The 72,089-nt window shown below is 37.8% G+C and overlaps 1 pseudogene; it reads left to right on the top strand.

Moving 5' to 3' along the window:
* The first annotated feature begins 35,393 nt into the window (after window positions 1-35,393).
* Window positions 35,394-36,729, top strand: LOC149228317 (protein EXORDIUM-like 2 pseudogene; annotated as a pseudogene).
* Window positions 36,730-72,089: the final 35,360 nt, after the last annotated feature.

Genomic DNA, 72,089 nt, shown 5'->3' with positions numbered 1-72,089 from the left:
CATACTAAGGATAATAAAAAAGTGTTATATTCAGTCCAATTCATGATATTGATAACAATCCATTTTAAGAAATAACCATGAAAATTAGATTAACTCCCTGTTGTCGAATGATTTCAGGCACTGTGCTCAGTAAAACAATTGGCATCACAAAGATTTGTTGTGCTCTGCAAGTTGAAACTTCATAGAAAAATACATAGCAACAATATTAATGCCAAATGTTCATAAATCATCTAAATAGTTTTCCAATTGTTTTGCAAGCGATTATTGAATTGTCATTTGTGTTGCAAAAATAACATGTTGTCAAAAATATTTGAAACGACAAAAATATGAAAAAGTACTTGTACAAAAATATGAAAAAGTACTTGTACAAAAATAAAATTATTTCAATCAAATTTTGCAAATATTTTTTGCTTTATAAATTGCTTCAATAAATTGATTGCATATGTATTAATCATCACAATTTTTTATTTTTTTATATTATAATTTTTTTATATTTTTCTTATTATTATTATTATTATTATTTTCACAAATAAAATGATTTCTTTCATTCAATTTTTGAAAATTATTGTTGTTCGTTTCATTATTCAGAAGTAGGGACCTTTCTCATTCTAGCAGCTGGCATTCCTGGCCTTGGATAAAACTATGAAATGTGAACATGCAGAAACATGTATTCTTTGATCAGATTAATAGTGGTCTCGAAATTATCTTCCTTTGTTTTGCTTGGAAATCCACATATCACTTCAGTGGATATCTGCATGTCTGGCACAAGTCGTATTAATGTATCAACCACAAATCTAAATTCACTGATTGTGTATTCACGCTTCATGGCATTCAAAATAGAATCACTCCTTGACTAAACTGGCACATGAGAAAACGAGTATACACATGGGTGCAACATTAAGTTAGAAATTTCTTCCAAGTGTTCATAGATGTAAGGAGGGTAAATCTGTTGAAATTTTGCAGAGGAGCAAGAGTCATTGTTTGATTAGAAGTCTTAGTGAATTAAATTTGTTATTGCCAGCAAAACCTTGTGCATAAGAAAAAAAATTGTTTTCCTCACGCAGTCACCAAACAAGGTCCCGAAGAACTACGATTTTCTCCCGAATGGTTAGGAATCTGAGGAAACAATTTACGGGTTATTAAATTCATTCCGTTCCAGAAGAAACCCATGTCCCATTTTTTTCCGATTTGCCCTAGTTAGCTCAGAACATTCGTTTTAAAATCGAGTGTCAACACAGTTTACACTTTCTGGCAATTACGTTTTCTGCAAAAATCAATTTCGTATTTCTCCTAAATGGTTACAAAATCCAGAAAATCGCTCACATGTTACCTAATTTCCCCCATTCCAGAGAAAACCCATGTCTCAATGTTTTCTAATTTGCCTCAATTTGCTCATAATTTGCATTTTAAAATCGTGTGTTTGTGTTGTTGCGTTTTCTAGAAATGTTTCAGTGATTTTTGATTTGCAGGTTTTGAAAGTTGGGCTTGTGGCTGCATGGATGTCTTCCAGCAAAGGAAAATGGAAGCTCTAACTATATCAATCATTCTATACACAATTCTATGGGATTCGAAATCTGGAATGAGATAAAAGATGGGACAACGCTTTGAAGAAATCTAACCACATCATTTTTGTAATCCCGCAGAAAGCCCTTACATTACAGAGGTAAGGATTTTTTCACATGGATTTGCAAGTCTTGCAATAGCTAAATAATTTTTATGATATAATAACAAAACAATTTCTTTTTTTGATCCTCCAAATCACACGAAGTGCTGAAGGAGAGCATACTTTAGATATTTTTTTTGTTAACATAGTCAAGATTTTATCAATCGATTCCTCTGTAAATTTTGCAAAAATAAAATGAAAAGGCTTGATCTCATACCTTAAATTATCATTCGTGATCGTCACTTGCGCTCCTTGTTCTCAACCATTTGTTTTATTGCAAATTTTTCCTACCAAGGGTTAGTAGATGAGTGGTTCTTATTGCACCATAAAACATCAAATTTATCCTAAAAACTATAAAAATTTATTTTTATTTTTCCTATCTATCTATAAACTATTTTTTTGTATTAAGTATATCCATGCTTCCAATGAAGCCATTTACGAATTAAAATTTTTGAAATGCTCATATCTAAACATGAAAAATGTACCTGATTGTTTGTAAAGATATGTGAAATCGACTTGACCTTTCGATTTGCCGCAAGGATCTCTTGATGAATTGATGAATATTGTGGCATAACCGCTTTTTTATACCATTCCTCAATGTAGTCTTTGGGCTGTATTCTAGACCCTTTGTCCATAAATGCTTGGTAAAAGCAAAAACAAATAAAATACACTCTAAACTGAAAGCTAGTTCCTATGCACACTTCCCCGGCAATGACGCCAAAATGTTGGGGCAAAGATATTACCTGTCATTTAATTTGTCAACCCAGGGGTTTCGTAAACTTGTGAAGCATGTGTGCACTGTATGTGCTAGAAATTGTCTTTCAGTTTAGATCAATCTAACTACAAAATAATGAAAACCAATTCATATAATCTATGAAATCAAATAATGAAAATGAAATTCAACTAACCTGTGAAATCAAAAACAACTAATGATACTTAGTTACTCCAGCATTCAATTATGAAATGTTACCTTTTTGAGATGATGTGTAAGCAAGTATTTATACTTTAACTTCTAATGTCCTAGAAAAGCAAGTAAAGTGTGCAGAAAATAACTCAATAATTGCATGTATTAAATATTCAACCATTCAATCTTGAAATATGATTAAATCAATTTCTTAGAATGATCTTTAGGAATATCAGTTAATGCAATTAAATGAGGATCTTAAAAACAAATATAAAAACACAAAAAAGTAAAGCTCAATGATTGCATAGGTTGAACATTCAATCACCCAATTTGAAGTCATCTTCCTGGCCTGATATTTTATTCAATTATACAATGAATTGAAATTTTGATCTAAGAAAGTAAATAACAGAACATGAAAGGAAACTAAATAACTATGAGCTCTTGCCTCAAACTTAATCCAATTGGAAAATACATAAATCTTTCCTATTGAAATGTTTTTAGAAAATCAAAAATTACACAGTCATTCTAAAACTAATACTAAGAAAGTAAATGAACTTTAATCTATAAAAGAAATTAAATCTCACACATTTTAGGTAGCTGAACTAAAAGTGTGAGAGATGGTAAATAGAGATGCTCCATATGTAAGCGAAACCAAGTCAAAATGAATGAACATTCATGAGTAAGGTGCCACAATCTAATTTTGTATTCAAAGCTTGAGTATAACTCCAATTTTACACATGAAAATGGTAGGAGAAAACTTCTACTACTTATACAAAAAGATGAGAAGCTATCTCATTAATGAGAGTCCATGAATTTCTCCCCATATCTCTAGAGTTACAATCAAAATAGGAAATGATAAGACACATGTCTTCTTAGAGTTTCAATACAAATAGGAAATGAGACACATATCCTCATGATCCCATGATCTTCTCCACTCAAATTCGAATTTGGTTTTGGGAAGCCACATAAGGGTCTTTTAGAAGCTTCCTTTTGACCTACACATGTCAACAATCTCATCCCACTTGTTAGGTATAAGCATATGCACATTATTTTCTGATTTTTAACCATAAGTTCACTTAAAAATGCTAAGAATTAATAAAGTTTGGAAAAACATAAATGTGGCCCAATAATGATAACGGTAAGGTAAATGTAATGAAATAGAAGTGGAGTGAAAGTGATAATATGGAAATATAAATGAAAATGTAGTGGAAGTGAATGACAATTTCAAGACCCAACAATAACCAACGAAACAAAAACATAAACACCAAGGAAACAACAACCATATAATCCACATATAAACCAATATAATACTCATGAGATAACAAGGAGAAATAACCTCATATTAATGATGCAAAATCCAACCCGGTATCAGACTATCACATTCCACTCGACTATAGACATGGCTAATCCAAATCTCTTTTCAGCTAGTCACCCTCATGTAATATTCCAAGCATGAATGTGGGATCTCATGAAACACATCAATCAAAACCATCCAGGGTTTCCAGAGGCCAAACCACCTCAACCCATCAAGCATTGATTCCACCTCACGGTCGAATATCAAAAAACCATCATCATATTGGTCTCTACACAAGCCTTCCAAGGCTCCAGAGCATTTGTTCCAAGTAGATTCCAGGACAAGTAACTCAACCCACGACTATTGTTAGGATCTAGAGTGTTTGTCTAACCAAGGCTCCAAAACTAGTAACTCAACCCACAACTTTTCTGGGCTTCTAGAGCATTTTTCCAACCATGGCTTCCAGAGCGTTTGTCCAACCAAAGCTTCCAAGACTAGTAACTCAACTCAATTTGTTACAAGGCTTTAAGGTGTTTTTCCAACCAAGGCTACAGGACTAATAACTAAACCCAAGCCATTGCAGGGTTTCTAAAGCATTTGTCCAACCAAGGCTCCAGGAACTAATAACTCAACCCAAGATAAAGGAAACATGAGAACCAACCAAAAAATAAAGAAATGAACCCACAACACCATGGCTATCCAGAAAGTGCAAGCTAGGAGAATCCACTATCAATCTAGGCAATCCTCCATGCCAATGACAAATCATGACCAAGAAACCACATGCATGTGCCATGCATGCCAAAAATAGTGAGGAAATCATACATGCAACTTGGTACCTGCAAGAAAAACTCGTTGTAGTTGTTGATCCTGATGTCCTCTTATGCTTTCCTGCTCTTCCTTTGCCTTCTTGCTCCAAAACTCCAAGTATTCCACACTCTCTAAGAGTGATCCAAGAAAACTCTAAGTGTCCAAGAGTATGAGAGAGAGAGAATATAAGATAGCTCCACCAAAACCTGTCAAAATCTTTCCAACTGATCCTTAGAATCCTTTTTATTAATGAGGCCTCTATTCTCTTCAATTTTCCATTATTTTACTTCATTTTCTTCCTTACATACAACCTGTGACCCTTAACCCTCCTTTCCTCCTAATTTCCATTATTTTCATAAATAAATGTGTCAAAATGTCAATTTTCCTTTCCAAAGCCTTTTCCATTTGCTTTGCCAATTTCCTTAGCCATAATAAACCAATGTGACACCCCACTAAGATGGTTTTCCCACCATTCATCTTGGAATGTGTGTCCCATGACTGTGGTCTTATATATTTTTACATGAATTTTTAACAAGGGTTGTTACATCATGTCACTAGTGGGGATTTGAATTTGGGTGAGGATAAAAGCACGATAAATCTTGAAGTGCTTCCCCAAATTTTATGGATGTTAAACTGAGTAAATTGCCTCGTCCCAAAGGAATCAAAGAGAATTGAACCTGTAATCAACCACAACTAGCAACAATATCAAAGAACTTCAAGTCTAGATCTAAACCAATTAATCTAACCCTTAAGGATGGAGACTGGTAATACCTCTCTTCTACTTCAACAATTTTTTCATTTGACTCACACTACTTTAAATAGTGTTATGAGCTCTTAAGATTTATCTTTTGGATTAATCACATCATTTTTTTTCTGGTCGATTTTTGAACCATCTAATATGGTTCATCCTCAGGACAAAGATGGTTCGAAATGTCAACCAGTGAAAAACTTATGTGATTAATGTAGAAGAAAAATCTCAAGAACAATATGGATCACAGAAACTTGAAATCACGCTGTTATGAACTTTTAACAACTTATTTGATGGAATTTATTCAATGTTTTCTTTATTCTTTAGATTCAATTTGGTTTTGAGTTCATTCTTATTGATGAACATCATGGGGAAAAGTTTCTTCATTTTATAATTAATTGCAATTATCTCAGCAAACTCAACATGGATCCACTATTTACTACCTAGTCCTTAAACAGTATTAGATTTTAAATCATGCTCATTCAACATAAACTAAAACATGCAACATTTTCACTCTCTCTTAAAAGAATTGGAAGCTAGCATTCTTATTGTGAGGAGAGGAGTTATAAGGAATCCATAATGCTTTTGCTACTCATCATATGTATTCATGATATATTTATATTATTTGTTTTGGGTGGACATCAACATAAGGAAAATAGTATTGTGATATGATGCTATTCATTTTACCATAATAATTGTGATTTTATTTTAAGTATACATTATTGTAAATATATATTAATTTTAGGAATTTTTTAACATTTATCTTCTAACTAAGATAATTTCTTTAATATAATATATAAGATTATTTTTTTAATAAATAAAGTATTTTATTTTGTATTTTTTTTCTTTTTCCACTTTCTGTATTGAATTTTACTTACGAGTTGAAGTACCCACATCATGCATGACATTTATGGTTGTTGTCCACTGAGGTGGCAAATTTTCCTGAACGGTAAAAACTCATCAGAATCCATTCATTTTTCCCTCAAAAAGTCTGACAGTAGGAGTGTGTGAATCTTGTTTTTGATGTTGGAAATGGATTCATTCCCATCAAAAACCCCTAGGGAACCCAAAATCTTAAAATTTGATAATTGTAACCAAGATTTCCCAAAATTCCTTCCAAATTTTATGAAAATATCGTTGAAATTTCCATTATTTTTTGGACAAATTTGAAGCCTCGTTAGACTATGCGATACTTACATTGCTTACATAAAACTTGTCAAAAGGCGGGGGGGTAATTTTTTAATTAAATAATAAAATTAAAATAAGATATAGTGATAAAAATGGAAAATATGGAACTAATTTGAGGATATATATTTTTTTTTAGTGCATGGGTTAAAATGTCACATGCTGATTTGAGAAAGATACAATGAAGTAACTTGTATAAAAATATTTTTTGGTTTTTTTTCTAAAGAGATTGTATGTGAAGATTGTCATGTAATTTTTGGAAGGTCTTTTGATTAATTTATTATAGTTGTATAAGTGGATAAGTTGCACTTTTTTTTTCCGTAAAGAAAATATTGTCTTTTTCTATTACAAAAAAGGAGTACATTGTTACATCGCAACGAGTGTTTGCACTGCTTTATACGACTGTTGTGTAGAATAAAAACACAACATAATATGCTTTACAATAGAAAGAGTCCAACGAAAATTGTTGCCATTATGATACAAGTGTTGTCCTTGATGGCAACTCTCTCACAGGTCAGTTCAGTTTTGATGAAAAGCAACTCACATTCTAACAGGTCTATTCAGATGTAACAGGGCATTGGTACAAAAGAACAGGTAGATGGAACTAAGGTCTACTGATCATAATAAATAAGTTGAAGGAAAAGGATGGTGTAAAGCAATTTAAGATGTGTACGCTAGTCCACTCAGTCAAAACAGCATATACACGCAGGTCTACAGAAAAAAAAGAGCGTATACCTAAGCATGCACTCTCACAAGAGGAAAAGTGTGTACAAGTTGGAAAAACAAGGAAATTCAAGAGCAAAGAATACCAGGGGTCAATACCATGGTATTAGCCCACAATATTGAGTGGAGTAATGACTATTTGATATCTTTCAAGAATACCACGGGTCATAAGTGGTTTTGGTTTGAGGTATTGAGAAAGGCCAAAAACTATATAAGGAGGAGAAGATCATAAGGCCAAGGTGTGCAAGTGAAGGGGTTTCTCAGGAATACTTCTATCTGAAGTATATTTTATGTTGTAGGGGCTATGTTTGTAATTTATCTGAAATATTTTGTGCACCTTGAATTCAATGTTGGATCAGGATCATGAGACCTGAAATGACTTATCATTGAATGATCTGATGTTGTTGAGCTAAATCTAATTGTGTACCCCTGTTTTATTCTTTAAATGTCATGATCTGGGTTTGTCTGAAGTCTGTAATAGCAGCGAAGTTGTGAGTTAATATTTACAAATCTATACGCTGGTTCGTCTCGGTAAAAGCGCGTATACACGCAGGTTCTACTCTTCCAAGTAGTGTATACAAAAGAAAAATCCTATTCTTGAGATCTGACTGATCTATCTGATCAGTTCTATTGTTTTACTGTTATCTGTTAATGAAGTCTTCTTAGATCTGAATGTAAAATTGAATGCATAAGGAGTTTGGTGTCTGATTGATTGATTGTTTAAGTGAGAAGGGTTATCTCTGTTACTGTCTGTCCAAAGCTTTGTAAATTGACAGTAGATGTTCAATATATTTCTTGTTTGTACCAACTTGATTAAGAAGTTTTATGTTTCAGTATTTTTGAGGGTATACGCAGGTTTGATTAAAGGAAGTAGTGTATACATGCATGTTGGGTTTAGTAAAGTAGCGTATACATTCTGATGCATGTTTCTGGGTTCAACACAGTGTTCTGGTGATAGTGATCTGACTGATCAGATTATCTGTTTATTGGTTGATGTAGCTTGAAAGTTTTGACCGGTCCAGTATGAAAATTTGATGAAACGAGGCCTTCATTTTTATTGTTGTGTGCCAGGAGCATCCAATCTGAAAATTTATGAAACGTGGTCCCTAGAAGAAGAAGGAAGGTGGTAGCCTTCTGCAGGTCAGCGCCTATGTACTAGGAAACACATTGGCTAGTACAAGAGTTAGGGGGTTGTAGCTCTCTTCCAGAAGAAGCTAGAAAAAGAGATAAGGTTGTAGCCTTTTGCAGGTGGGTGCATGTGTACTAGTGTGAGTCTGCACCAATACAAGATTGTAAACAGATTTTATTATTATTAGAAGAAGATAGAGACGACAACATCAGGTGATTTTTCTCCCGCATTGGGTTTCCACCTTAAATCTTGGTGTTCAAGTGTGTTGCTTATGTGTGATGGTTTATTATGCATTGTTTAATAAGTTACCGATGCATTGATTAAAGATCAACACATGATAAATTGGCTAAATCATAAGTTTTCTGAGTAATATACGCTGGTTTCTCTAATCACAGTAGCATGTACATGCTAGTTCACTTCATAGAAGTAGCGTTTATAAATCTGTTTGGGAAATGAAAAATTATTGAACTGATAATATTGATTCACCCTCCCTCTCAATATTATTTCCAACAATTGGTATCATAGCAGGTCCTTTAGAAGAAGCTTGATTGCTTGAAGGAAGATCTTTCAAGATGAATAATCACAAAGGCATGGGATCTATCAGACCACCAATATTCAATGGGAGCAACTTGGTATATTGGAAAATAAGAACCAAAGCCTATCTACAATCTCTTGGAGCCGATGTTTGGGAAATTGTGGAAGGAGGATATCAATTTCCAGCAGCAATTCCTACAGACTCTGCAGGTAAGAAGTTATACGAAACCAATACCAAAGTTGTCAATACGTTATTGGGAAGTCTGTCAGAATCATAATTTTTCAAAGTCATGTAACTCAAGATAGCCAAAGATATATGGGACAAAATCATTCAGAGCTACGAAGGAGACTCTCAGGTAAAACGTGCTAAGCTTCAAACTCTCAAAATTCAATATGAAACTCTTAATATGCATAGTGATGAGAGTGTTGCTAGTTACTTTTTACATATAGATGAGATTGATAATTGTATGAAGGGTGAAAAGATAAAGGAAGCTACTTTAGTTGAGAAAATTTTGAGATCTTGTCTTCTAAATTTGAGTCAAAAGTGTCTGCCATAGAAGAAAAATAGGATCTTCAAACTATTGTTGTGACTCAACTCCATGGAATCCTAACTGCCTTTGAAATGAGAAAAGGAGGTCCATCAGATATGAGAGAAGCTGCTTTTAAAGCATCAGCAAAGGGAAAATAAAAGGAAGAACACAATGAATCAGGACACGTTTAAGAAGAAGAAGATGAGGTAAATTTTGTCAAGAAGCTTCAACGGGGTTCTGGAAGATTCATAGGTAAGCTACCTTTCAAATGCTTTTCTTGTGGCAAAGTCAGCCATTATGTTGCCAAAAGTCCTCATAAAGATAAATATGAAAAAGGAAAGGAATATGTAAAAGGCCATAGAAAACAGGTTGTGAATAGAAGGAGTTACTATACACATGAAGATAGTGATGGTTTATCTAATAGTGATTAAGATGAAACTGAACAAGATTATAGACTACTCATGGCTTATGACAATGATAATTTTTTGGATGTCTTAGAAGAGGAATACTTTCTTGAAGAAATCACTAAGCTCAAAATTTGTTTAGAAGAAAAAAAATATGATCATAGATACATTGACACACCAACTCACTGAAAGAGAAAAACACAATGAAAATCTAGAATGTGAAATTGTGGGTCTAAGAAAATATCTTGAGAAGACAAAATATCTTAATCTTAGATTTTCTAAAGGATCAGAAATGTTAAATGAAATCATCAAAGTTCAATGTTCTCCTCTTATAAAAATAGGTCTTGGATATACTGAAGAATCATCTTAGAAACCGTCAGCTTCCACCAGAAGCTATCTTGATGCAGCAAAGACCAATGAACAATATGTCAATCGTCAGCAAAGGCCTAAAATTACTCATCAGGTAAATCATACTCAATTTACTCCAAGGATGAATATCAGTAGAAGCTTCAACCAACAGGTAAGCAATGCCAAAAGATTCTATGATTGCATAAATTTCTTTAATGGGAAATGTTTTTCATGTCATAACTTTTGGCATAAGGCTGCTCAATGTGTTTCTTACAAAACCATCATGACTAGAGAAGCACGAAATCAAAGGAGTGTAACAAGAATCAAGAAAAATTCCTATAATAAATTTTATCCTCTTGAAAATGAAATAGAATGTTCGATTTGTAACAACTTTGGTCATGAATAATCTGAATGCATGAGCAAATTTCGGCAAACACTTCAAAAGGAGCAAACACCATTAAATCACAAAATATGGAGAAAAAGGAAACTCAATCAAAAAGATTTTGCATAGCTCTGTATGTAGAAGGATAAGAAAATCAGTGGTACATTGACAGCATATGCTCCAAACACATGACAGGTGATAAAGAGAAACTCCATTCATATAATGCTTTAGAAAAGGAAAAGAATGTCTCATTTGGAAATGACACTCCAGCTGTCATTAAAGGTAAAGGTTCTGTTTTCTTGAAAGAAAAGGTTAAAGATGGAAATGTCATGTATGTAGATGGTTTAAAGCATAACCTATTGAGTGTCAGTCAAATGTGTGATCAAGGAAATGAAGTTGTGTTTCAATCAAATGGATGTGTGGTTCATGAGCTTGATACAGGAAAGACCGTAATCAAAGGTACAAGAACTCCAAACAACTTATACATACTCAAAGGAGGACAACAACAATGCTATCTAAGCAAAACAGATGAAAATTGACTATGGCATAGAAGATTGGGACATCTAAGCTTTTCTCAAATAAGAAAAGCATGCAGGCTCAAGGCAGTTCATGATCTTCCAGATATCATCATCCTAGAAAATACCATATGTAAACCATGTCAAATTGGTAAGAAAACCAGAGTTCACTTCATTGAAAAAGAAGGATTAGCAAGTAAGCCTCTTGAACTCATCCATACTAATTTATGTGGACCAACAAGGAAAAAGTCACCTCGTGGAGAAGAATACTTTATTTTATTTATTGATGATTTTTTCAGGATTTGTTGGATAGGTCTACTAAAGCATAAAGATGAAGAATTTGAAAAGTTGAAATCCTTCAAAGCTTTAGTTGAAAATGAATCAGATCAAAAAATCAAATGTCTTAGATTTCATCGAGGGGGATAATTCATACCAAATGAATTCTTTGACTTTTGTGAACAACATGGAATAAAAAGGCAATTATTTGTCGCAAGAACTCCTCAAAAAAATGGCGTGGTGGAAAGAATTAACAGAACAGATCAACAAATGGATCGAGCTATGCTTGCTGAATTTGGAACTCTTGCAACCTTCTGGGGTGAAGTTGCATTTTCTACCGTGACTATTCTCAAAAAAGCGAATGTTCGGGTAAATAGCAATCAAACTCCATATGAACTTTGGTATGGTAAGCCTCCTACTGTAAAAAAACTTTAGAGTTTTTGGAAGTAAATGTTTCATCAAAAGGAGTGATGAAAAACTTGGTAAGTTTGAACCCAGAGCAAACGAAGGAATTCTTCTTGGTTATTCATCCATAAGTCATGATACAAATGTTATAATAAAAGACTTCAGAAAATTGTTGAATGCATTGATGTTGTAATTGATGAAGCATGCACAAATTCGGAACAAATGAAATCAACAGAGGAATATGAAAATGAAGAAGATGGGGAATGCTTTCCTGAATCAAATCAAAATTATATAGAAGAAGAAACCAATGAAGTACCAGAAGAAGATACAACAGACAGGGAAAAGACTCCATCTAGGTATGTTGAGAAGAATCATCCACAATCTAAAATTCTAGGACAAAAAGGGTCTAGAATACAGACAAGAAGAAATCTTACAGGGACCTCAAGTTATCTAGCATTACTATCCTCCACAGAACCTCAGAATGTAAATGAAACCTACAAAGAAGAATGTTGGGTCAAGGCCATGGATGAAGAACTGGACCAAATTGAAAAGAAGTATACCTGGGAATTAGTTCCTAGACCTCATGATAAAAATGTTATAGGAACAAATGGATATTTAAGAATAAGTTGAATGAAAATGGAGAAGTTATTAGAAACAAGGCAAGACTTGTTTCTAAAGGGTATTCTCAACAAGAAGGTATAGATTTTGAAGAACCTTTTGCACATGTTGCTAGACTTGAAGCCATAAGGATATTTCTTTCTCTTTCTAGTTTTCGAAAATTCAAAGTATATCAAATGGATGTAAAATCAGCTTTTCTTAATGGAGATTTAGAAGAAGAATTTTATATTGAACAACTAGAAGGATTCATTCTTGGAAATGATGCAAAACTCGTATGCAAGCTCAAAAAGGCTCTCTATGGTCTGAAATAGGCTCCAAGGGCTTGGTATTACCACCTTGACAAATATCTACAACAACAAGGTTTCACAAAAGGTTCTGCAGATAGAAATTTATACACAAAGATTGAAAATGATAAACTACTAATTATTGTTGTTTATGTTGATGATATCATCTTTGGTAGCAATGAAGAATCCATGAGTCAAAATTTTGCTTCAGTAATGCAACAAGAATTTGAAATGTCCTTACTTGGTGAACTTACTTATTTTCTTGGTCTACAAGTACAACAAACAAAAGATGGTATCTTTCTTTCACAAACCAAATATCTCAAGTAGATCTTGAAAAAGTATAGAATGGAAGATTCTAAACTAGTATGTACTCCAATGGTAACAGAATGCAGCCTCAATTTTAACGATGAATCACCAACAGTGAACCAACCAACTTACATATCTATGATTGGAAGTCTACTTTATCTAACATGTACCAGACCTGATATTATGCATGCAGTAGGAATTGTTGGAAGGTTCCAAGAAAATCCAAAGGAATCACATCTTCAGGCATTCAAAATAATTTTCAAATATCTTCAACGAACTCAAGAATTTGGACTATGGTATCATAAAGATACACACCTTACTCTTCATGCATATATAGATGCAGATTGGGCAGGAAATGTTGAAGATCGAAAGAGAACTAGTGGAGGTGCATTCTATATGGGTTCTCGGTTAGTGTCTTGGTTTAGCAAGAAACAAAGTTCGATTTCCTTATCTATTGTTGAAGCAGAATATGTGGCTTCCGCATATTGTTGCACACAACTACTTTGGATGATGCAAAGATTCCAAGACATTCAGATCACATGTACTCTACCCATCTCCATTCTATGTGATAATACAAGTGCCATCAGTATTTCAAAAAATCATGTCATGCACTCCAAGACCAAGCACATACCCATCAAGTACCATTTTCTATGAGAACAAGTGCTTTAACAAAAGGTTAAATTGGAGTATGTTCCCTCCAAAGAACGGGTTGCTGATATATTCACCAAACTGCTTCCCAGAGAAACATTTGAATTTCTCAGACAAAAGTTGGGAGTAGTTGCTGCATCATCCTGCTGTTAAATCCAGTTTGCAGAGGAAGGTTATTATACGTGGGTTTCATGAAGTATAGTTGTGTATACACGTGAGTTTCTGTTGCTAAAGAAGCGTATATGTTTTTCTGACAAAAAAAAATAGTGGGTAAGACTTTGATATGGGTTCTTTGTCTGACATTGATGATTACTATTTGAAAATATCCTTTGTTCATTGATTTTTATATGTCTAACAAAGATGCCTTGATGAATGACTTGTTGACAATGCACAGGTAGCACAGGTTCAAGGGGAGCATTTTCCTTCACATGCATTTTGCATTGTTGGCATTATGGTCGCTGAGTTCAGCTATGGTTTCATATATTTATATCATTTGTTGCATAAGTAATGTAAAGATCTAGGGGGTGATATGACTCCTTCTATCATAGTCTATATTTGAATGTGTCCTTTTAGACATATCATGTAATTTGTTTCCCCACTATGCCTGGGATGGAAGATGTAATAATTGTTGTATTTGTGTCATGTATAAACAATTGGTATCCCAACTTTCTTGGGTGGATGAGTCAAATGTGGTATATCCCCACTTGGTTGGGTGATTGATGTATGTAAGATTCATTGGTCACAGGGAGGTCATACTCACTTAATTGAGTTATAGAGTCATATTTTTTAAACAAATCTCTGCAGACTCAACATGTACTCAGGGGGAGCATGGACAACATAATGTATATTAAAAGGGGAGAGTATCTTGGTCGACCCTTTGCCCTTGATGTCAAAGTGGGAGATTATTTTGGTGTTGCATGTTATCTCTAATAGTTTTTACAGCATCTTGCAGTAATCAACACCATCATGGTTGCTATCAAGTCCAAAGGGGGAGGTTGTTCGCACTATGATACAAGTGTTGTCCTTGATGGCAACTCTGTCATAGGGCAGTTCAGTTTTGATGAAAGGAAACTCACATTGTAACAGGTCTATTCAGATGTAACAGGGCATTGGTATAGAAGAACAGGTAGATGGAACTAAGGTTTACTGATCAGAATAAAAAAATTGAAGGAAAAGGATGGTGTAAAGCAGTTTAAGATGTGTATGCTAATCCTCTCAGTCAAAATGGCGTATACACGCAGGTCTACAGAACAAAAAAAACGTATACGTATAAACGCACTCTCATAAGAGGAAAAATGCGTACAGGTTGGAAAAACAAGGAAATTCAAGAGCAAAGAATACCAGGGATCAATACCATGGTATTAGCCCACAATATTGAGCGGAGTAACGACTATTTGATCTTTTTCAAGAATACCACGGGTCATAAGTGGTTTTGGTTCGAGGTATTGAGAAAGGCCAAAAACTATGTAAGGAGGAGAAGATCATAAGGCCAAGGTGTGCAAGTGAATGGGTTTCTAAGGAATACTTCTATCTGAAGTATATTTTATGTTGCAGGCGTTGTGTTTCTGATTTGATCTGAAATATTTTGTGCACCTTGAATTCAATGTTGGATCAGGATCATGTGACCTGAAATGACTTATCATTGAATGATATGATGTTGGTTGAGCTAGATCTAATTGTGTACACTTTTTTTATTTTTTAAATGTCATGATCTGGGTTTGTCTGAAGTCTGGAATAGCAACGAAGTTGTGAGTTAATATTTGCTGATCTATACACTGGTTCGTCTCATTAAAAGTGTGTATACATGCAGGTTCTACTCTTCCAAGTAGCGTATACAAAAGAAAAGCCTATTCTTCAGATCTGACTAATCTATCTGATCAATTATATTGTTTTACTATTGTCTGTCAACCAAATATTCTTAGATCTGAATGTAAAACTGAATGCATAAGGAGTTTGATGTCTGATTGATTGATTATTTAAGTGAGAAGGGTTATCTCTTCTACTGTCTGTCTAAAGCTCTGTAAATTGACAATAGATGTTCAGTATATTGCTCGTTGGTACAAACTTGATTCAGAAGTTTTATGTTTCAGTATTTTTGAGGGTATATGCAGGCTTGATTAAAGGAAGTGGCATATACACGCATGTTGGGTTTAGCAAAGTAGCGTATACATTTTGATGCATGAATTTTGAGGTTGCAGCTGGTTTTGAATGATGATGCAGGTTTCTGGGTTCAGCACAGTGTTCTGGTGATAGTGGTCAAACTGATCAGATTATCTAGTTATTGGTTGATGCAGTTTGAAAGTTCTGAAGGGTCTAGTATGAAAATTTGATGAAACGAGGCCTTCATTTGTATTGTTCTATGCCAAGAGCATCTAGTCTGAAAATTTACGAAACATGGTCCCTAGAAGAAGAAATAAGGTCATAGCCTTCTGTAGGTCGGTGCCTACATACTAGGAAACACATTGGCTAGTACAAGAGCTAGGGGGTTGTAGCTCCCTTCCAGTAGAAGCTAGAAAAAGAGAAGGTTGTAGCCTTTTGCAGGTGGGTGCCTACGTACTGGTATGAGTTTTCACTAGTACAAGATTGTAAACAGATTTTCTTATTATTAAAAGAAGACATAGACGACAACAGCAGGTGGTTTTTCTCCCACATTGGGTTTCCACCTTAAATCTTAGTGTTCATGTGTGTTGCTTATGTGTGATGGTTTATTCTGCACTGTGTAATAAGTTATTGATGCACTGATTAAAGATCAACACATGATAAATTGACTAAGTCATAAGTTTTCTGGGTATACACTGGATTCTCTAATCACAGTAGCGTGTACATTCTAGTTCACTTCACAGAAGTAGCGTATATAAATTTGTTTGGAAAATGAAAAATTATTGAACTGATAATACTAATTCACCCCACTCTCAGTATTATTTCCAACAAAAACATCATCATCCACTATAATCACATAAAAATATATAGAAGGAACAAAAAATAAGTGGCAACAGTCTTCAGAAGTTGGTTCTTCATGAAAAATACACTAGAAAAGATTTATATAAAGATGGAAAAAAATCCAGTAATCCCATTATGCCTAGAGATTGGTGCAGGATTGATTGGTGCAAGATGTAGGTTGTTTTACTCAAATGGCACTTTCTATCCTTTGGAGACCCTGATTCCCCCAAAATGCATTAAATAATTACCATGTCTTCCTTCAAATAAAATGAAACCTTCTTCCATATTGAGATCCTTCTTTGAAAGTATATCCACTTGGTTGTTCCATTCTCTATGGGTGTGTTGAAAGGAGAGGAAAATAAAATTTCCCTTCTATATATTTATTCTTTCCTTTCAGTCGAGCAAGTTTAATACTTGAATATTTCTTTTTCTTGTTAACCAATCAATGATACATTTGGATTCACCATAAACCTACAAAGAGGAAATTTTGATGAGAGAGGCAAAGTATAAAAGTGCCCAGCAAATAGTAATTTCAAACTTGATATTGGAATTTGTTCCCATATTCAACCAAATGTGATGGGAAATTTCTCCCTAAAGATGTAAATTTTCTCCCCCACCACATAGGCCATCATGTAAGACACATTAAAAAAAAACACATGACAAGAAAGGGATCTCAGTGGATAACAAAAAAGAAAAATAGGCTTGTGCTTCTGGGGTCTCAAAAAGTCCTTAAAAAGACCAATGATATGAAAGAGGATGAAAGGAGGTTTGATAGATCGGTCCTCAAAAATGCATTCTTTCCGAACCTTCCAATTGTGTCGGGATAAAAAAAACAGGTAAATATTTGAAGTTACCCACCTTATGGTCCCACCAAGGAAGACAAGATGCAAAGGATGTGATAGGACCATTATCCAGAATATTGAGAGATGCTAATAATTCATTCCATAAATCTCTAGAATAGGCACACTAGAAGAAGAGGTGATCAACATATTCTGGCCCATTTAAGCTTAGGCAACAGATATGTGGACCAATGATACCCCTGTGTAACATATTATCCTAAGTAAGGATGGTGTTTTCCAAGGTAAGCCAAACAAAACATCTAATTTTTGGTGGAAGAGACCATTTCCAAATCTTCTTGTGCCACCATATGTCCTTCAAATCAATAAAGGAAGGAGTGATAGAGTCATAGGCTTTCCTAGCTATGACCTGACCAAAGGATGTGTTCCAGCTCCATATAATGGAATCATCCTCATTTTTTTTAAATCTTGTTTGATAAGAAACTTTTAACAAAATAATCCCACTCAACAGTTAGGGACACTTGTAAACCCATATCAATATATATTTTCCAAAAACAATAAGCGACAAACAGAGAGCTAGACAATGAAGCACGACATAGCCTAAATACTCCCTGCACATTTAGAGAAGAGATAAGCTACGAAGATAGTCGATAGAAAGAGTTACCCTCGATAGAAGGATCCTTTCTAATGATAACTCGGTGTCCATTGCCCACCTTCTAGGATAACAATTTAACAGTCCATGTTAAAGCCTCCACTAATCCCCTCCAAGTAATCAACCCAAAAGTATATTTCTATGAACTATAAAACCCCATCCACTCTGAAATAGGCATGTTATGCAAGTATTATTAGAGATGATACGACTCTAGATACCGAAACCATATTATAGCCCTCCAAAAAATCTTCATAAAAAGGGCTACACCAAACCAATGAATATTTCTAAATCCCCAACCCCCAACACACTCTGGTTGAGATAGAAAGTCCCATTTTTCCAAATGGAAACCTGATCTTGTCTTCTTGCCAGACCAGAGATAATTGAACATGCATTAGCAAACCTTCCTAATGGTAGATTTAGATATATTAGAGGGTGTTGACTAGTATACCGATATATTCTTTAGAATTTACTTAATCGGAGTCATTTTACCAACCAACGAAAGCCACATGTAACACTAGTTGTTGATTTTGCATTCGATCCTCCTAATAAGCCAGGACTAGTCTTCCACATAGTAACAATTCAAGTTGAGATGGCAACGCAATGTAATTTTCAATAGGATCCATCTTATATGAATGGATAGAGATAATAGAATGAATGGTCTAATCTGGAATATTATTATGGATGAAATAGGATTTATGATAGCTAATCTGCATACTATTCGAAGAGAAAACATATGTGAAAATGCAGTGAAAATGAATCCATTGAGTGGAAGAATCCTCTAGAAAAATTAAAACATCATCCACAAAAGGTAGATGTGTTAAGTATAAGGACTTGGACACCTTAACTCCATTAATGATACCATCCCTTTTGGCCTTGTTGATCATTCGGCTTAGATCCTCTATGATAAGAAGAAATAAAAGTGGAGATAAAGGGAACCCCTGCCTCAAACCTCTAGAGTAAGGGGGAAAATCAAATGGGGATCCATTGACAAGCATCAAGAAGTTTCGAGATGTAACACAACCCATGATCCAATTTGTAACCTTTAAGTCCAGATCAATATGGAGGAGAAGGACTCTAAGAAATCATGATTTAATATATCATATATTTTGACCAAGTCCATTTTGAGGATTAGAGTACTGGGTTTTCTAGTCTTAATGGAATGAAAAGCCTCTTGTGCCACTCCAATAGCATCATGAATCAGGTGACTAGGAAGAAAACCAAAAATTTTTGGAGATAGTGAGGAAGAGAATTTACTTTTTAATCTGTTGGAAGAGCAGGAAAGCATGGGAGGACATCGGGATCAACAGCTACAGCGAGTTTTTCTTGTAGGTATCGAGTTGCATGTATGTTTTCCTCACTAGTTTTGCATCTAGTTTATTGGTCATGATTTGTCATTGGCATGTAGGATTTCCTAGATAGATAGTATATTTTCCTAGCCTTGCCATTTCCTGGATAGCCATGGTGTTGTGCGTTCATTTCTTGGTTTTTCTGGTTCGTTTTCATGTTTCCTTTAGCTTGGGTTGAGTTACTAGTTCCTGGAGCATTGGTTGGACAAACGTTCTGGAGCCCTGTAACAGTGTGGGTTTAGTTACTAGTCCTAGAGCCTTGTTTGGACAAATGCTTTGGAGCCCTTAGTGGGTTGAGTTACTAGTCCTAGAGCCTAGGTTGGAAAAATTCTCTAGAGCCCTATATCAGTTATGGGTTGAGTTACTAGTCCTGGAAGCCTTGGTTGGAACAAATGCTCTAGATCCCTAGAAGGCTTGGTTAGAGACCAACCTGGTGATGGTTTGTGATTTCCAACTGTGAGGTGGAATCACTGTTTGATGGGTTGTGGTGGTTTGGTGTCTGGAAGCCCTGGATAATTTTGATTGATGTGTTTTATGATATCCCATATTCATGCTTGGAATATGGCACGAGGGTGACTAGCTGAAGAGAGATTTGGCTTAGCCATGTCTACGGTCAGGTGGTTCGTGGAAGTCCTAGACCTGGTTGGCCTTTGCATTATTAATATGAGGTTATTTCTCCTTGTTATTTCATGAGTATTGTATTGGTTTATATGTGGATTATATGGTTATTGTTTTTTTGGTATTTTTGTTGTTATTATGTTGGTTATGAGCATGTATTATGAAAGTGGCTATGTATGGCTCTCGTCATCTTTTTGCTTGTAAATGAATGAACAATGTATCTATGTCCTAATAGATGAAATAACAGCGAATATATTGAGGCATCAATGCTTCTTAGTGATCCTCGGATAAGTATGAGACCCCTATGCTCAGATCTATTATTTAAAACTGTAGATTACATATTTGTGACTTGTTTGATGAAATCCTTGTCATGGCTAGTAGGGGTCCAGTCTAGTCCTTGTTCAATTAATTTCATTTGTAGCATTGTTCTGCTACATATATTCATTTTTGAACCTGTCATTGAGTTCTGGGCAGTGAACTGGGCTTTGGGCCTAAAGAAATGGCACAAATCCTAGAGTCACAGGCATAGGTCTGAGGAGAAAACTCCCTAGATGCATGCATACCCATGTTGTGGGAGCATCTGGAGCCTCCTAGATGCATGATTTCCTACATCAAGGGAGCGTCTAGGGGTTTAATGATATAAAAACTCAGTGGTACCTAGGGGTTGTTTACCTGAGTCATTGGGATGGCTCCTATGAGTTATCTTGCTGATGTGGAAGGTATGTATGGTGTGTTTTTTTCGGTTCCACTTCCGTAACTGAAACATAGGGAGTCGAATCATATCACATTAACTTATCATCACATGTTTACCCGTTTGGTTAGTTAATAGGTTATATGTGGGAGGAGGTTGTTACAGAGTGGTATCAGAGCATGGTTCACCCCTCGGAATGGATGGGTTGTGTGTTGGTCATGCATTCATGTCAGTTTCATATGTGTTTCTTGTGTTGTAAGACCATGTGCTTGTTGCATTTGTATGGTATGGGTTATGGTTGCAGTGAGGTCACCATGGGAAGTTGATGGTGTTGTTGTGGAGTGTGTCATCATGAGTGTATGGTTGATTATGCATTGTTTATGCACGTTAGTATTTGTTGGGAATTATATAACCAACACTCCACATTTGTTTCGTGACATGGACTAACCGCCTCTCGTGGATCCTTATCTCTGGCAATGCGATCGTTGAAAGACACCTGCTGGTTTTGGTCTAACGGTAATTGTGATTCCCAACAAGTTGTATTGGAGCATAGCTCATGAGTTTGATACACACCTAACTTGTGTTGTGGGGGGCGGGGAGGATATTATTGAACATTGATCCAAACCAATTCTCCCCATGTGTTTCGTGATATGGACCAACCGCCTCTCATGGATCCTTATCTCTGGTGATGCGATTGTTGACTAACACCCGCGGTTTTTGGTCTAATGAAAATCACAATTCCCAAGAGTATTCAAATGTGGTCAAGTGTACAGAGATGAGGTGGTTTTTGGCATGCATGATGTCATGGTATGTGTAGTTGATATGGTCATGAATTGATGACTGGACACTAGCTATAATGATGGTTATGATGTTATATGTTAATGTGTTATATCTCTATAAGTTGTCATTATTATGTTATACATGTATTATGCTGATTTTTTAATCTTGCAGACGAGGTATCCTCCTCGAATTATGCTAAGGTATGTTGGTTTATTTTGATTTAGCTAACATGATATACCTTGCAGGAAGAATGTCAAAATGACTAGTAATATGGTAGACTACAGTTCCCGAGACTCTCCCTATGGATCAAATGAGCAGCGTGGTGTTGGGAATTCTTCTGATTTGGAAGAAAAAATAAGCTTAAAGAAAGAAATTATTAGTTGTAAGGCAGAAAATGACATAATCATACAGGCAAAGGAGAAAGAAGTAGAGATAAATGCATTGATACTTCGTAATTTGTCATAATTGCAGCAACAGGGACCACTTCGGATCATCCATGAGCAGGAGGACAAAACTGTTGTGGCATATGGAAATAGGTTTCATGGTGGTCACAGGTCAGATAAAGATGACATGGTTAGAGATGGTAGATTATTGGATACTCTGAATAGGAAAGTTGATAGACACAAGTACTATTCTAGTTCTGGTTCTGACAACCACGATGATCAGCATTGTTATCATCCTTTCACGAGGAGTGACAAGGGATATTTGTCGAATGAGTTTAAGAAAGAAAAACCACCTACATTTGATGGAGAGATGAAGAAATCACAGGGTGCAGAGGCACGGTTTCTTGAATGAGGAAGTTCTTCAGGTTGCATGATTACTCAAAGAACATGAAAGCCATAATAGCTACATTCAGTCTTAAAGGTAAAGCAGATATTTGGTGGGAAGATGTGAAGAATTTCAGAGGTATTCATGAGGAGGACTTGACTTGGAATGAGTTCTGGAGGTTATTCAAGAAGAAGTACCTGTCAGAGAGATACCCCGATGATAGGGAAAAATAATTCTATGAGCTAAAGATGAGATTGATGATAGATGAGGAGTACACTAGTAGGTTCTTGGAGCTACTAAGGTATGTGCCTTACCTCAAGGAGGAGAAGGCAAAGATTCAAAGATTCACTAGTGGATTACTGATTTCATTCAAAGACAGGATTGAGTTCGACGAGCCTAGATCATTGGAGGAAGCCATCCAAAAGCTAAAGCATCTATGAGCAATCGAAGCATAGATCTAAGACCGAGTCAGGCTGGAAATGTAATGTAAGGAACATAGGAAAATGGGACAAGAAGCGAGAAAAACCTCATGATACAAGTAATAAAGAGAATGCAGCGTCGTCTAAGAAGTTCAATGTATCTGATAGAAGACCGGGACTTCAACCTAAGGAGTAGAATAAGGAGCTTGTGCGGTGTTGGACTTGTGGAGGAGAGCATCATAGGAGAGATTTTCCACAGTATCATGGTGGTGGACCAAAGATCTATAGTGCTTAACAGTTAGAGACAGTGGGAGATGTTGGGCAAAGTATTCCTAGGATCTATGCAGTGGGAATAGACAGGCAGACCACCGAGCATCTATCATTGAGATGGATGGTAAACTTTGTGATCAAGTTGTTTCTATTTTCATTGACCCTGGATCTAATTATAGTTATGTTAATCCTGACCTAATGGATAAGTGTGCTTTGACTAAAGAAGTGCACACAGATTCTTGGTTAGTGCAGTTGGCTATAGGTACAAAGAAGCAGGTTCATCATTGGGTAAGAGCTTGTACATTTGATTTGAATGGCATTCCTACCTCAGCACATTTGAATGTATTATTGTTGGGATCATACAACATGTTTTTGGGCATGGATTGGTTGTACCTTCATAGAACCAAGGTGGATTGTTATGAAAAATCCATTGCGGATTTGATGACAATGGGTAAGAAAGAGTTTTGCGAGGTAAGAAGAAAGCAACATCAGTTAGAATGGTGATAACTATGTAGGCCAGGCATAGTTGCAGGAAAGGGTGTGTGTTATTTGCAGTGCACATTTCTAGTGACAAAGGTAAGGAAGTTGAGGATGCATATGTTTTGAGAAGGCATCCATTTCTACAGCAGTTTCAAGATGTATTTCCTTAAGATATTTCAGAGTTTCCACCTCACAAGGAAGTAGACTTTTCTAATGAGTTTGTGCCAGGGGAAACTCCGACATTAAAGGCACCTTACAGGATGAGCACTCTAGAGTTGGTAGAGTTGAAGTTGCAATTGAAGGAAATGTTGGACAAGGGATACATTAGGCCAAGTGTATCACCATGGGGCACACCGATATTGTTTGTGAAGAAGAAGGATGGTACTCTCAGGTTGTGCATTGATTACAGGCAGTTAAACAAAGTGACCATCAAGAACAGGTATCCATTACCGAGGATTGATTACTTGTTTTATCAACTAGAGCGAGAAACAGTGTTCTCGAATATTGATATGAGATACAGATATCATCAAGTATGCATTAAAGAAGAGGAGATCTACAAGACAACTTTCCAGACTAGGTATGGGCATTATGAGTTTGTTGTAGTTCCATTTGGTTTAACTAATGCTCCATATACCTTTATGTTCTTGATGAATAGTGTGTTGCGTCCATATTTGGACAAGTTTGTTATTGTGTTCATTGATGATATATTGGTATACTAAAAAAATGAAGAAGAGCATGTCAATCATTTAGTAGTAGTGTTGAGATTGTTGAGAGAGCATCGGTTTTATGTTAATCTCAGCAAGTGAAGTTTATTTTATATTGAGGTACACTACTTGGACATGTGGTTTCCAAGGATGGCATAGCAGTGGACCCAGAAAAGGTAAGAGCTATCATGGAGTGTGCAGCTCCTAAGAATGTGATGAGGTGAGATCTTTCATGGGGTTAGCAAGTTATTACAGGATGTTCATTAGGAACTTCTCACAAATTGCTTATCCTATCACATCATTTCATTGTGGAGGAAAGGCAATAGGTTTGAATGTATAGAAGACTGTGTGGCCAGTTTTGAGCAGCTCAAGCAATTGTTGACACATGCACTAGTGTTAAAGATTGAAAATTCGAAAAAAGGGTTTGTAGTATGTACAGATGATTACAAGAGAGGAATTGGTGGAGTCCTTATGTAGGATGGATAGGTTGTATGATATGTGTCACATAAACTGAATGAGCACGAGCAGAACTACCCAACACATGATCTTGAGTTGGCAGCGATTATACATGCGTTGAAGATGTGGAGGCACTATCTTATGGGTAGGAGATTTGTATTGATGATTGATCATAGTGGGTTGTGGTATCTATTTAACCAACCAAATCTAAATGGCAGTCAAGTTGGGTGGTTGGCCATGATCAGTGAATTCAATTTTTAGATCAGGTATATCAAACCTAAGGAGAACAGGGTGGAAAATTCTCTTAGCAGGTAGATACAGGTAATTCAAATAGCAGTTATGAGCTCTTATGGGACAAATTTAAAAGATAGGATCTTGCACGCAGGTCAGTAAAATGCCAGGTATATGGAGATTATGCACAGGTTGCAGCAGAGTTCAGGTGGTGGTACAGGTACAGGTACTGATGCAGGCGCACAGGATGTGGACTATCATCTCACGATAGATGGATTGGTTAGATTTAGGGACAAGATATATGTACCAGATAGAAATGAGCTCAAGAAGGTGATATTAAGGGAGTTTCATGTGAAACCATATTCAGGCTGCCCAGGTTATGAGTAGACACTAAAAGCATTGAAGAAATTCTATTATTCGTCGAATTTGAAGAGAGACATAGCATAGTTTGTGGCTAGGTGCTTGGATTGTTAGCAGGTGAAGGTGGAGTGTAAGTACCCATGTGCACTGCGACAACCGATTCTAATTCCAGAGTGGAAATGGGAGGTAATTTCCATGGACTTTATCATAGGTTTTCTGAGGGCAGTGAGACGGAATGATTCCATCATGGTAGTGGTGGATAGGTTGACAAAGGTAGCGCACTTCATTCTAGTGAAGTCAACATTCTCATTGAGAGATGTAGCACAAGTATTCATGAGGGACGTGGTTATATTACATGGTGTTTCGAAGAATATTGTGTCAAATAGGGATGTGAAGTTCACTTCCAAGTTTTGGAAGGAGTTATTTGTAGGTTTGGGCACAGAGTTGGCCTTCAATACAACTTATCATCCACAAACAGATGGATAGAAAGAGAGGGTCAATAGGATATTGGAGGACATGATGAGGATGTATGTGATGCATCAGCAGTAGAAGTGGGAAGAGTACCTTCCACTGGTAGAGTTCACTTACAACAATGGGTACTTAGAGTCACTAAGGATGAGTTTGTTTGAAGCATTGTATGGCGGAGTTTTATACTCCCAACAGTTGGAGTGATCCAGTTAACGAGTTGTTGATTAGACCGGACATGTTGGTAGACATGGAGAGGGAAATGTAGGTAATCAAGAAGAATTTGAAAGCAACACAAGACAGGAAGAAGAGATATGAGAAAGAAGTTTCAATGTATATTTACTAACGACTAGATAATTATTAAAAAAAATCAAGAATTATGTTCCACAATTAACACAATCAACCCACTGACTCTATGGTCTCAAAACTTTGTCAAAACATTCTACTCTAATTTAGTTTCAAGCAAAGTATTTCTTGAATGTTGATCTTTACGTTCTTTTAATGATAAAAATAATAATTTTAGAAATTCAATCGACACTAATTAATGCAAATCATTTAAGATATCTTTATTTTTAACTTTTCAAATTCAAAGTATTCATGCAAATTATTTGTTTGTTATTTGTTGTTGTATTTTACATCGAGAGAAAAGTTGATTGACCACCCAAAATATTGTTTTTCCCCTTAACAAGAAATTTGAATTGATTAACAAGAAGCAAATCAGAATCTTAAAAAATATTGGAATAAGATAAAGATTTGAATACCAAATTATAAAATAACCTCAATAAATATTGCAATAATACAAGAATTTACATCGGATTGAAGAGGATCTAAAACTAAAGCATCAAGTCGTAAGCCCTTTATTTCAGCTAATATATTTAGATCTAGATGTTACATCATGTCGTAAGCCTTTTATTTCAACTAATTTCAACTTGACAAGTAACATGAGAGATTCAAGTAATATATTTAGTTTAAAAATAACGAAATTAGTACTTTTAGTACTGTAAAGAACAAAGTACAAAACAAAAATATTACTTTCAAGAATATACGCATGTTAATGCCAAATTATAGAACCAATAACGTTAGTAAAAATTGCAATAATAAAATATTTATATTGGGTGGAAGCTGATCTAAAACTAAAGCATCAAGCCATAAGCCCTTTATTTCAACTAATGGTTAGTATATATTTTGAGGACCATCACGATCGTAGGTGTAATCATCTGTGCATGCTCTCTTAAGAAAATTTGGTTGATGCTTATTTTGTCCTCATTTAACTATTTTACAATTGTATAGGCTTTCACTGATAAAAATGCAAATGATGCCTATATACTATGGATTTCCATGCGACCGTTCTTAGTTTTTTCACTTTTTGCAATGAAATATTTTGTGTTTTATATAAGATAATTAAGTGAAATTGCAACCTCATCTCTAAATCTTGGTTCTCCAAGGATTTCCATCCACGAGTTCTTAATTTTTTATTCACACTCTTTCCATGAAAGCATTTGTATTTTCTAAAAGAAAACTTAATTTATCATTTCTGAAATGCATCACCCCGTCACATCTATATAATTTGATGTTCAAATAAAAATGCAAGAGTTCAGCTCATTCTCTAAATTTTGTAAATCTTATGCCCATGGATACAGTTGAGGCGGTCTCCAGATTTTTGTGTAAGTAATATACTCACTTGTTTCTATTTCAAGAAAAACAAAATCAAAAAACACATAATTTATCTTGAAGACAAGTAACATACTTGTTTCTATTTAAATAAAAACAAAAAATATACATAATTTATCTTGAAGACTCCTTTACCTTCAATTTACTTGAAACTCATCCCATGGAAAAAGTTACATGCAATGGTTGGAACTTGGCACCTTATTAACTTCAGAACCCTAATATGTGAGGTTCTAGACAATTATGTCTCTGTTCTCATAGTATTCCAACGTAAAAGCATATGAATATTACGAGCAATGGCACTCAAAAAATTAACAAGGTACAGATCATAAATTCCACTTAAGTACCTAAACGTCGTCATTAAAAAACTATACTCATGTTTCATGATGTTATATCCTTAAACCAAAGACAATGAAGAGCAACAATATCCAGAAACATGCTTACTCTTCTTGTTATAGTCAATTTAAAGTTACCATTTTTTTTAAAAATCAAATTTAACTGACTCACAACTAAGACATGGAAATCAAATAGCCACTTGGAAATAGTTCCATCAACATTCGAGATGACAATTCGTGTGTTCCATTTCCATAAATAGATTCCAGCATCAACCTGTAAAAGTCAAAGCAATGGCAACCTAATAACTACTTGGACTTCTACCCCATTAATAAGACAAATTCAATGGTAAAAGCTGAAATGAAACTTCAAAGTTGTTGCTTCCCCCAAAGGCTTGTCAAAAATTTAAAGGTGATCATGCCACTAGAAGGAACATTAGAATCAGATGTATAATTTTTATGTGCTTCTATTTCTATGTCTTTTACGAGGATTTCACCCTCGGGTTCAGTAAGATTTTTGAGGCCAATGGAAGCCCTTCCAAGAACAATAGGCGTAGCTACAAACCAAGGGAAATACCAACCTCTTATTCTAACAAAAATATTTTCTCTATTAATTATTGCAGCTCCTGAACTACTGTACTCGTCCTTGGACACTCGCTTAGAATCAAATTCCTCAGCCACTGCCTCAGTTCTCATTCTGTTAAAAAGAAAATGTCTACAAAAGGAAATTTCTACATTCACAATATATTCAATGTAATTACTAATGAATATGAACTAAATATAAGAGAAAAAGAACAAGAAAATGGCCAACATAACATACGTTTTAGTAGAAATGCAACATATTTGTGAGAAATTCTAATTACTCTCGCATGTGAAGTTAGCTAAAACTAGAGAGTCAATTAAATGAGCATTGAGTCAATTCAAGTGATGGATGAAGAGTTAAGTGCAGTTCATATTTAGAGTGTGAGTTAACTAAGTTAAGTGTATGTGCATGTCAAGATATTTTAGGCAATTGGCTAGTTGGAAAAGGTTAAATACCCCTCACCAGGTTCATTGTAAAAATCAAGTTTTGTGTGATCAATAGAAGAGCCACAGCTAGTGTGTTTTATGTGTGAATTCAAAGTTTAAAGAGTTAAATTGGAAAATCAAAGGATAGTTGAGAAAGAGTGAGCATCGGTACAGCTGCAATCTGCAAAGTCGCACTGTGTGAAGAGAGTAAAAATAAATTAGGTGTTATAGCTAGAAGATATCGAGAATAAAAGAGCCTTCAACAATAGCTTGCAAAAGGGCTCCGCATGTGAGCCGAAAGTTACTCGCAAGTTTTTCTGTTGCGTAATCGAGCTGGCTTTTTTTTAATAGGGGTCGCAGTTGTAACGTCATAAACCATGTTTAGTGTTGCCATATAGGCTAGTTCTCGTCATCGCTATCGTGAAGAACTATCAAGCTCCGGCAAGTCAGACATCCGCCTATCAAAAAGTCCAAGCATGTGTTAGCCTAGGCGCTGCTAGTTGATAAGTTGTGTTTGCAAAGAATCCACATGTTCATAGAAAGTGTCGCCCTACCATCGTGAGTTTGGGTTGAAAGTATTTTTGAAAACTTTATTTAATATTATTTCACTTTCAAGTGCTTTTTAGTTGGCATAGGAAAAGTTCATGGAAGTAAAAGGTTGACGGTGAAACATATTATATGTTTGTTAAAGGATTATTGAAGTTCCCTTTTTAGGTTGGAGATATTAAAAGTAAGTTGAAGAAAGTGTATGATTTATTTGAAATATTTTTCGAAATTTTATTGGAAAGTGGATTTGGAATTTTGCAAAGGTCTCGTTGTTTACAAAAGTAGTTTGGCATTTTGTTAAGCATGATAGTTTTTTGGGTGAAGATTGTGCCTTACGGGGGCACATATTGAAAATTATATTTTTTTTCGGGGGCGATATCGAAGAAAGACTACATGCAATCAACAAAGCAAGTATAAGAAGAGAAAAGACCACAGTCATGGGTCGCAAAGCATGACTGAAGCATATTAAAAAAATAAATTGAAAAGAAGAGACAAAGATCATTTCCATGGTTAGAGAGGTTCAAGCTACAACTGAGGAACTAAGAAGTCTACCAGAAGACAAATAAGAAATTGAGGGTCATTGGTGTAGCTTTGATCTACTACCACCTCCTATGTTTACAGGTAAATATTTTGATCATTGGGTTATCAAGATGTTAACTTTTCTTAGAGCTAAAGAGTTAATTGAGTACGAGTCTAATAACCCATATGATGAAGTATGCGATACTTTAGCATTGAACTTTATAAAGCAGGCATTGGATGAGAAGTGTTTGTGCAAGGTAGCAAAAGCTACAACTTCCAAAGAAGCATGGAATATCTTGGAAGGAGAGTTTGACACAAAGGAGAGTGACATGCAGCTACAGATTATGTCACAAGCAAAGAAGTCAGCCACAAATCTTAGAGTAGATGAGCAAGACTCTGAGAGGAAAACAGAGCTTGGCGAATCCCATTCAAAAGTGGATGGTGCATAAAATTGAAACCCATTATGCAAGCATGCATATGGATGAAGAAGTTGCAGCAAAGATTGCAGAGAGAGAATTTTAAGCCTTTGTGTGTGAAATAGAGCAAGAGCAAATAAATGCTCAAGGACTCCACTGTAATGTGGATGATACAGATGATTATGAATCCCACTATGATGAGACACATGTGGATGATGACTACAAAGTGAGATGTGAATTGGTGAATCCAGCTACAGCTGATGGATTTGGTGAAGTTGAAATTGTCAATGAAATTGACAATGAGCACATGCATACTCAGATATCCCACCAGAGTGTGGATGAACATTGTGTTGATGATATGTGTGGTTTCTTTTTTGAAACAAAGACTGATTCTGGAAATATGGTAAGCGCAATTTTTGATGAAACATTGAAGGTTGAAGCTCCCATTGTAGCAGCGAGATATGAAGCAGTTGGAACTGTTCATGAAAGAGTGTGGAATTTAGCAATTGATGATCAAGAATAGGATAAAGTGATTGAAGAGTTTTTTATGAGAATATCCACTAACAACATAACAATGGAAGACAACCTCCATGCAAGTAAAAAGAAGGAAGATGTAGAGCAGGAAGCTGTCACTAAAGAGAGTCATATTAAAGATGTTTTCAACATTGTTTCTGAATATGCAGATGTTCAAAATATCATGGGAGCAAAAGTTGAAAGAAAGGTTGTTAATAAATTTGATGCAGATTTGAAGCTCATTGAAGAATGGATTCAGAAACCAATAGAACAAATTGATGTGAGTCTTAAAGCAGCAACTGGAATAAAAGAATTGAATGAAATGGTGAATATTGATCTTGAGTGTGCAGATTACAGGAAAAAAGCAGCAGTACCTAATGATGAAAGTGAAAAGAATGATATGGATGTTTCTGAAGACAAAGATGAATGCATTGAAACCATTTTTCAGCAATGGAGTCAAGAAGAGATAAGATTCTGCTATCAAGAAATATGGCAGAAAGAAAGTCAGGAATATGAAGCGCAAGAAGCAAAGCAAAGAAGACAATTTGAAGATGCAATGTTATGGAAACAGTCCATGGTTGAATGAGTATCTGAAGAGGTAGATGTAGTAGACAAGATCAAATTGTGTTTTGGCACAAATTCAAGACAAGACAAAGAAAAATTGCAACAGCAACAAGTGAATAAAGCCTACAACAAGAAAGTGCAACAGAGAATGAAGCAATTTCAAGGATATAAAATTTGGAAGAAGAGAAAAATAAAATGCAAAATTGTTAAAGTCTTGAGTCATTGTAAGCCTAGCTTAGACATAAACCGGTAGGCATGTTTGTGTAATAGTTAAGTCATGTTGATTCATACGGTCGTAATTAAGGGGGGGGGGGGTGTTAGAAATTGTAATTACTCCCGCATGTGGAGTTAGTTAAAACTAGAGAGTCAGTTAAGTGAGCGTTGAGTCAAGTCGAATGATGGATGAAGAGTTAAGTGCAGTCCATATTTAGAGTGCGAGTTAACTAAGTTAAGTGTGTGTGCATGTCAAGATATTTTAGGCAATTCACTAATTGGAAAAGGTTAAATACCCTTCACCGGGTTCGTTGCAAGAATCAAGTTTTGTGTTATCAATAGAAGAGTCGCAGCTCCTGTGTTTTATGTGTGAATTTGAGTTTTGTCTCCTCTGCCTTTCCAACAATATCTTCAAACTTGCAGTATATGGATGAAGGTTAAGTGACGTATCAATATTAGTGTCATGCTGCACACTTCCATTTGAAGTTTCTCTTGCATACAAATTGCAAAATTCAGATGTTTATGCCTCTTAAACTACATTTTTTTTCTTAACATCGGGTTCCATATTTTCAGGTGTTGGCAAAGGTTTATCTTGATTCGTTGATCACTCACAAAAAGAAGAATTAATCTCAAGAGAACGACTCAATAATCCCTTGGAAGCTGAAGTTTCTCTATCAGAGAAATGGAATCCCATATTTGGCAATGAACCTGGAAATTGTGTTGTGCCTTCTATGTTCAGTCCTAGCACATGAATGGAGCTGGATCTATCACTTCCAAGACTAGAAGTGTTGTCACATACATGTTGCAATCTAGAGTCATGGGTAATGTCTCGCAATGATCCAGTATTTTTTTTCTCGCTTTCAACCAGGTCATGCTCTTTCTCCTCTTCCTCCAGATGGGGATATAAATTACGATGTTTCTATTATACCCCTATAGATGGGGAGAGATCAGAAAGGGATAGGAAACTTTTGAAAACTTATTCATCATCAAATGCACACTCAAGTTCACTCCTAGTTCTTGACATTTCATTAGCATTTACATTTGTTTGAACGCAACATTCATTGGATTCTTTGGCATCGTTGTCACCATGACCTCCGATTGTTATTTTAAGGATATGGAAGTAAACTGTGTATTTCCTTTGCAATCTCTCTGATTGAGGGATGCACCCAAAAATACTAATTTCAAATTGACTTTGCATATTTCTGTCTGGAGTATTATTAGTAGTAATATTCACAAAATTATCATTGGAATGAATCAGTCCTAAAATTTGATATGTCTTTTGTTGACTAGAGATTTCTTTCTATTCCTTACCTATTCCATATTCAGTGGATGCATTCATCACATGGCCTATAGATTTGATTTTCTGTATATATTCTTTACAAGAATATTGAGCACTTACAATATTCAGTTGAGATTCACACCTATTGCCAATATCTACAAAAGTGAATGATGAAATAGTTTTTTCCATTACATTTATTGTTTGAAGGAAACACTCCCGAACACCATTCTCTTGGTGACCCCGAATTGTTATTTCATGGGCAGTGTCATTTTTTAATTGGAAAAAAAAGTGGAAGAAGTTATTGAACTGCTAAAGTGGGGAAATGATAAAAATGTGGTAGCAATTATCTTGCATGGCTTCGGTGGTATGGGAAAGACTACTCTTTCCAATATTGTGTTTGCAAGTTTGTTTGATGAAATGTTTGGGAAGATGGGCGAATATCAGGTCCATACTTCAATGTAGCAAGGTAAATAATTCTTGATATGTTAAAAAAAAATTCCAAGAGAACCAGAGACTAAAAGACATAACAGTCACATACCAGCCCTTCCAACTTTCAAGACGTCGCAATACCATAACTTCCCTTGCCATAAACTTCACGCTTTAAGACCAAGAAGCAACAGAACCCTTCTACATCTGCATCCTCAGGTAACACGGTTAGCTACTATAAGAACCAAGGTGTGGAACCATTTGCTAAACTTTTCCATAACTATGCACTTCTCCCCTCGCTTATCAACTTTCCCCACCTACTAGCACTTCAGGTGGATCAATTGTTGGATTTGGATCCGTTGAGACTTAAGGAATTACAAATAACCAAATTTAGGTGCATAAGTAGATTCAACGTATCGCAGAGAGGTTGTGGCTCTGCTAAAATATTATGAAGATTTGTTTCTGAGTTTAGTTGTTGAAATCAAAAGGACATGTAGGTCATGTCACAAAGGCAAAATAGACTAGGGAAACAATAAACACAATAGAACAATCTGTAGGATTCGAGGTTAGCAACACCAATAGTAAGTAGATATGCATGGATTTGATTACCACAATACTGGACCAAGAACCTCTAACAGATACATGTATCTAGAAACCGAATGCTTTCGGGCTCTAAATTGTCAAAGCGAAGCTAACCTTGCAAGGTTGTGAGATGAGGTAGTGTGATGAGAAGTCAGACATGTGTTAAGGCAGTAGACACAGGTGGCTACACCTGACAGTTTATTGGCAGAGGTATACATAACAGTTTCATGCAAAAGTCACTTATGAAAACATGTCACATATGAAAACATATGAAACATTAAATGTCTCAGAGTAATGCTAACTTGAAAGTTAGCATTAGTTCAGGTTTATATGCATAACATCACTTATTGCTTTACTTTTATCTAAGTTTTTGATGAGAAATATACCTTGGCACACGAAATGCTGGCAATAAGACCCTCAAATAACTTCAACCAATAACGAGGTGAAAATATCTTTTTATTTTTTTTAGAAGAGTTTTTGGCGAAATCACATCATAATTCCGCCAAACACTCTTATTAAAAACCTTGATATAAATCACAAAAACCTAAATTCAACAATCTTTTTATTTTTTATTATAACTTAAACCATAAAAATCAATAAAAATAATATATATTCAACTCAAAACTAATATGGGTCAACGATGAATAGTCCATGTCTGCCTTTTACGGAGGGACTAATAACGTGTGTATACCAACAACAAAACATGAGTGATAATTTATGCATGAAGAAGCTTCGCACATCTAATTTGCCACCATTTCAATGGAAAACAGTGCAATGTATAAGCCCAACTGCACGACGATATATCTTTATCGTTTGAGTTTGATGGAGTAAAGACGCAACGTTGAAACTTGTATTTAACGTGTTGACTGAAAGAGCGACGGAACGAGCGCAGAGAAAGTGCCGGCGTCGGCGGAAAGAGGAGATTGAGTTGTGTCTCCAATAGTGAAATGCCACGAGTAAAAAGCACATTGCGAGGAAATTACGGTATAAGCCACTTCCCCAACGGATCAGTTAGGGACGTATGCAGAATTTTCCATTCACCTACTTTACTCCACATGATAAATATAAACTAATTTGGTTACCAGCAAGGCACCACCCTCTCCCTCAACTTGCCCTACTTGCATTTCCATACTGTCTCCTATCCTACCATAAAAATAAACATATGCTTGCCAGACTGGAGCCAGGCTAAACCGAGTCCCCAATTCCACCACTTGCCCTACTCATATGCATGCCATCACGTCTCCCCTCTAAACCGCGTCCCCATTTCCAAAGCATTTGCCATCCCATATCTCATCCCACTTTTCTTCGTTTTTCATGCATGTCTCACACTGCGGCGTAACCACTCTATTCGCCCTTTTTCGAATGCTACCTAAGCTTCTTTCCATCGAGTGGCGAGTCCATATATGTGGCCCCACAGGTGGAATAGTTGTGTCCAATAACATCAACTGCCAACCAGCAGGACCGCACAAGAGGGAGGCAACGTCTGCACCTCAATACTTAACACATCCCGTCTCCCTAGGAAGGAATGCATCTGGAACTTTCCAAACTACTCCACACGACAACACGGCGCCCCTGCTTCAACCCTAACCCCTATTTATATATATTATCTCTCTTTGCCTTTTTCATTCATATGTTGATTTCAGTTGCATCTTTCCAAATTGAACGATTTTCCGCTCCCCTCTTCTTGACGTTAACGCAGTTTGTTTCTTGATCCTTATCACAGGAGTTTGCATCCGTTGGCTCTCTCAGAGATAGATAGTGACTGTTTCCCTAAAATGGCTGGTTCTGTTTCGCCCCTTCAACTTACTGTCATGCTGCAAATGGCAGTGTGTATGGCGATATTATGTGCATCTTCTGGTGCCTTGGTGGAAGAGCCATCTGTTGTTTTAACTTACCATGACGGTCCTCTACTTTCTACAAGTGGACTAATCTCTGTCCATCTCATTTGGTATGGTAAATTCACCCCTCTTCAACGTTCCATTGTCGCTGATTTTGTGCAATCTCTGGGGGAAAATACATCAAAGTAGCCCTCTGCGTCCGCCTGGTGGAAGACCACGCAGAAGTACAGGGGCGCCGCCTCTAACAAGGCTGTCCCCTCCAGTGCTATAATTCTTCGGAAGCAGGTGGATGAAGATTATTCCCTTGGAAAATCGCTCAAGAGGTCTGACATTGCTGCTCTGGTTGAAACTGCTGTCAAGTCAAGAGTTCTGCCTCTGCCGGAGAATAATGGTGGGAGTGCTGTGTATTTGGTACTTACATCTGAGGATGTTGTAGTGGAAGGATTCTGCATGAGTTCTTGTGGATTCCATGCCAATCTCAATCTATTATCGCATCAGCAGTCGATAAAAAGCCGAATGATGGGGAAGGGGAAGCAGCAACAACAACTCCTTCCATACGCGTGGGTTGGGAACTCTGCAAGCCAGTGCCCTGGATTGTGCGCGTGGCCCTTCCATCAGCCCATCTACGGACCCCAGACTGCCCCTCTGGTGGCACCCAACGGTGACATGGGCATCGATGGGGTGATCATCAATATTGCCACTGTTGTTGCAGGAACAGTCACCAATCCCTTCAACACCGGCTACTTCCAAGGCGACGCAAGTGCACCGCTAGAAGCCGTGTCGGCGTGCACGGGAATATTTGGAAAGGGGGCATATCCGGGGTTCCCTGGGGTGCTTCTGGTGGATAAAAGGACTGGTGCAAGCTACAATGCCCATGGAATTAATGGGCGAGAGTTTCTGTTGCCTGCGATGTGGGATCCAGCAACCAGGTCTTGCAAGGAATTGGTATAACCAATTTTTGGCACTTGTCATACTTCTTAATCCTTCATACAAACAGTGAAGGAGGAAGCGGCCGTGAACACATCTGGACACCAGCAACACAGCATCAATTATGCTGATAGATGCTTGTTTGTGTATATATTCTTTATTCTTTAATAGTTATCATGGATTACATACATCTGCAATAGAGCAGCATTATTCTTTTATTAATGGAGCCCTTTTTAAAAGCACACCCAACCGCACCCGTCTTTTCAAATAAACGGTATGTGCACCATGAATTTTCTATAAATGTAGTGAAATATTGTTTCCAAGTATTCTCTCTCTTGGGTTTTCAGAGTCAAAAAATCCAGTAACCTCGAGACAAAAGAATGGTCCATATACCTCTTTTTCGCCTTCGCATCTGTCTCAGATGATGCCACAAACCTTAGCAAGAATTCATAAACTATTTGCAAGTGTGACCAAGCAAGTTCCATCGCTGGTTCTTCCTCTTCTGGATCATAACTTTCCAGTACTTCTGGTTCTTCCTCTTCTGGATCATCCTCTTCTGAACAAATTTGCGGCAACCATTTTTGTGATTTCCTGCATAACCGGTTCAGTAAATTTTTCATTGCTAGATGTTATGTAATCGACAAGTTCAAGCAGTGTCTGTCGCTTGATATCTTTCTCCTTTACATTTTAGTGGGGTCAGTGAAGTCAAATACTACACTGCAAAGATTCAATTTTTTTTATGAACAATTTGTCTCTGAGCTTGGTACATACCTGAAAGATGGCAATACTTCAGAGGATGGGGGAACTATGGAAGGTGATTTCTTTCATGCGATGGAACGACATGTCGTTGAAGAGCTTTCCCCGATTGTTGCATTGTTATTACGTTGAACAAAGATGTTGCCATTTCATGTTCGGGTTGCCGTTGCACCTCCCCTTGCATTTCTCAAAACGCTGCCATGAGATTGTTTGATCATGCATAGGAACTTTCTTAGACCACTTAATTCCTCATCGGAATTCGGAGCCACTTTCAGAGACCTCGAACTGTAAGAGCTAGAGCAAAAAATCTCTAGATGTGCACAATGCACGCATACCCTTCAACCGAGATTTTAAAGAAACAACCAAATGATGCCCAAATCTCCCGTGATATATCATCCTCAGCGAGAAACTAGTTTATGCAACGGCCAACAAAAAGTTCGTCAGTTTGATTTCAGCACTCCCGTGACCACCAACATGTCGTCATTGTTCCTTGAGAGGATAGAACTTCGAAATCGACCATGTTGTTTATTAAATATTTTCTCCGTCATGTAATATATGTCATGTTAAGATAAATATGTAAGTAAAAGATTTGTAATGTTAGGCATGTTGGAGAAGTTAGGGAAAGAGAATATGTGAAGTAGTGAGGAGAAAATCATGGAGGAAATTTTGGTGAGTTTTACAGAAGTTTATTCGGCAACCCAGTAACGCTTAAATCTTGGAGGAAATTTTGGTGAGTTTTACAGAAGTTTATTCGCAACCCAGTAATGCTTAAACCGCAGTAAGTTTGTTGTGTTTTTCACTTGGAGCTGCAGCGTCCATTTATCACGTGAATGTAATTTCTTTATGTTTTGACATATAATTTAAAGTGTGGTCAGTTGTGTTATGGTTTTAATCTTACACAAATAAATCTCCGCAACCTTTTTTATTTTACTTTGTTTCGTTGTGAGTGAACTCTAATTTTTAATTAAGTCCCTCTGTGGTTGCGATATCCTCGTGGCAACCTAAGATTTACCTAGAATTTACCTAGATTTACCTTTCCGCAATGAAGCGTATTTACCAACAGGTAGAAAGTTTTTTTTTACACTCAGAAATGGCAACATCAAGCACAAGTTTGACTAATCCTGAGATACCTCAGTTTATGATTATTGGGCTATTACAATGAAGGCTTTGTTTTCATCTCAAGACATTTGGGATTTGGTGGAGAATGGTTTTCAAGAACTAGCAAATGCAGCAGCATACAATGCCTTCTCAAGACATTTGGGTTTGGTGGAGAATGGTTTTCAAGAACTAGCAGATGCAGCAGCATACAATGCCTTGTCTCAAGCAGAAAGAAATCTGTTGAGGGACAACAAGAAGAAGGATTCAAAAGCCCTGTTCTATATTTTCCAAGCAGTTCATGAAAGTATTTTCCCAAAGGTTGCAGAAGCAACGAAGTCCAAGCAAGCATGGGACACCCTCCAGACAACCTACCAAGGCATGGCAAAAGTTAAGGCAACAGAGCTACAAATGCTAAGGAGAGATTTTGAAACATTTTGTATGAAAGAGTCTGATAATATAGACTTGTTTTTTACACATGTAAGTGGGCTGGTTACTCAAATCAGGTCTCATGGTGAGACACTTGAGGAAAGAAGAATAGTTGAGAAAGTTTTGAGAAGTTTGCTAGCAAGGTTTGAGGCCATTGTTGTGACCATAGAAGAGACAAAAGATCTCTCATAATTCTCAGTGGATGAGCTTAATGCATCACTGATTTCTTATGAACATAGACTGAATAGAGCAGCAAACTCCTCATTGGAGCATACCTTCAAAACACAAGTATCATTTGGTCAAGGTTGAGGAAGAGGGAGATCATATACTAGAAGAAGAGGAAGAAGCCCACATAAAGGTGGAAGAAGTAGCCCTTCAAGCTCAAGTGGAAGGGGCAACAATAAAAATCCAAGTCAAGGCCCAAGCCAAAATCAAACACAAGGTCATAGGTATGATAAATCTCAAGTCCAATGTCATTACTGTAAGAAGTATGGTCATTATGCAAATGAATGTATAAAGAAGCAATATGACATTAGTAACAAAACAAGTTTAAATTTCACAAAAGAAAATCAAAACCATGATAACATGTTTTTAGCTTGTAATATAGCACAAGAAAAACAAAGTGATATATGGTATCTAGATTCAGAGTATAGCAACCATATGCCAAGGAACATAGAAATGTTTCCCAGTCTAGATGAAAGCGTGAAATCTAAAGTGACATTAGGGACTGATAGCAAAGTCTCTGTCATGGGGAAAGGAAGAGTTAATATCCTAACAAAGAAGGGGGAGAAGAAGTACATCTCAGATGTTTACTTTGTCCTCAGTCTGAAGCATAACCTCATAAGCATTGGTCAACTCATGCAAAAGGGCTACAATGTCTTTTTCAAAAATGATAAGTGCACAATTTTGGATAGATCTCCAAGCAGACAACTGATTGCAAAGGTTCAGATGACAAACAATAGAATTTTTCCCCTAAAGATAAGATCAGATTTGAAAGAAGGTGCACAAGCACAACTATCAATGAACTCACAAGAGGACGGAAGAAAAAAGGCAGTTGTCACACAAGTGAACTATCGAACAAAGGTCAAAGATGAAAACTGGTTATGGCATTTGAGATTTGGACATCTCAACTTTGGAGGTTTGAATTTGCTGCATAAGAAAGGCATGGTGAAGGGTTTGCCACTCATAGAAAAACCGGATAGCCTATGTGAAAGATGTATCTTGGGCAAGCAACATAGAGAGACATTCCCAACAGGAAATTCAGTAAGGGAAAAAGGACCTTTGGAGATTGTCCACTCAAATTTATGTGGACCAATGCAGACACCATCAATTCGTGGCAGCCACTATGTATTGACCTTCATAGATGACTACACAAGGAAGACATGGGTCTATCTCCTCAAACAGAAAAGTGAAGTGTTTGAGCGCTTTCGACAATACAAAGCTCTTGTTGAGAAGCAAAGCGGACACTACATCAAAGTCCTCAGGACTGACAAAGGTGGAGAATACATCTCAAATGATTTCCTTCATTTTTGTAGGGAGCATGCAATTCACAAGCAATTTACAACAAGATATACACCTTAGTGAAATGGTGTGGTGGAAAGGAAAAATAGGACCATTATGGAAATGGCAAGGAGTATGTTGAAGGCAAAGAATTTGCCAAATGATTATTAGGCTGAAGTTGTCGCTTGTGCAACATATATCTTGAATAGATGTCCAACCAAAAGTGTCCAGAACGTGGTTCCTGAAGAAGCATGGAGTGGAAGAAAGCATAGCGTCACTCACATGAGAGTTTTTGATGTGTGGCTTATGCACATGTACAGGATGAGTTGAGGAAGAAGTTGGACAACAAGGGGGAGAAATGTATATTTGTTGGATACAGTGATGAATCCAAGGCTTACAAACTCTACAATCCATTAACCAAGAAGGTCATAATCAGTAGAGATGTGCAGTTCATAGAAGAGGAAGCATGGGATGAAAGTTTAGAGAAGACAGTGAATGTGAAAGCATGTATATCACATGAGGACAAAGAGGAATTTACAGCAGCAAGCAATTCCTCAATAGTGACTCCCTCTACTCATATTCAAGCTCAACAAAACAGGGAGCAAACAACACCATCAACAAATAATAGGACAGCGTCACACAGTGAAGCAAGGGCTTCTCCAAGCACACCGGAAAGCACAACACCAAGTGACATATCAAGCCCATCTTCAGCAAGCACAAGAAGACCAAAATTCAAAAATTTGAATGAAATATATGAGCAAGATGAAGTTGATAGCAGCACTGGCCTAAATTCATTATTTTCTCTGTTTTGTCATCTAGATGACCCAATTCACTTTGAAGATGCAGTCAAAGATGAAAAATGGGTTGGAGCAATGGAGGAAGAAATGGAATCAATAGAAAGGAATGACACAAGGGATTTAGTGAACCTTCGGCAAGGAAAGCAAGTCATTGGAGTGAAGTGGGTCTATAAAACCAAGAGCAATGTTGATGGAAAGACTGTAAGGCACAAAGCAAGGTTAGTTGTCAAAGGATACAAGTAGCAACATGGAAGAGATTATGAGGAGATGTTCCTGCCAGTCGTGAGAATTGAGACGATGCGTACAGTTATGGCGATTGTTGTGCAACATAAATGGAAAGTGTATCAAATGGACGTAAAGTTGGCGTTCTTGAATGGAGTTCTAAAAGAGGAAGTGTATGTTGTGCAATCGCCCGGTTATGAGGTAGAAGACAAAGAAGACAAAGTGGATCGGTTGAGGAAAGCTCTTTATGGGCTGAAGCAAGCACCGCGAGTATGGTATAGCAGGATAGATGCCTACTTGTTGGACAATGGCTTTGACAAGTGTGATGTTGATCATACTCTCTACATCAAAGAGAATGATGGTAATATTAATGGCAGAAGTGTCCTCAGACACGTAATTTTATTAATCAGAAAAAAACAATTACATAATTGATTTCGCAAGAGTTTACACCCGAACAACCAAACACTCTTGCAATGAGCTATTTATAAGCTCCATGTCCTAACTACCTCTAATTATGGATCACTTATTAAATAACAAGTGTCCATTTACATTAAATGCTTTTCAAACCAATTAGCTAACTAATCTCCTAAAATAGAGCCTAAGATACGACACATTTGGAGAGTCATATCTTGTTACAACAATATACTAATTTCTAATTGTCTCCATTAAATAATTAATCATTCTAGAATAATAATTATTAATTTAATTTCTTAAATTAATAATTATTTTATTTCAATTTTATAACCTATGATAATAAATTATTTTTGGATCATCTCACATTCCCCCCTATGATCCAAAGATACATTACAACAGATACCAAGTTCATCCCTGAACTTAGTAAATTTTATTCTGCCAAGCGGTTTCGTGAAAATGTCGGAGATCTGATCTTCGGAAGGACAATAAACTGGCTTGAGGACATCTTTGGCAATGAGAGATCTGATATGATGATACTTGGTGTCCACATGCTTTGTCTTTGAATGAAAAATTGGGTTATTGGCAAGTTTGATGGCTGACTGGCTGTCAATGAATAATGATGTAGCTTCTGCCTGAGAAATGCCCAAGTCCTGCAAAATTCGGCGCAACCAAACAATTTCACATGCTGCTTCCCATGCTGAAATGTACTCTACTTCTGCTGAAGAAGTGGCCACTGTAGCTTGTTTCTTACAACTCCAAGATACTGCTGCTGACCCCATATTCATTAAATAACCTGATGTTGATGCTCGATCATCAATACTCCCAGCAAAGTCGGCATCAGAATATCCACCAAGTACAAAATTTTTAGTCTTTGTGTAAAGAAGACCAAAATCTTTTGTTCCTTGGATATATAGAAGAACTCTTTTGGCTGCATTCCAATGGCTGTCTCGTGGTTCCTGCATAAAACGTGAAAGAATACTAACTGCATAAGATAGATCAGGATGAGTATTTGTCAAATAAATCAAGCTGCCAATCAACTGTCTGTAAGTTGTACTATCCACCTTTTCCCCCCCTTCAAATTTTGAAAGTTTCAAGTTTTGCTCCATGGGGGTGAGAACGGGCTTGCAATCTTGCATGCCAAAACGCTGAAGAACCTCTGCTGCATACTTACTTTGAGAAATGAAAATATGATGTGGACGTTGGAAGACTTCAACTCCAAGATAGTAGTGAAGTAATCCCAAATTTGTCATCTTAAAACCTGCATGTAACTCCTTTTTCACCTGTGCAATATGATCATCATGGTTGCCAGTAATGATCAAATCATCTACATACATAACAAGAATTACCAGATATTTTCCCTGTTGTCGTACATACAAAGTATCATCAAATTCACTTCGTTGAAAACCAACTTTCTTAAGGTATTCATCCATCTTTGCATACCAAGCTCGGGGAGCTTGTTTTAATCCATATAAAGCCTTGATCAATTTGCAGACTTTATGTTCTTGTCCTTCAATTTCAAAACCTAGTGGTTGGGTCATATACACTTCCTCCTGTAAATCCCCGTTGAGAAAAGCACTTTTCACATCCATTTGATGAACTTTCCATCCTTTTTGAGCGGCCAATGCAAGTGTTAATCGGATGGTGTTCCATTTAGCTGTTGGAGCAAAAGTTTCTTCATAATCAATGCCTTCCTGCTACGCAAAACCCTTTGCGACAAGTCGTGGTTTATACTTTTCAAGTTCACCCTTCTGGTTATACTTAATTCTGTAAACCCATTTACAGCCTATGGGTTTAACATTTGCTGGACAATCAACAAGTTTCCAAGTGTTGTTATCAATTACTGCTTGATATTCTTCAACCATAGCCTGTTGCCATTCTTTATGTTTTACTGCCTCTTTGTATGTGGAAGGTTCAGTAAAATCATTTGCTATCAAGGCAAAATTGCCTTCACTTCTATGTGTCCTTCTGGTGCCAGTTTTATTTTGTTCATCAGGCTTTACATCTTTCAAAAGTTGAACTGCCCATTTCGGAAGTTGGTGCTCACTTGTTTGCGCTTCTGTAAAGTCCCCATCATTGTAAAGAGGATTAATATAAACTGATGTTCGTCGTTCAGGTGAAGAATGTGGAGAATCACTGTCAGAAGAACTGTTGTTGCTTGGAGATGCGGATGAACTGCTAGAAGACCCAGATGATGTTGTTGATGTAGATTGACTGGATGACTCATCTTCAGAGGAAGGAAAATCAAGTTCATACCAATTTGGTGAAGTTGGTTGACTTTGCATTTTTCCATTTCTTTTACTTCCTTTAGTTTCTAACTTGTGAAGAAGATTTTCAATTTCTTCAACACTCTTACTCTCTGTTTCATCAAAAATGACATCCCTGCTCACAATGAATTTTCCATTGGTCAAAAGACGATACCCTTTCTTCTCATCAGAATAGCCAATCATTGTGCATTTTAAACTTCTCGAGTCAAGCTTAGTTCGTTTTTCTTTCGGAACTAAGGCATAACACACTGACCCAAAAACTCTAAGATGTTTAACTCGAGGTTTGAAACCAAACCAAGCTTCATAAGGTGTGATTCCGTCTAAAGAAGCAGTTGGAGATTTGTTTCTTAAGTAGACAGCTATATGGATTGCTTCTGCCCAATATGTTGGACTTAACCTTTTGAAAGTTAACATGGATCTCGCCATGCCTAACAAAGTGCGATTCATTCTTTCGACTACTCCATTTTGCTGTGGAGTGTAAACATTAGTAAGATGTCGTCTTATGCCATTTTCACTGCAATAAGTTTTGAATTCATTCGAAGTGAATTCTCCCCCATTATCTGTCCTGAGAGTACCTATCTTTTCTCGGACTTCATTTTCAACAAGTTGGCGAAAAATTTTAAACTTATCAAATGCTTCTTACTTGTTCTTCAAGAAGTAAACCCAAGTCATTCTGCTGAAATCATCAATGAATAGTAAGAAATATTTGCAACCACCAAATGAAGTTTGTAGTGGACCACAAACATCAATGTGAACTAGTTGTAGCCGCCTGTTTGCACGCCATGAACTTGTTGGAAAACTTTCTCGATTTTGTTTGCCATAAATGCAAGCTTCACATTTTGCATTTTCCCTTTTGAATGTGGGAAGTCCTTTAACCATTCCTTGTTTCTGCAATTGAGAAAGACTCTCAAAATTCAAATGTCCATATCTTACATGCCATAGTCTTATAGGTGAAATACCTGTAGTCACTGCCCTTGCAAAATCAGAATGCCTTGGAATAACTGTCCCTTTCATCCGTAACAGTTTTCCATCTTCATATCCTGTCATGACTGTTTTCAAGTTCTGTTTCACTGAATTAATCTTCACTAAACCATCCTCCATAATCACCTGATGTCCTACTTGTCGAATCGTGACTAAAGAGAGCAAATTTTTCTTGAAACTCGGTACATACCATACATTGGAAATCATTTTTTCTCCAATGCCAGGGAGAAAAACTTTTACTGCTCCTTTGCCATAAGGAGTATGGTTTGTATCATCAGCAAGAAAAATGGAATTAAGTTGGCAATCTTGAAAATTCCAAAAAAAATCACGTCGACAAGTCATGTGTTGAGTTGACCCGAAATCCAAGATCCAGGCATCTTCATAGTCACTTCTAATATGGGATGAAATTTGTGATGCTGGTGAGGAAGTAAAAACATATTCTGAGTTATCTTCATCTTGATCATTTGCAAATTGTGTTGAATGCTGCTGAAACTTGGGAATTTTATTAAGTGATGTTCGACAATCTTCAGCATAATGGCCAACTTTGTTACATCTTCAACACACAATTTGACTTAAGTCTCTTCCTCTTCCTGAAGATTGTCCTCTGCCTCTGCTTTGACCTCTATTTTGAGATTGTCCTCTACCTTGACTATTATATCCTTGTCCTTGAAAATTGCCTCTTCCTTGGTTGTTTCCTCTACCTTGAAAATTATTTCTTCCTCCTCTGTTAAAATTGTTTCCTCTGATTTGGCTTCGACCTCGATTATGTGCTACTTGATTCTGATTCCCTCTGCCTCTTCCTCGAGAACTATCTGTTGATGACTTACTAGTGCTGGCTTCTGTGAGAAAAACATCTTCACCAACTTTCTTTTTCTTCCCAAAAGTTTTATCATGTTGACTCAACATTTCACAAAGTTCATCAAACATTAGTTTTTCTAATTTCCCAGTTACTTGTAGAGTCTCTAAAAAATGCATATAGGAAGAAGGAAGCCCAACAATTACAATTTTGACCATAAAGCTATCATCAATTGCGGGAAAACCAGCATTAATAATTTCTTGCCTGATATTCTTAAGTCTTGAGAGATATTCAAGAACATCACCGCCTTCAGTTAATTTTTGTTGCAACAATTTTAATTGTAGATCGACTTTCTTTGATTCAGGCTGAGTATCAAAGAGGTCTTTAAAAGTTTTCAAAGCAGTCCATGCATTTAAAGCATTTTCTATATGGACATACATTTCATCATTCACAGACGATTTAATAAGAGCTAAGGCTTTAGCATTCTTGATTTCCCATTTTGCTAGTGCAGCTGCCTCTGTGGGTTTATTCGGCTTAACATCTCCATCACATATTCCCTACCATAATTCATTGTAAATGAGTGTGCTTTCGATGAGACGATGCCATGTTTTATAGGATTTGGTGCCTTCTAGTTTGTCGGAATCAGAAAACAAATTAATCAACTTAGACATTTTAGCGTTGAAGCGTCGCACCAAGAATCAGAACAAAAATGACAAGATAGTCAACACAACACACTACGCAAAAAAAACACGATCTATCGGGGCTTGGCCTTGACCCTTGAATAGTTGTCAAAACAAGAGACAATTGACTGAGCTTTGCACTTGGCTCTAGTCAATTTCTCAACTTTTTACAAGGCAACTTTCAAAATTTGACTTTTTACAATGGTGCTTTTGCACAATATGGTAAAAAAGAAATTACCCCCCCCTCAAAGTAAAATTACTTTGAGTTACAATGTGATGATCCCAATTAAAAAATAGCTTCTTGAAAACAAATTACCAAACACAACTTATCTCTCCAAGTTACAAATAAAACTCCTTATTACTCCAAATACAAAATAATACACTTATATATCCACAAAATAGTCTTCAAATTTACAAAATGTAATGCACCTTATCGCTCCAAATACAAATCAAAACACTTCTTATTTCTTTTTTAATTTCTTTTAAACTCATTCATTTAAAAGAACTTTGTGAAAGTCTTAAACCTGAATTAAAATCTTAAACACATTCATTCACTTTTCTTCAATCGACTTTCAGGCTGGCAACTTTCACGTGGGTTGCTGACTAACTCTCGTTGGTTTTCACGCCGGCTTCCGCTAGTTTTACTGGCTTTGACTGGCTTGGCTGGCTTCGGCTGGCAGGTTGGCTTAGCTGGCTTCGGCTGGCTTCGACTTAGCTGGCTTCGGCTGGCTTTGGCTGGCAGGTTGGCTTCGCTGGCTTCGGCTGGCTTTGCTGATTGGCTTATTCATATACACTACCCTAAAGCGTTCATATATGAACATTTGTCAAGCATACTTATCACGACTAGCCTGAAAATTCATAGCAGCAATATTAGTCCAGCAACGAATAGAAGGAAACGAAATGAAAGATCCTCAAGAAAATGGAATGGAAAACTTCTGAACAGCAACAAAACGGCCAAATTGCAAGCATTGCGAAAACACCCTTGGAAATAGAAGTGCTCTGGCTGTGGCTTGCTATCATGTGGACTGCCCTACGTGAAAGCTCACAAAGATCGCGCTCAATACACAAGCGAAACCAAGCTCAGTTTGTGTCCATAACCTAGTTCAATGACAATTGGCTCGTATCAGATTATAGGCAATGTAAGAGATGATAAAGATCGGCAAGCAAGGGATCTGATTGACAAATGTAGAGTTTAGATGCAGAACTATGGGCAGTGGAGCCCTTGAGGGCCGACGTTATGCAATTGCGTGCTGGTACTCAAAATCTAAATGGCTCTCATCAAGAATTTTCAGTGCAAGTGCAAACTCTGAATCAATAATTGTCTAGAGCACAAGCTGATCTCCAGCAGGTTCCGATATTGAGGGCATAGCTTGACAGTTTACGTCAGGAATTGATACGATCCAGGACAGCGATTGAATATGAAAAGAAGGCAAATAATGAGCAGTCTGAACAAGCAGGCTATGGAGAAGAACTTGATTTCTATGGCCAGCGAAGTTGAGAAACTTAGAGCAGAGCTTACAAATTCTGGAATGCGAGCCTGGGCTGCTGGTGGAACTACAGTAATCGCCAGGCCAGAAATCGCAGTACAAAACTTTTATTTCTTCTGAAGGGGATGTCCAAGAACGAAACCAATAGGTCTTATTACAATAAATTTGATCATTTCCTCATTTGTGACAATCACAAATCGAATGTTCTTTTCTTATCTTTGGCCAATTCAATCATTAATAAAATTTATGTTCCTTTTAAACAAAAAACTTGACAAATACCATACCAATCATTTGTTGATCAATTGAATGGAGTTTTCCAGGACTTTGTTGAGCTGGAATATCCTCCTCACATCCACTGCATCATTACTGGAGCTCTGATATCACAATAATGGCAGAAGTGTCCTCAGACACGTAATTTTATTAATCAGAAAAAAACAATTACATAATTGATTTCGTAAGAGTTTACACCCGAACAACCAAACACTCTTGCAATGAGCTATTTATAAGCTCCATGTCCTAACTACCTCTAATTATGGATCACTTATTAAATAACAAGTGTCCATTTACATTAAATGCTTTTCAAACCAACTAGCTAACTAATCTCCTAAAATAGAGCCTAAGATACGACACATTTGGAGAGTCAGATCTTGTTACAACAATATACTAATTTCTAATTGTCTCCATTAAATAATTAATCATTCTAGAATAATAATTATTAATTTAATTTCTTAAATTAATAATTATTTTATTTCAATTTTATAACCTATGATAATAAATTATTTTTGGATCATCTAACAAAGATTCTTATTGTTGTTTTATATGTAGATGATTTAATTTTTACAGGCAATGATGATTTCCTCATCGTTGATTTCAAACAAGTCATGAAGAATGAATTTGAAATGAATGACTTGGGGTTGTTAAGATATTTTTTGGGCATAGAAGTAAAGCAAACAGAAAATGGAATTTTTATCCTAAGCAAAGTATGTAGCAGACATTTTGGAGAGGTTTAATATGAAAAACAGAAAGCCGGCACCAACTCCAACTGTCATGGGGTTGAAGTTGAGCAAAGAAGATTGCAGCGGCAATGTCAATTCGACATTATACAAGAGTATGATAGGCAACTTGATGTATTTGACCACCACTAGGCCGGATATAATGTATGCAGTGAGTTTGGTGTCGAGGTTCATGGAGACATCCAAGGAGACACATTGGCAAGCAGCAAAAAGGATTCTAGGGTATGTCAATGGGACAAAACAGTATTGCATTTTGTACACCACAATGGATGATTTCAAGTTGGTTGGTTACACTGACAGTGATTGGGAAGGAAGTGTCGATGACAGAAACAGCACATCAGGTTATGTTTTTCATTTGGGCTCTGGAGCCATTTCATGGGTCTCTAAAAAGCAGCCAATAGTTTCATTGTCAACAGCAGAAGTTGAATATGTCGTCGCAACAACAGCAACGTGTCACGCAGTTTGGATGAGAAGGATGTTGAGGGATCTTCGCTGCAACCAAGAGGGAGCGACAACTATTTTCTGCGATAACACATCCGCAATTGTATTGTCAAAGAATTTGGTCTTTCACAAGAGGACCAAGCATATTGATGCTAAATATCATTTTATTAGAGAATTGAGTAACAATGATGAAATTGTGTTGCAACACTGCAGATCACAGGAATAGTTTGCTGATATTTTCACGAAGCCATTGGCACGTGAAAATTTTGTTTATCTCAGAGATTGTTTAGGAATTGTCAATGGCGGCACTCGTGATTAAGGGGTAGTGTTGGAAATAATAATCCCAAACACCGCCTTAACACACTGACAAACACCATGCTTGCCCAGTCAACCACTACACAGTTGTGATTTTGTTTGCAGGCAGAAGGACAGAAGTCAGAACAGAAGTTCAGAGTGGACCCTTCCGCAACACATCACAGAAGTTAAGGCATTTAATGAAGTTTATTAAATAGATATGGGCAAACATTCATTCCGCAACTATTGCCTACACTCCACAACACCTGCAAGTTAAGAAAATCATTTAATTTGTAAAATCGCCCATGTTGCGTATTAAATATTTTCTTTGTCATGTAATTAATGTCAAATCCATATGTTAGGATAAATATGTTGTTGGCATTATGATATTGGTGTTGTCCTTGATGGAAACTTACTCAGATGAAAGATCACAATGCAGCAGGTAAACAACAAAGAATTACATATCAGACTCCAAAGAATGAAGAAAGAGAGGTATACGTAGGTTCACCTTGTCCAAGCTACGTATACATGCAGGTTTACTAAACAAAAGGAGCGTATACATACACACGCACTTTCATAGAAGGAAAAGCGTGTATATCTTGGAAAACCAAAAGTTTTTGGTCCAAGCTATTTGATTGGTCCGAGGTATTTGGTCCAAGGTATTGGTCCTAAGTAGTTTTGGTCCATGGTATTGACAAAGGCCTAAAACTATATAAGGAGGAGAAGATCATTAGGCCAATAGTTTGCAAGGATTTGAATATCTCATCAAGTATTGAATCATATATGCAGGTTAATAAGCTTCTGATGGTTTGCTTGATCTGATCTAAGGATGAACCTATAAGGCCGATGAAGGTTGATGGACTAGGATCATAAAGGCTTAAGAGTATTATCATTATGTGGTTTGATCTTAAACAGTCTAGATCTAAATATTGACTCATGTTTTATTCTGTAAATGTAATGATCTAGATATGACTAAAGTCTGGAATAGTTGTGATGTTTAACTTATCATTTACAAATCTGTACGCAGGTTCGCTTTAGTAAAAGAGCATATACACGCTGGTTCAGCATATCAAAGTAGCATATATATCATAAATTTGAATTTGTAGATCTGTACACTAGTTCCCTTCGGTAAAAGTGTGTATACACACTGGTTCAACACATGGAAGTAGCGTATACCTTATGAAGTATGATGTTTAAAGTTTCAGTTGTTTTTGTTTGTTGTTGCAGAATTCTGGGTTCTGCTTTTTGTTCTGGTGACTGTATTCTGGTGACAGTGTTCTGAATGATCAGATTGATTGATTATGATTTGCTTCAGCAATGATGGGTTGTCAAGTGATTGATTGATTTCGTTGTGGTTGATTCAGAAAGTGATGATTGGGTTTCATTAATTGGTTGATGCAGATATATTTGATGGTTGTATTGCAGTTATGATTTTCTGAGTTTCAATGTTGTTGATGGGTCCAATATGAAAATTAGATGAAACGCGGCCTTCAGATTGTGGTGTTGTGTTCCAGGAGTATCCAGTCTAAAAATTCATGAAACGTGGTCTCTGGTGGAAGAGTGGAGTTTTCTGTAGGCTAGCACCTACGTACTAGTAAACATATTGGCTAGTACAAGAGCTAGGGGTTGTAGCTCCCTTACATTAGTAGCTGGAGAACGAGAGAAGGTTGTAGCCTTCTGCAGGTGGGTGCTTGCGTATTGGTATGAGTCTGCACCAGTACAAGATTGTAAATAGATTTTCTTATTATTAAAAAGAAGACAAAGACGACAACAGCAGGTGGTTTTTACCCACATTGGGTTTCCACCTTATATCTTGGTGTTCATGTGTGTTGCTTATGTGTGATGCTTTATTCTACTTTTACTGCACTGTCTAATAAATCTCTGATATACTGGTTTAAGCTCAATACATGATAAATTGTCTAAATCAAAAGTTCTCTGCATATACGCTGGTTGCTTTAAGTACAGTCGCATGTACACGCTAGTTCACTTCACTGAAGTAGTGTATATAAATCTGTTTGGGAAATAAAACTATAGATCTGATAATACTGATTCATCCCCCTCTCAGTATTATTTCCAACAATTGGTATCAAAGCAGGGCCTTCAGAAGAAGCTTGATCGCTTGAAGGGAGATCCATCATCATGAGTAATCAAGAAAGCATGGGATCCATCAGACCACCAATCTTTGATGGGAGAAATTTTGTTTATTGGAAAATAAGAACCATAACCTATCTACAATCACTTGGAATGGATGTCTGGGAAATTGTGGAATGAGGATATACATTTCCAACAACAGTTCCTACAGATACGGCAGGTAAAAAGCAATATGAAACCAATGCCATAGTAGTCAATAATTTATTAGGAAGTCTATCACAATCAGAATTTGTCAAAGTCATGCAACTCAAATCAGCCAAAAAAATATGGGACAAAATTGTTCTGAGATACGAAGGAGACTCTCAGGTAAAACGTGCTAAGCTTCAAACTCTCAAAATTCAGTATGAAACTCTTAAGATGCACAGTGATGAAAGTATAGCTAGTTACTTCTTACGTATAGATGAGGTTGTTAATTGTATGAAGAATCTGAGTGAAGAAATAAAGGAAGTTACCTTAGTTAAGAAAGTTTTGAGATCCTTGTCTGTTAAATTTGAATCAAAAGTGTCTGCCATAGAAGAAAAACAGAATCTACACACTATCACTATAACACAGCTTCACGAAATCTTAACTGCCTTTGAAATGAGAAAAGGAGGACCATCAAATATGAGAGAAGCTGCATTTAAAGCTTCAACAAAAGGAAATGAAGAACACAGCGAATCAGGACATATTTCAGAAGAAGAAGATGAGGTAAACTTTGTCAAGAAGCTTCAATGGGGTTCCGGAAGATTTAGAGGTAAGCTACCCTTCAAATGCTTTGCCTATGGCAGAGTCGGTCATTATGCTGCCAAATATCCTCATAAAGATAAATATGAAAAGGAGAAGGAATATGCAAAATGGAATAAAAAACAATTTGTAAATAAAAGGAGTTATTATACTCATGAAGATAGCGATGGTTTATCAAATAGTAATGAAAATGAAAACAGTAATGATTATAGACTTCTAATGGCTTATGACGATGATAATTTTTGGGATGCTTTAGAAGAGGATGACCTTCATGAAGAAATCTATAAACTCAAAATATGTTTAGACGAAAAGAATATGATTATAGATACCTTGACATACCAACTTGCTGAAAAAGAAAAACATAATGAAAAACTAGAATGTGAAATTGTGGGTCTAAGAAAGGATCTTGAGAAAACGAAATCTCTCAATCTTAGATTTGCTAAAGGATCAGAAACCTTAAATGAAATTATCAAAATGCAGTGTTCTCCTCTGATAAAGACAAGTCTTGGATATACTAAAGAAGCATCTCAATCACAGAAGCCGTCAACCCCCACAAAAAGCTATATTGATGCAACAAAAACCAGTGAACAGTATGACAATCATCAGCAAAGGTATAAAGCAAATCACCAAGTAAATCAGACTCAATTTACTCCAAGGATGAATAGAAGCCACAACCAACCTTAGGTAAATCATACTCAATTTGCTCCAAAGATGAATATCAATAGAAACTACAATCACTAGGTCAATAGATTCGATAGTCGCATGAACTTCTTTAATGGGCAATGTTTTTCATGTCATAATTTTGAACACAAAGCTTCTCAATGTGTTGCTTACAAAACCATCATGCCTAGAGAAGCACGAAATCAAAGTAATGTGACAGGGATCAAGAAAAGTTCCTATAATAACTTTTCTCATCTTGAAAATGAAATAGAATGTTCAATTTGTAACAACTTTGGTCATGAAGAATCTGAATGCAGGAGCAAATTTCAGCAAACATCTCAAAAGGAGCAAACTCCATTAAATCCCAAGATATGGAGAAGGAAAGAATCTAAAACAAAAAAATGTGGTATAGCATTGTATGCAGAAAGACAAGAAAATCAGTGGTACATCAATAGTGAATGCTCAAAACACATGACAGGTGACAAAGAAAAACTTCACCCATATAATGCCTTAGAAAAGGAAAAGAATGTCTCATTTGGAAACAACACTCCTGCTATCATAAAAGGTAAAGGCTTTGTTTTCTTGAAAGAAAAGGTTAAAGCTGGAAATGTTATGTATGTAGACAATTTAGAGCATAACCTGTTGAGTGTCAGTCAAATGTGTGATCAAGGAAATGAAGTGGTGTTTCGATCAAACGGATGTGTTGTTCGTGAGCTTGATACAGGAGAGACCGTGATCAAAGATAAAAGAACTCCAAACAACTTATACATACTCAAGGGAGGACAACAACAGTGCTATCTAAGCAAAATTGATGAAAATTGGCTGTGGCATAGAAGATTGGGACATCTAAGCTTTTTTCAAATAAGAAAAGCATGCAGATTCAAGACTGTTCGTGATCTTCCATATATCAGCATCCCTGAAAATACAATATGCGAACCATGTCAAATCGGTAAGGAAACCAAAGCTCACTTCATTGAAAAATAAGGGTCAGCTAGTAAACATCTTGAACTTGTCCATACTGATTTATGTGGACCATCAAGGAAAAATTCACCTCGTGGAGAAGAATACTTTATTTTGTTCATTGATGATTTTTCTAGAATGTGTTGGATAGGTCTTCTAAAGCATAAAGATGAAGCATTTGAAAAGTTCCAAGCCTTCAAAGCTTTGGTTGAAAATGAAGTAGATCAAAAAATCAAATGCCTTAGATCTGATCGAGGGGAATTTACCTCGGATGAATTCTTTGACTTTTGTGAACAACATGGAATAAAAAGGCAATTCTCCACCACAAGGACTCCTCAGCAAAATGGAGTGGTAGAAAGAATGAATAGAACTGTTCAACAAATGGCTCAAGCTATGCTAGATGAATCTGGAACTCCTGCAACCTTCTAGGGTGAAGTTGCATTCACCGCCGTAACTATTCTCAACCAAGCAAATGTTCGGGTAAATAGCACTCAAACTCCACATGAACTTTGGTATGGTAAGACTCCTACTGTAAAATACTTTAAAATTTTTGGAAGAAAATGTTATATCAAAAGGACTGATGAAAAACTTGGTAAGTTTGAGCCCAGAGCAGATGAAGGTATTCTTCTTGGTTACTCTTTCCGAACTAAAGGATATAAATGTTACAATAAAAGACGTGGGAAAATTGTTGAAAGTATTGATGTTGTAGTGGATGAAGCATGCAAAAATCCAAAACAGATAAAAACAGAAGATTATAACAATGAAGAAGATGGGGATTATTTTCCCACATCAAATCACAATGATATTGAAGAAGAAACCAATGAAGCACCAGAAGAAGAGATAATGGTAGAAGAAAAGACTTTGTCCAGGTATGTTTAGAAAAATCATCCAGAAACTCAAATTTTAGGGGAAAAAGAGGCAGGTGTACAGACAAGAAGAACTATTACATAAACCTCAAGCTATCTAGCATTACTATCCTCCACCGAACCTCAAAATGTAAATGAAGAATGCAAAGATGAATGTTGGGTCAAGGCCATGAATGAAGAACTTGAGAAAATTGAAAAGAATAATACTTTGGAATTAGTTCCTAGATCTCATGATAAAAATATTATAAGAACTAAATGGATATTCAAAAACATGCTGAATGAAATGGAGAAGTCATTAGAAACAAGGCCAGATTTGTTTGTAAAGGGTGTGCTCAACAAAAAGGAATAGATTTTGAAGAAAATTTTGCACCTGTTGCTAGACTTGAAGCCATAAGGAAATTTCTTGCTCTTTCTAGTTTTCAGAAATTCAAAGTATACCAAATGGATGTAAAATATGCTTTCCTTAATGGATATTTAGAAGAAGAAATTTATATTGAACAACCCGAAGGATTCATTCCTAGAAATGATTCAAAACTTGTATGCCAACTCAAAAGGGCTCTCTATGGTCTGAAACAGGCTCCAAGGGCCTGGTATTACCGCCTTGACAAATATCTACACCAACAATGTTTTACAAAAGGTTCAGCAGATAGCAACCTATATACAAAGATTGAAACTGATAAATTGCTAATTATTGTTGTTTATGTTGATGATATCATTTTTGGTAGCAATGAAGAATACATGAGTCAGAATTTTTCTTCAGTAATGCAACAAGAATTTGAAATGTCCTTGCTTGGTGAACTTACCTATTTTCTTGGTCTACAAGTTCAACAAAATAAATATGGTATTTTTCTTTCACAAACCAAATATCTCAAACAGATCTTGAAAAGATACGGCATGGAAGATTATAAACTTGTATGTACCCCAATGGTAACAGGATGCAGTCTCAGCTCAAATGTTGAATCATCAATAGTACATCAACCAACTTACAGATCCATGATTGGCAGTCTGCTTGATCTAATAGGCACATGTTAGCTCTGCTACATACTTTGACATTTTGAGGGTAAAATACAGGCCTGGCCATGTTGTTCATGCTCAAAGAGGACTCACATCAGCAATCCTTCTCATTCTTCCTCACTCCGCTTACACTCTCATAACCCTGCGACTTTCATTTTACTTCTAAAACCCTGTATAAACCCATTTTCCCTCAGGTCCCAAGGTGCGGAGTTTAAACCACCATATAACCGTAATCACATGACCGCGCACCTTCACAAGTTCTTTCCCCGTCACATCTGACGAAAACCTATGCGATTAAACCTCCGTTCGTCCGATCATCTCCACCGCGATCAGATGGATCCACTCTTCCCGCGCCCACAAATTGACCGCACGATAAACCACGATCAAAAGTGGTTTTCGTTTGTCCCTGCCGCCACGCGTCACAGTTCTAATGGAATCGCACACCTTTGTACGATTACCACCCAAGCCCCAACGGTGATGCGATAAATACTGCTCACCGTCATCTCCCCACTCGTTAACCCCCGTGCATCTGCAACGCCCGATGACCGTTGGATCTATCTGCCCGAAGATCCAGCAACCTTTGTCCACCCTACTTCCATACCTCCTGGTACTCCTTGCCAAGCACTGTCCGTCGTCCATCTGTGCGATCTAACGGCCGATATTCCTCCTCCACTCGTCCCAACTGTCCACGTCCTTGACTTGTCCCATGCACCCGAAGGACGAAGGTGAACAGTTACTATTGCACGGCGCATTTGCTCCTCAACAACCGCTTTCAAGGGACAGGATGGCCGAGAACGAGAAGGACGAGCCTCGAGCAGTTAAATGCATTTAATAGTTATGAAATTTCATCCATACGACACTACACCTGCTCGAGAAGTACAACAGAGCACTTGAGAAAATCGTATTTGTTCACTATAGCCAACAATTACACTCAGAAGCTCCATCAAGCAATTAAAGCAGTTGGTGGTCAATTATGACCCCTCCATTCCTAAACCGGCCAAGTGCCTTTGTAATGAGATCCTATATATACCCAGAAAGAAGATGTAATCAAGGTTAATGGTTGTTGTTTTGATGTAAGGTTCAACTTCTGGAAACTGTAACTGCTTTGATACTTGCAGCGTCTCATCTTCATTTTCAGCTAATACAAGCTTCTTTTGTTGTTAATTGCTCACTTTCCATTTCTATTCTGCTCTAGGCTATGCTTGATATGCAATTTTCCTGAACTCTTGATGTTTAGCATTAGAGGAGCTGTCATCCTACCTCTGTGTTATAATCTTGCATGTATTAGTGAATGTGTTAATCAGGTTTCTTTTCACTTAGTGATAGAGAGCTGTCATCCTATCTGTACACTAGTGAACTAGATTTGCAGACCTTTTTACTAGTTGCAACCAGCCATCATAGGCTCCTGTGCATCTGCTGGTGTGGTCAGTGTTCTCCATATTCACCCAATTCTTAAACTGTGAGTAATTGGTGGTCTAAAGCCTTGTAGTCTGGGGGTGTTCAGGCATGTCTGGAGTCAAGCAAAGTAGAAGTGGTTATCTGGCTTGAACAAGCATCATTCCTTCCATTCATCCATTTCCAACATTGAGTTGATTTTGTAATGTTCCCGAGCATCTCCGAGCTACAACCTAGGAGAGTTTCTTGGGGTGATAACATTGATTGGCGTCATTGCTAGGGAGAGGAGATTGAAGCTCAGTTTCCCTAGGAGAACGACATAGTTCCATGCTTTGATGATAGGCAAAGTCTGGACACATTTCTGGTTGTAATCATCTATATGGCGACTCTACTGGAGAACCTACCTGGTGGTGACTCCACATTTCAGTTTTGGCTCAGTTTGTGAGGCATACCCGGAGAAATCCTCAAAAATCACCAGCTGACCCAGTGCCTAACCCTAAGAAGATTGCTAAGCAGAATAAAACATAACAGAAAGGAGCATCAGGATTAGGTAAGCCTAAGAAAACTTATGCATCTCTGAAAGAGAAAGTTATAGCTAAGGATATACAGTTTGAATATTTAGAGCCCAGGATTGTTAGTAAAGAAATACCTTCAGAAATTCATAAAGCTCCTTGTTCAGTCAGTTCCCCTTTGGATCTCAGTCCAAAGAAAGCCTCCCATACAGTCCATCATTTTCCTTCACCTTTGTCATCTATTTCATTACTTCCTACTGTTCAATCTTCGAGTATCCTTCCACCTAGCCCAGTCATGGAAGGTCAGCAAGCTCCCACGAAGATGGAAAGAATCATAGCTGCTAGGTATGCACCCCTGGTCTTGCTTGTTCCTTTGAATGCCATGCCTACAGGAGAATATCATAAATATATGCCCAAGTTCACTGGTACAGAGGGAGTAACAGCTGAAGAACACCTTGAATCTTTTTATAGTTATGCTGATAACTTAGATATCAATGAAGATGATGTGTGGATGAGAGTATTTGTCCAGAGCCTTGATGGAGACGCTAGAAAGTGGTTCAGAGAATTACCCCATAGGTCCATAACAGACATTGAAGCATTGGACGATGCATTCTTGAAACAATGGGGAGATAGGAAAGATTTTCTCTATTACCATACAGAGTTTGGAAACCTAAAGAGGGAAAATGGGGAAGCATTGCCTGATTTTAATAAAAGATTCAATCATATGTATAGTAAGATACCAGCTGAAGTAAAGCCTACCCCCACCTCTGCCAAACTCACTTATGCTAATGCTTTTGACTCTGATTTCTGCTTGCTTTTGAGAGAAAGGAGACGTGCCACTCTAGCTGATATGCAAGATGCAGCACTAGAGGTGGAATCAAATATCATGGCTGCAAAAAAGCTCAAAAGTCATGCTGATAGAAGGATGCAAAGAGGTGAGGCTTCTTCTTCCTCTGCTTCATATTCAGAACCCAAACTAGATAAAATGACTAAAATGATAGAGTCATTAGCTGCTGAGATATCTAAGCTGAAAGTTGAGTAGAGTTCTGGGAAAGCAAGGTTTCAAAACACATTTTCTCCAAGAAATCCAAATCCATTCAGAAGAGAAAATGAACAATTACAAATCATTCAAAGGGGTAAAGAAGCAAATGAAGAACAAAGAGTTAAGGCTCCTTTCCAAAATGTAGTCATGGAGAAGGAGCAGTTTGAAGAAGAGGATGAAATTTATTGCATGGAAGACAAAGGCAGTGCTGCCTTCTTGACATTGACTACATATGTAGAATCATTACTACAGGACCAAAACAGTCAGGAGTGGGACAGAGAGGTTGTTTTGCAGACTGGTGAACATCAAAGATATAATCTGAGGTCAAAAGCAAAAAATGTCAAGGAGAACCCTGCCCAAAGAGCTGTTGTCTAGACAAAGTCACAGAATATCAGACAGAAAAGACCAAAAGCTGATCCAGTCATCCTCAAAGCACCAACCCAAGAGGTAAAAGGTCCTGATAAGTCCCCTTCCCCTTTCAGTTTTGAATCAGAAGTCCAGAAGTTAAAAATATTTGTGCCTCTGATAGAACTTGTAAGGAGTGAAGTGTTTAGAAAGCCTATCCTTGAAGCTCTTGAGCTAAAAGCCACACAAACCTCCACTGACTCTGTCAATTTGCAAGATGATAAGCCTGCAGTTGTGCTTAGCCCAATGATCGAACCTGCTGATAATAATTCCCCATCATTTTATGTCTCCTTGACCATTCATGACAAAATCCTCCACAATTTGATGCCTAAAGCTTTCATGGAAGAGTTAGGCCTTGATATCACTAGACCATATCATGACTTATTCTCATTTGATTCAAGAAAGGTAAAATGCTTAGGATTAATCAAAGACCTGGCTGTTACCCTAACTCAGTTGCCCATGAAGAGTATGATGATGGATATTGTGGTAGCAGATGTCCCTCCCAAGTTTAGCATGTTGTTGTCTAGAGGGTGGATTAAGAGATTAGGTGGGGCACTACAGAATGATTTATCGTATGCCACTGTCCCTGTCTTTGGAGGGCAGAGCAGGAGATTGTACAAAGAAGCATAGCTGGGCTACATCATTATTGATGAGAAGAACCCTTCTAATCATCCCATATATGTTGTAGACACCGACTTTGGAGCTTGTATTCTCTCTGGTATGTGTTACTGAATTCTGGATTACTCTTGTAAATATGTAGCCACCCTAAAGTCTCGTGTTAACAAGAGTCAAGCATAGTGGTCAGTGCCATAACCGGTGGTCGGCTGAGACAGTCTGCGACATTATTGGTACTTCCCTTCTTGTACTTAATGTTCAAATGGATTTTTTTTAGATATGTGGACCATTTCTTGTGGAAATAATTCTGCAACTTCCCTTGTGTCTATATGAACTGCAGGGGTTGATGGTCTGTGTGGATGACAGTTTCCTTACCCATAATGTAATGCTTACATTGTCGACATGCTTGCACAATAGAATACATCTTGTTTTCATAAGTGGGATACTTTCGGACTGTATCTAAAAGTGTCTCACTGTGAAATGCCACCAGATTCCTCTATTGGGTAGGAACTGCACTAATAGCATAGTTAGATGCATCTGTCTCAATTTCAAATGGTTTTTGCAGGTCTGGTAATGTGATAACTAGTGCATAATAGAGTCGATGCTTCAAATCGACAAACGCCTTCTATTGGGATTCAGACCAAAAGAAATTTTATTTCGCTCTTCCCTTGGTGACTTGACTTAAAGGCCAAGTGATATGAGAGAATCCCAACACGAACCTATGATAGAAATTGGCAAGACCCAAAAATTTGTGAATCTCTGTTAGAGTGGTTGGGGCTAGCCAATTTCGAATAACTTTTATCTTGGCTAGGTCCACATGCACACCCCACTCATCAATGATGTACCCCAGATATTGAACCTGGTCATACCAAAAGTGCATTTCTCCAAATTGGCACACAATTTGTGTTGTTGTAAGGTTTGGAGGACATGTCGAATATGGTGTATGTTCTCTTCCCAACTCCGGCTAAAGATCAAGATGTCGTCCAGGTACACTACCATGAATAAGTTGGTGAATGTCCGCAAGATGTCATCCATCAGCCACATGAAGGTTGTGGGGGTATTCGTCAACCCGAAAGGCATGACCAACCATTTGAAAAGGGCCTCCTTGGATTTGAAGGTGATCTTTCGCACATTAGAGGGTTTAATTACTACCTGGTGATAACTAGACTTCAATTTAATATTGTTGAAATATTTGGTCCCCTTGAGTTGGTCTAGAAGGTCATCAATCTATGGGTCTAGATACCTATTCCAAACAGTGATCTTATTTAGCACCCGATAGTCAATATAGAGTCTCCAAATGTCGTCTTTATTCTGTAACAACACAATCGGTCTCCCACAGGGTGATGAACTTGGCCTAATGTTCCCTTTTTGCAACATCTCTTGAAAATTCCTCTTAATTTCATCATTCTCTACAACAAAGCATTGGTAGATCGGTTCATTGGGTAGTAGCACAGTCGGGGTTAGATCAATGGAGTGCTTGACCTGACAGTGTAGGGTTACCCCTGTGGGTGAGGTGAAGATGTCCCTGTACTCTTCCACGACCTTGTCCACTTGTTGTTGTCATGCAAAGGATCCATGTATGGAGGCTATGGATGTGGCCACAATTTTCTTCATGCCTTGAGGGCGAATCATAAGGAAGACAAATTTCTCGGTCTGGGAAATTATCTTACCACATTTCTTCACAAAGATCAAAGAGATGGTAGTAGGTGGTACTACCCTTGGTATCCCATATAACTTATTGCCCAAAGAAATAATAATAGTGCGAGGCCTAGACTCATACACAGAATGACGCTTCCACAAATATGGTTGTCCTAATAATACATCACAAACATCAAGAGGAGAAAAATCAGATAGTACCTCATCTATGAAGGGCTTGATGTTGTAGGGAAGGCTGTATTGTTGGTTGACGCGGGGATCTCACCCTTGGTGAAGCCACCCGATGGTGTACGGTTGTGGGTGTGGTGTGCTCGGTAGGCCCAACCACTTCACGACCTCTACTGAAATGAGGTTCTTTTGGCTTCCGCTACCGACAATGAACTGCAGTGGAAAACCCTTCACCCACATCTGTAAGTGGAAGAGTTGCTCCCCCTCATCTGGATATTCTAGTTGAATTTTATAGATCTTGGTGGTGGCAATGGTGGCACTAGGCTCTGCATCAATAATTAGCATCCCTTTTTCATTCCCCTTGTTGGTTTCTGACTCAGAGTCGGAACATGCATACAATTCAGAAGCCTTTAGTTGAGCCACTAGTGACTGCTTGGCTTGACACTCACTTACTTATGTTGTGAGTGGGGCTCTTATGGAACTCACACCATTTCCTTGTGTCCTTTTTTGTCTTCATGGTGTTGTTCTTTGCTTTGAGCTTCAGCGGATTGTCTTGGGTCACTCCGCCTTGGCTTTGTCCTTTTTTCTATGGTTTGGGGGCACCTTTCCCATGCTTCGGATTCGCAGATCCAAAGTCTCGCTTCTTCTGTTTAAATTTTTTCTCGACCTTAACAGTGTATCGATACGTGGTGCCAAGCGAGGAGATGTTTAGGAACTCCATCTCATCCTAAATGTACTTTATGTAGACAGTCATGGTACTTGAGTAACAAATGTAGCTCATAATCCATGATACCCAGCTTCGTGTGAAGGGTATGAAAAACATTTGTGAACTTCGACACATATTGGTCCCTTCCATGCTGCAACATGGTCCACCTTATGTATTTATCTTCATATCTCCCAACAGGGTAATATTGTTCCTTGATGGCATCTCGGAAATAATTCAAAGTGGGTATGGTTGAAAACAGTGAGGGTTCCCTCTCGTCCTTTTGTTCACAATAGGTTTCCCACCAATTCTTAACATGGGGGGTGGCTTTAAGGAATGAAAAAGTAATATTTTCCCGATTGGAAAATTCATGAACTGAAAAATATCCTTCCAACAGATTTAACCATCTATCTACGATGTATGCATCTATCTAGCCTTCAAATATGGGAATGTCAAAGATAACTTGTACCTTAAACGGAGTGGTACCTCCAGAGTGGTTGTTGCATGAAGATGGGTTGCATGTGGGTAACCGCCAAAGGATCTAGTCAAATTTATCCATCATTGTGTTCCTCTGTTGCTCAAGGGCTTCCTCGAGCAATATTTTGAAAGGATCTCCTGCTCCCTCATCTTTCTTTTCTTCCGCCATGGGAGACCTGTGGGGTTTGCAAGGCTGGTCTTGCAAAGGTTCAACCAATTCGAGCCCTAACTCCTTATACCTTGGCCTCGTTGGGGACATGCAAAGAAAAACAGAGAAAGAGAAGACCGCTTTGATACCACTGATCTAGACTTATGTAGGAACATAACAAAATATAGATATAAACATAAGCAAATAAGTGCAGCAGAAATAAAACTTCATTTCATTAATATCAAAGAACTGAAATATGTTTACATACAGAATGGAAATAAACTAGCTTGGGCGATGGTAGGTTATCTCTGAGAAGAGATGTGGTAGCTACATGCCTTTGAACTGTGTTACAATGAGGCTCAAGGGCCTTTTTACTATTGAATAATAAAGGTAAACCCTAAACAACCAAAAACCTAACCTAGGATATGGAACGCCAAGCGTTTGTGGGCTCTGTTGGGGTTAGTTGGGCATCCAACTTCCTAGGGTCATAACTTGGTCATATGATCTTTGTTTGGCGCATACGATACCTCGTTAGAAAGACCTATCTAAGTACTATATGATTTGTCGCAAGCCCTTTATTTTTGAAATGCTTGCTACCTACTTCAAAAAAACGTTGTTTAGGGGGTCAAAATAGCTCTGGAAGTTTAGGACATGAAAAAATGCTAAAAATAGTAAATGCCGCTATAATCAAGGATATTGAAGAAACTGACTGGAGGTCTAGGTGGGATAGGCGGGTGGCCAGCAATATCCACGTAGATCAAAGACTCCTGATGAGATGTTTACCAACAAGAAGCTAGAGGTTAGGCACATCAGGATCTTTGGGTGCCTCACATATTCACATGTCCTTGAGGAGAAAAGGATGAATTTGGAACCAATTGTAGAAAAGGGTATCCTCGTGGGCTACAATGTGACCAATAGGGCCTACCGTATATACATTCCTGCAAAGAGGAAAGTTTTCCAAAGGCAGGATGTGAGATTTAAGGAAGAGAGGGCCTTGAGGAAGTCTTGGGTGTTGAAAATAACAACAAGAAATGTTAAAAATAGAATCCAGAATATTCCAATTTTAATTTGTCCTTGAATTAAAATTGTGAATTAAAATTCGAATTTAGTCTCACCAGCTGCTTGGAAATACTTAATTAATTCATTATGGATTAATTAGTTGGAGAAATTCAAGTTAGAAGTCTTTCTGAATTCATGCAACAGTTATCCCTTAAATTAAGGAGATAAGGGTGAGTTATATTTGAGTTGTAATTAGTTAGCTCAGTTTAATGAGTTAAGTCTAGTTAAATTAGTTCCAAACAGTTTGAGGAACTAATTGTGAGTTCAATCAGTTAATGCATGCATGCATCCAACTAGTGTACTCCAGATAATTGAAGATTCTCACATCAGTAACTCATGCATGTTTATTCTGAGAAAGACCTAGTTGAGATTAAAGATAGGGACAATGTATTATCAGTTGCATGTTTTCTCATAAGAAGGAAACTCATGCATGTAGAGGGAATAAGGTTCCTTGAGGATTGTGTAGTTTTACAGGGTGTGAGATCAGTGTGAGTGATCAACGTTACACTTGGTAACAGTAGGATCACCCAGGAGAAATGACGCAAGGAAATAGGAGGCTTGGAGGGCAGAGGAGAAGGCTTGTGAGAAGCTTTGTTTGCCTGTGAGCATCCGAGAGGATTGTACTGAGAACTGGCTAGCTGTGAGAGCTAAAGCTTTGTGTAATCTTGATGTATTTCCACCTTGTATGATAATACAGATAGTGGGGTTTTTAGCTGAGGCTTTCCCCTGAGTATTTTCTGTGTTTCATGTGTATTGATTCTTCCTCTTAAGGTTATATGTGTTCAGCTCTGATTCAGCTCGATCTTTAATCTTCCGCGATTTTGATAGTAGAAGTAGATTATATTATTTTACTTTGGTATATTGCATTATTTAGTTAATATACAGTCAAATTTTCTACATAGATCTCAGAGGTAGATTTGTAAAGAATTTGCAGGAAATTCTACATTGGGAGGTTGATCAGGTAGAGCAGCAGGCTCCTCAGTGGGGGGCCACACCACAGGTTTCAAGATCTTCAAGTGGTACACTAAGGTCAAGAGGGTTGCCTTATTCAAGGGTGACAAGTTCAAAAATTCCAATATCACTAAGGGCAGTATCACATGGTGTAGGATCGTCAGGTGTAGGATCTCAGAGTCCAAGATCACCACTGATCATATGAGAGCCTTCCCCATCAAGAGGAGAGGCTCCAGTTGAGGATTTTCCCATACTAGTAAAGGGGTCTACTAGAGGGAAGAAAAGCCAAGATGGATTCATGATACCATGAAGGAAGCCCAAGAGGTAGTGGGGAAACCTAAGTGGTCAGTGAGGGAGAGTATGCCAATAGAGAGGTTGGGTGGCTTTGTGACAAACATTGTGGAGACATGGATAGCTAGTTATGAGGAGGCCTCCAGTCAGTAGATCTGGATGGATGCCATGGTTGAGGATTATGCCTCCATCATGAAGAATGATATCTAGGAGGTAGTGCCTAGACCTGAGGGGAATTTGGTGGTGACTTCTAGGTAACTCTACAAGATCAAACATGTTGTAGATTGAAGCATGAAGAATTTCGTTGCTCGTTTTTAGTGTGGGGATTCTCCCAGCTAGAGGTAGTTGACTATGAGGAGACCTTCACACCATTTTATCTTTACACTTACACTAAAGCAGTGATTTATATAACAATTAAGATGGGTTGAAGGATTCACCAGATGGATGTGAAGACTACCTTTCTCAATTGTGCTATATAGGAGAAGATGTACATTGAGTAGCCTTAGGGCTTTTAGGTGCATGGGAGGGAGTCCGATGTGTGTAGGCTGAAGAAAGCCTTGTATGGAATTAAGCAAGCATCGAGGGCATGGTACAATAGCATAAATGCCTCCTTCCAGTAGATGGGTTTCCAGAAGAGTGATGGAGATCTGAACCTCTATTTCACTATGGCTGGTGACAATCCACTCATTCTAGTTCTGTCTGTGGATGACTTTTTTATTATAAGAAAGGACAGACTCATCCATCATCAAAAGAGAGATCTTGCTTTAGAGTTTGATATGACAAATATGGTACTAATGCATTACTTTTTGGGGTTGGAGGTTTGGTAGGAGGACAGGAATATCTTCATTGGTCAGGGAAAGTATGCAGGTGATATCTTGAGGAGATTCGATATGGAGGGTTGCAAGATTATGGCTACTCCCATGATCACCAACTAGAAAAATTTGCATGCTTTATATTCTAATTTAGTGAACCCCACCTTGTATCATCAGTCATTCGGTTCTTTGATGTATCTGGAGAACACTATGCAAGATATTTTTTTCGCAGTCAACACATTGAGTCAATTTATGATGGATCCCAGGAGAGTATACTAGGTGGGTGGTTGTGAAACATGTATTGAGGTACCTACAGGGCATAGTGGACTATGATATGGACTATGTCAGGGGTGATGGAATTAGATTGATTGATTGGGATGGCAGTTCTAGTGATAGGAAGAGTACTTTTGGGTGTTGTTTCATGTTGGGCTCAGTAGTTGTGTCATCCTTCAACAGGAAACAAAGGTCAATGGCACTGAGCAGTGCAGAGGCAGAGTATATGGAAACTAGTCATGCTAGTTACGAGGCCATTTGGCTTCATAAGATGTTATATGGCTTATTTGGTCAGAGGCTGAGACCAACTACGATATATTGTGATAATCAAAGTTGTATTAAACTCTCTAAGAATCTAGTATTTCTTGATCAGTCAAAGCATATTGAGATCATATATCACTTCATTAGATTTTGGGTTCAAAAACAAGCTATGAAGCTTGAGTATATATCTATTGATGAAAATGTAGCAGACATCTCACCAAGTCATTTGATCTGGATTTAAACAGGAAAGAAACAAATTACAGATATAACCATAAATATAGAGATGCAACAGAAATAATACTTCATTTCATTAATGTAAAATACTAAAATATGCCTAGTAACAGAAATGGAAATAAACTAGCTCAGGCGATGGTAGCTTATCCCTGAGAAGAGATGTGGTGGCTACATGCCTTTGAACTGTCTTACAATGAGGCTTGAAGGCCTATTTATTGTTGAGAAACAATGGGAAAACCATAAACATCCAAAAACCTAACCCTAGGAGATGAAGCGCCAAACTATGGGCCCTATTTGGGTAAATTGGTACATCAACTTCCCGGGGTCGTAACTTTGGCATACGATCTTTGTTTGACGCACACAATACCTCGTTAGAAATATCTATCTGAGGAATACAACTTTTGAGTGAAAACATCCTATTGATCTCCCAAAAAACGTTGTTTAGGGCCTCAATAGCTCCGGAAGTTCAGGACCCGAAAAACTGCTAAAAATAGTAAATTGTGCTACAATTAAGGAAATTGAAAAACTAAAAGAAACAATGGTGGGGGTCTAAGTGGAATTGGTGGGTGGCCACCAATATCCACCTGGATCATTCCTCCCCCCTTAGGATGCAATGGTCCCCATTGTGTTGAGTTCCTCCTTGAGATGAGGAAACTTATGCTGAACTTGGTCCCTGGTGAGCCACTTGCCCTGGTGAAGGAGTTGGCCTGCTTTGACAACTCGATACAGTTGGATCTTCTGCTGGCGATTGTGCTTGATCTGCATATCCATGAATCGATCAGTTGCATCTTGTTCCATACAATCTGGATTTAACTCTGTTGATGTGAGTTCTTCTGCAATGTTGGATGTGTCTAGTAATGGTGGAAAGTATGGCCGAAGGCGGTCCAAATTGAACACTGGGTGCAGGCCAAGGAATGGGGGAATGCTGAGCTCAAATTCATTATCTCCCACAGCCTTGGTAATAGTGTAAGGACCATATCAGAGTGGTCTGAGTTTCTGATAGGCTCTGGTAAGGCGTTCCTTTTGCAAATGCAACCAAACTTTGTCGCCCACCTGAAACTTGTGTGGCACCCGATGTTGATCGTGTCATTGCTTGTACTTGGCATTTGATTTCTCCAGAATGTCATGGACCTGCTCGCAGATGTCTTGGATGTGCTCAATGAAGCTATTTTCCTTATCTGTTTCAGACTGGACATGAGCTGAATCTGCTTGAGTAGCTGCAAATGGCATGGCCACATTAATGGGACATAGTGACTGGAATCTCAAGCCCACCTAAAAAGGGTTGTGTCCATTCGAGCTATGGAGAGCTCGGTTATAGCTATGCTAAACATAGGGGAGGCTCTCATCCCATGTGCGTGGATGCTTTGAGTTGTACATGCGCAGAATGTGTACGACCATCCTGTTGACAACCTCTAACTAGCCATCAGTTTGGGGATGGAAGGTTGTGGACTTAATGAGTTTGGTGTCGAGCATCGACTAGATACTGGACCAAAATGTACTAAGGAACCTATTGTCTCGATATAATATGATAGACTGTGGGATCCCAAAGTGTACCCACACTCATTCAAAGAAGATTTTAGCAGTGGCTCCCGGTTTTCCCAAAAACGTGGTTTAGGGTCTCAAAACGGCTCCGGAAGTTCAGGGCCCGAGAAATTGCTAAAATTAGTAAATTGTGCTACAATTAAGGAAACTGAAAAAACTGAAAGAAACAATGGTGAGGATCCAAATGGAATTGGCGAGTGGCCACCAATATCCACCTGGATCATCCCCCCCCCCCCCCAAGGAAGCAATGGTCCCCATTGCGTTGAGTTCCTCCATGAGATGAGGAAACTTCTATTGAACTTGGTCCCCGGTGAGCCGCTCTCCCTAGTGAAGGAGTTGGCCTGCTTTGAGAACTCGATACAATTGGATCTTCTGCTGGCAATTGTGCTTGATCTACGTGTCCATGATCTAATCAGTTGTAGCTTGTTCCATGCAATCTGGATTTAACTCTGTTGGTGTGAGCTATTCTGCAATGTCGGATGTGTCTAGTAATGGTGGAAAGTATGGCCGAAGGTGGTCCACATTGAGCACTGGGTGCAGGCCAAGGAATGGGGGAATGTTCAACTCAAATGCATTGTCTCCCACAGCCTTGGTAATGGTGTAAGGACCATATCAGAGTGGTATGATTTTCTGATAAGCTCTGGTAAGGCATTCCTTTTTCAAATGCAACCAGACTTTGTCGCTTCCCTGAAACTTGTGTGGCACCCGATGTTGATCATGTTGCTGCTTGTACTTGGCATTTGATTTCTCCAGAATGTCGTGGACCTGCTGGCGGATGTGTTGGATGTGCTCAATGAAGTTGTTTTCCTTATCTGTTTCGGACTGGACATGAGCCGAATTTGCCTGAGTAGCTGCAAATGGCATGGCCACATCAATGGGACATAGTGGTTGGAATCCCAAGCCCACCTTAAAAGGGTTGTGACGAGTCGAGCTGTGAAGAGCTTGGTTATAGTTGTATTGAACATAAGGGAGCCTCTCATCGCATGTGTGTTGATGCTTTGAGTTGTACATGCATAGAATGTGTACGATCATCCAATTGAGAACCTTTGTCTGGCCATCAGCTTGGGGATGGAAGGTTGTGGACTTAATGAGTTTGGTGTCCAGCATCGACCAGAGACTGGACCAAAATGTATTGAGGAACCTGTTGTCCCGATCTAAGATAATAGACTGTGGGATCCCAAAGTGTACCCACACTCTTTCAAAGAAGAGTTTAGCAGTGGCTTCTGCTGTGATATTCTTTTTGCAGTCCGCCATAATGGTCATCTTCGAGAACCTGTCGACGACCACAAAAACACAGTTGTTTCCATGCTTAGTAGAAGGAAGGCCTGACATGTAATCCATGGAGATGGATTCCCAAGGTCGACTACGGGTAGGCAGTGGAGTATAGAGGCCTTGCTTCTTGATGGTCGGTTTGGAAATGGCGCAGGCAATGCAGGATCTGATGTACTTCCCGACACCTGCCGAAAATTCGGCCAATAGAAATACTTCTATAGTACTGCCACCATTTTCTCGACCCTAAAATGCCCAGCAACCCAACTGTAGTGTGCTTCCCAAATCATCTTGGCATGCTAGCTTGAAGGAACACAAAGGTGACCCAGGTGGCATAATAGGGCATCCTGGAGGTGAAAATATGGAACATGTTGACCCTCCAAGAGTGTCTGGTATGTGTGGCCAAATTCTGGGTCGCTTTTGTAGAGAAGTGGCCAATCAGAAGTCTCATGCCCACAAGAGTTGAGCATGGTGGTTAACGCCATGATCGGTGGTCGACTGAGGCAATCTGCAACATTATCGGTGCAACCCTTCTTATACTTGATATTCAAATGGAACTGTTGCAGGTATGTGGACCACTTCTGATGGCAATCATTCTACAACTTCCCTTATGTCTGTATGAACTGCGGGGGTTGGTGGTCTGTGTGGATGACTATTTCCTTCCCCAAAATGTAATGGTTCCATTGTTGGCAGGCCTACACAATAGAATACATCTCTTTGTCATAAGTGGGATACTTTTGGACTATGTCTGAAGGTGTCTCACTGTGATATGCCAGAGGATGCCCGTGCTGAGTAAGGACTACCCCAATAGCATAGTCAGAGGCATATGTCTCAATCTCAAATGGTTGTTTTGAGTCTGATAATGTGAGCACGGGTGTCGAGCAGAAGCGATGTTTCAACTCTGTGAATGCCTTTTGTTGAGATTCAAACCAAAATAATTTTGCTTTCGCTCCTCCCTTGGTGACTTGACTCAAGGGCCAAGTGATATGAGAAAATCCCAACACGAACCTGTGGTTGAAGTTGGAAAGACCCGGAAAGATGCAGAGCTCTATCAGAGTGGTTGGAGATGCCCAATCCTGAATGACTTGGATCTTTGTTGGATCCACATGCGCCCCCCACTAATCAATAATGTATCCCAGATACTGAACTTGGGTCATGCCAGAAGTGCATTTCTACAAATTGGCACATAACTGGTGTTGCCGCAGTGTTTGGAGAACTTGTTGAATGTGGTGGAGGTGCTCTTCCTAAATCTGGCTGAAGATCAGGATGTCATCCAAGTATACCAATACAAATGAGTTGGTGAATGGTCGAAAGATGTCATCCATTAGCCTCATGAAGGTTGCAGGAGCATTCATCAACCCAAAAGGCATAACCAACCATTCAAAAAGGCCCTCCTTGGCTTTGAAGGAAGTCCTCCACACATCAAAGGGTTCGATTGGTACCTGGTGATATCTTAACTTTAAATCGATCTTGCTGAAATATTTTTCTCCCTTCAGTTGGTCCAGAAGCTCATCAATCCATGGGATCGGGTACCTATTCCGGACAACGATCTTGTTCAATGCTCGATAGTCAATATAGAGTCTCCAAGCCCCATCCTTCTTCTGTACCAACACAATCAGGCTCCCATAGGGTGATGAACTTGGTTGGATGTGACCTTTCTGCAACAGCTCCTGAATCTGCCTCTTGATTTCATCGTTCTCTAGAACGGAGCGCCGATAGATTTCTCCATTGGGAAGTGGTGCACCTGGGGTCAGATCGATGGAGTTCTTGACCTAACAGTGCAAAGGAACCCTTACGGGGGAGGTGAAGATGTCCTCGTACTCCTCCACGACCTTGTCCATCTGTAGCTTTCATGCGGAAGGGCCCTATCTGGAGGTCGTGGCCACCGTCTTCTTCTTTCCCTAAGGGTGTATCATCAGGAAAACAAATTTCCCTATTTTGGAAATGAGCTTACTGCATTGTTTTGAAATAACCAAAGAGATGGCGGTAGGCAATGCTACCTCCGGTATCCTTTACAACTTATTTCCTAAAGTAACAATAATAGCACAAGGCCTTGATTCATACATAGCATGTCACTTCCACAAGTATGGTTGGCCTAATAATACATCACAAACATCAAGGGGATCAACATCCTCATCCATTAAGGGCTTGATGTTGTATGGAAGGTGACACTACTGGCTCACGCGAAGATGTTGTCCTTGGTGAAGCCACCTGATGGTGTA

Source organism: Pinus tabuliformis, chromosome J, assembly GCF_031772625.1.
Source record: "Pinus tabuliformis cultivar Carrire ecotype Pingquan chromosome J, CPIR1, whole genome shotgun sequence".
Lineage (NCBI taxonomy): Eukaryota > Viridiplantae > Streptophyta > Pinopsida > Pinales > Pinaceae > Pinus > Pinus tabuliformis.
Note: the sequence above shows the minus strand (reverse complement) of the source record. Positions and strands in the feature narration are given on the sequence as shown.